Source organism: Engraulis encrasicolus, chromosome 5, assembly GCF_034702125.1.
Source record: "Engraulis encrasicolus isolate BLACKSEA-1 chromosome 5, IST_EnEncr_1.0, whole genome shotgun sequence".
Lineage (NCBI taxonomy): Eukaryota > Metazoa > Chordata > Actinopteri > Clupeiformes > Engraulidae > Engraulis > Engraulis encrasicolus.
In genome coordinates, this window is record NC_085861.1 from 37,236,028 (window position 1) to 37,307,629 (window position 71,602).

General features: G+C 46.4%; 3 protein-coding genes and 1 non-coding gene across 4 annotated transcripts; 3 read left to right on the forward strand and 1 right to left on the reverse strand.

Annotated features, from left to right (window-relative positions):
- Window positions 1-2,354: 2,354 nt before the first annotated feature.
- trnap-agg (transfer RNA proline (anticodon AGG)) lies at window positions 2,355-2,426 on the forward strand. Its single transcript has one exon. It is a non-coding gene; the product is annotated as a tRNA-Pro (tRNA).
- An 868-nt stretch (window positions 2,427-3,294) lies between these two features.
- fdps (farnesyl diphosphate synthase (farnesyl pyrophosphate synthetase, dimethylallyltranstransferase, geranyltranstransferase)) lies at window positions 3,295-11,340 on the forward strand. Its single transcript, XM_063198190.1, has 10 exons — window positions 3,295-3,316; window positions 3,844-3,993; window positions 4,617-4,757; window positions 5,415-5,495; window positions 6,290-6,412; window positions 6,786-6,874; window positions 7,066-7,138; window positions 7,308-7,385; window positions 9,697-9,831; window positions 10,884-11,340. The coding sequence occupies exons 1-10, from the start codon at window positions 3,314-3,316 to the stop codon at window positions 11,082-11,084; spliced, it is 1,074 nt and encodes a 357-aa protein (XP_063054260.1). The 5' UTR covers window positions 3,295-3,313; the 3' UTR covers window positions 11,085-11,340.
- Window positions 11,341-13,487: 2,147 nt separating this feature from the next.
- Window positions 13,488-41,435, forward strand: rusc1 (RUN and SH3 domain containing 1). Its single transcript, XM_063199888.1, has 14 exons — window positions 13,488-13,574; window positions 14,941-17,022; window positions 17,305-18,829; window positions 24,673-25,803; window positions 27,675-27,797; window positions 28,201-28,277; window positions 28,927-28,944; window positions 29,561-29,735; window positions 31,385-31,490; window positions 32,215-32,261; window positions 33,614-34,229; window positions 35,059-35,235; window positions 35,711-35,893; window positions 36,850-41,435. The coding sequence occupies exons 2-14, from the start codon at window positions 15,091-15,093 to the stop codon at window positions 37,013-37,015; spliced, it is 6,276 nt and encodes a 2,091-aa protein (XP_063055958.1). The 5' UTR covers window positions 13,488-13,574; window positions 14,941-15,090; the 3' UTR covers window positions 37,016-41,435.
- A 5,563-nt stretch (window positions 41,436-46,998) lies between these two features.
- Window positions 46,999-57,399, reverse strand: LOC134448724 (tripartite motif-containing protein 75-like). The gene is made up of 8 exons (XM_063198378.1): window positions 56,997-57,399; window positions 53,768-53,974; window positions 53,020-53,115; window positions 50,719-50,799; window positions 49,544-49,696; window positions 49,221-49,318; window positions 48,529-48,659; window positions 46,999-47,870 (listed from the first exon to the last, which is right to left on the reverse strand). Exons 1-8 carry the CDS (start codon window positions 57,249-57,251, stop codon window positions 46,999-47,001), a joined length of 1,893 nt encoding a protein of 630 aa, XP_063054448.1. The 5' UTR covers window positions 57,252-57,399.
- Between the last annotated feature and the right edge of the window lie 14,203 nt (window positions 57,400-71,602).

Genomic DNA, 71,602 nt, shown 5'->3' on the forward strand with positions numbered 1-71,602 from the left:
ACAGTGCCGACATTCAGACAGAATCGGGCCGACTGTGCTTTCGAGGTTGTCTATTAGAGCAAATTAACTTTTGGGACACAGATTAAAATTTGACAGATTCTATAAACGATATTATAGGTTCTTTCAAAATAAAAGTTTACCCAAATCAGAAACCCTGGGTAGACAAAACTGTGAAAGCAGCACTTGCAACCCGTTCTGTTTCATACAAGGCTGGTATTTTATCAGGTGATATGTCAGGCTATAAAGATGAAGTTTATGGACCGCTATAGAGACAAAGTGGAAGCTGACTTTCAGGCTGGTGATCCTGCCAGCGTCTGGAAGGGCCTTCGGGTCACGATTGATCTTAAATCCAAGCCCAGCTCCATTGATAGCACTGAGCTCTCTTTTGCTGATGAGTTAAACACATTTTATGCATGTTTCGACCTTGCCAACCCCATGGCAGCTGTCACTGAAGAGTCTAGTGGAACCGGGACTCCTCCTTTCATTATCAGTGAGAGTGATGTGAGTGGAGTGTTCAGAGGCGTAAATGGAAGAAAGGCAACAGGCCCTGATCATATTCCGGGCAGGGTTCTGAAATCATGTGCTGATCAACTAGCCCCCCTATATGCTGAGATCTTTAATTTGTCACTTTCCCAAGCCGTTGTCCCATCTTGTTTTAAACACTCAATCATAGTTCCTGTGCCCAAGAACAGCAAGCCAGCAGGCCTGAATGACTATCGCCCAGTGGCCTTTACATCAGCGGTTATGAAGTGCTTTGAGAAGCTTGTGAAAAAATACATATGTCACACCCTGCCCAGTGCTTTCGATCCTCACCAATTTGCCTATAGAGCAAACAGAAGCAGGGACGATGCCATCTCAAGCCTTCTACATACCACACTGTCCCACCTGGATGAGGGGAGGGGAAATTATGTTAGAATGCTGTTCATAGATTACAGGCATTCAACACTATAATCCCCTTGCGCCTGGCTGACAAGATGAGGGGGCTGGGACCCAACACACAGTTGTGCAAGTGGGTGCTCAGCTTTCTCACTGATCGCCCTCAAGTGGTCAGAATAGGTGGAGGTGTCACTTCAAGCCAGCTGACCCTCAACATTGGCTCGCCCCAGGGTTGTGTTTTGAACCCAGTGCTCTATAACATCTACACGCATGACTGTACAACCACCAGCAGCTCAAATTCCATCTTAAAATTCGCTGACGACACCGTGGTGCTGGGTCTCATCTCAAACAACAACGAGACAGCCGACCTGAATGAGGTGGATGACCTAGCACTGTGGTGCCAGTCCAACAACCTGGCCCTGAATGTCAGCATGAAAGAAATGGTAGTGGACTTCAGGAAGATGCAGAGCAGGGCATACACACCACTTACCATCAGTGGGGAGCCTGTGGAGAGGGTCTCAAATTACAAGTAGGCTACCTGGGAGTACACCTGACTGAGGACCTCTCCTGGTCACTACACACTCAAAACCTGACAGAGAAATCCAGGCAGCGGCTGTACTTTCTCCGCCTACTGAGGAAGTTCAAGGTCTCAACTCCCATCCTGACCACCTTCTATTCATCAGCGGTGGAAAGTGTGCTGACAGGCTGTTTTACGGCCTGGTTTGGAAGCTGCACACAATAACAACAGAAGGACCTACAGAGAGTGGTGCGCACCAAAGCCAACCTTCCAGGACTCTTGGGTCTTTACATTAAGAGGGTGGGAGCCAGGGCTAGGAAAATTATGCAGGCTGTCTCACACCCCAACTCTTACATGTTCACCCTACTTACAGTAAGTCCTGCAGACGACTCAGAACCATCCAGGCCAGTACAGAAAGAATGAGGAAAAGTTTTTTACCCCCAGTCAGTGCAACTGGTGAACCGAGACTTTTTTAAATGATCATTTTTTTGTTTTTCTATTACTTATTTCTCATCTCTTATTTCCTTTAATTGACTTCTTTAGCTGATGACCCCGACATCATTTCACTACAATACCATGTATGTGACAAATAAAATTACTTGAACTTGAACTTGAACTTGAACACCTTTAGTTGATTTGTTTGATATGCCCCATTAGCCTACTCCAATTTGTTTTTTTCTCCGATTCTTACATCTGATTAGGCTACTAGCTTATTGTTTCAAGCAGTGTTATTTTTTTATTCCTTTTCATTTATTGCTTAAATGGTCCACCATTTCCCTTTTTGTCTTTTTCATCTGTACATTTTACCAACTTGAGCCTATCTGTATTATTAGCCTATTTCTAGTTTTCCATTCATGGGAAAAATGAGCAGTAAGCCCATATGCCTACTGTACTAAACATGAACTGAAGCAGCGAAATTCTGGCGTGTCGAGTGGAGGCGCACTTTCTCTATCTATGGCGTGGCTCGTTGGTCTAGGGGTATGATTCTCGCTTAGGGTGCGAGAGGTCCCGGGTTCAAATCCCGGACGAGCCCAAGTTTTGCGTGAAAGGTGTGTAGGCCTTCGCAATAGTAGCATAGCCTTTCTACCATCTGATAGTAGACCATTACATTAATACCATAGACTTTAATCCAGGATTAATAGGCCTCAAGAAGAAGTATAGGCTACTAATGATGTTATGATGTTGTCGTGTAATCATTAAGAAACTGATAAGATAGCCTAGTTTTAGAAGTAGGCGAACTGGATCCATTTACAAAAAGCAGCACATTTGCACGGCAGCTAGGCCTTTTTTCCCCAAGTGGCCTCCACCCACCAAACAGACGTTAAGCACTTTAGCCTTAAGACATGTAAAACAAAATTATCTTTTAGGCTACCTATGGTAGGCTATTGTTTTGGATAATGCTACCTTTCATGCTAACTTTTCACCCGTTTTCTATTTTCTATTAAATATTCTGTGAAATACATGAGCAACATTATCAACAACAGAGACACTGGCCAATTGTTTTAGTAGGGTTCTTCGGTTTATCCAGTGGGAGGCAGCCTGTAGCCACTAGCCAGCGCGGAGAACAGTGGAGAAGACGGTCCGATGGTCCCCTGACACCAGCTCCGCCTCCAGAACCTCCTCGTTGGCCGAAAGTCTGGAAGCCCATCCTCGTTCGATGGCTCTGTCCAATCAAAAGCTGGAATGTCATATGAAGCTTTTTGTGCCGCGCCTCCGCGCGACATTGGACTATTCGTGAACCTTGTAGTTTCTTAGTACTCTTGTGTAGTAGTAACAAACGGAAGTTGAAACTACAATGCTAACAAGACTCTCTGTCATGTGGGCTGTCGCAAAGATTGGATGACAGGTACAATAACAGAAGGCGGCGGTGTTCTTGCGTTACCTCCAAGGATCACGGCTGCCGAAGACAGCAAGGGCAAAATGGTAAGGGGATACTACCTAATTTTGCTGTCATTGCATGAACACAAAACAAATCAGATGGAACCTATGCCTATTTTTCAGCAAGTAACATTGTGTCGCTCTTGATAGTAAGCCAGGAACTTGTGGATTGACTAGTGGGGACTTTGCTAGCTAGTGTTTAGCGCACCGGTTGTGTGGATCCTTTTTGACAGTTCACGAGCGCAGTTGGACAGTTTTTACTGTGCATAATCCTTCTGAAAGTCGTTGTAGTCCAAATCGCTAGCACTATTCATGTTTACTCCGTTTCACTTACTACCATGTTTAGTGGGGTTTGAACTGAGCTAATCTGCCAGGCCTTTAGATATGGATGTGAAATAGACTACACAGCGTGCGTTTCTGCCTTCTTGTTTACTTGCTGTGTTGCCTACTGAAGTTGCAAAGTCAGGCCATGGTCTTGTTTGCGGAGGTGTCATTTAACAGTCCGACCGACCGCCCGACCTGTCGGTTTCAGAAGTTCTGAATTGTGGTTCCATCCTCTTTCCTCTCCACAGGGAGACGGTAGAAGCAGCAACGGAATCCACCATCAGGGCATGACAGATTCTCAGCTGTTCGACAGACAGTTCAAGGAGCTGGTGTCTGAGCTTACCGAGGATGACATCACGGACCCCGTGCTCGCAGACGCGCTCAACAGACTCAAGGAGGTGAGATGCCAACCCAACACTTACCTGACGACTCATGTGTTGCCGCAAAGTTTGACACGAGCACTCTTGTCTTTACTGTCCACCATGCAGAGTATATGGGGTAAATGTTACACTATATTACATTACATTTAGCTGACGGTTTTATCCAAATCCACTATAAGTTATTTTAAGCAGGGTATTGGTTACAGTCCCTGGAGTAGCAGGACGGGGTTAGGTACCGTGGTCAAGGGCACCTCAGCCATGTGTGAAGTAAGGAGTAGAAGGCTGGGATTCGAACCTGTGACCATCTAATCTATCTCCTTAATCACTAGAGCACGGCTGCCCCACATGTTCATGCTATAATGAATCATTAAGTACATGTAATAATGACATACAATGTCCTTTATTAGTTACATAAGAAAATTGCAAGTTGTAGAGTAGGCCTGATCTTACTTGACTGTGTCTCTATTAGCCCTGCTCACTGTGTCTCTCCATTGGCTTTCTGTATTTAATTGAGGCTTCCTGAATTTCACTCAAGATCAATAGAGCATCTCTACTACTACAACTACTACTTCTAATACTGTGCTTACTATTCTGCTTATCTCTCCTCTCTTCCTCTCCTCCTCTCCTCCTCTGCTCTGCAGGTTCTGCTCTACAATGCGCCAGGAGGCAAACGGAACCGTGGCCTGTCTGTGATTGGCTCGCTGCGAGAGCTGGTTCCCCCCGCCAAACTGTCCCACGATGATGTCCAGCGCGCGGTTCTGGTGGGCTGGTGCATCGAGCTGGTGAGACGAGAGACTGTGTGTGTGTGTGTGTGTGTGTGTGTGTGTGTGTGTGTGTGTGTGTGTGTGTGTGTGTGTGTGTGTGTGTGTGTGTGTGTGTGTGTGTGTGTGTGTGTGTGTGTGTGTGTGTGTGTGTGTGTGTGTGAAAGAGGCAGAGCAAATTTGTATTTTGTACATTGTTGTACATTCCATACACAGAACCAGTTGAATGTGCTATACAAAAATAAAAGCATATAAGAAGTACATTAGATGAAATAAGAACAGAAGGAGCATACAAATGAAAGTATTAGAATTCAGCAAATGAAATGAGAAGAAAATCATAATAACGACAGCATTAGAATACAGCAAATGAAATGGGAGTAAAATCATAAAAATGAAAAGGTACAAATAAAAGGAAAAAAGAAAGAAAAGCAAGTATCTGTGGTTTTTACTGTGTGGCGGTGCTTTCTGTATTCCTCCAGCTGCATGTGAAGTTGCGCATGCGTGTGTGTGTGTGTGTGTGTGTGTGTGTGTGTGTGTGTGTGTGTGTGTCTGTGTGTGTCTGTGTGTGTGTCTGTGTATGTCTGTGTGTGTGTCTGTGTGTGTCTGTCTGTCTGTCTGTGCGTACGAGTGCCCCCCTCTGTCCTGTCGTGATGGTCTCCTCTGCTCCGTGTGTTCCAGCTTCAAGCCTTCTTCCTGGTAGCTGATGACATCATGGACTCCTCGCTAACCCGGAGAGGACAACCCTGCTGGTACAAGAGGGTAAATACACACACGCACACGCACACGCACACAGGACAGCCATGCTGGTACAAGAAAGTCAACACATACACTCACAGAGGACAGCGCTGCTGTTACAAGAAAATAGAAACATGCACACTGTTCTCAGGTACATTATAAGTGCCACTTCATGTTATGGTACATGTATCTAGAGACTGTATTTGCTAGAATCAAATTCACTGTGCATGTCGGTGTACTTGGCCAACTCATACGGTCACTGTGGTGTCAGTGCAATTTCATTGCGCTACTTGTTTTATAGAGTACTCCTAATTTGGGATTAAGGCAGGAGATTAGACACAGACCGTATTTATCAGGAAGGGAAGAGGACAGCCTCTGGCCTCTGCCAGTGTAATAGAGGAGTAATTAATGCGCTCGTTTAAAGTTTAACGAGGCGCTCGCTCGCTGACAACCTCTTGTGGCTGTAGGCTAATGGTTACGGAGGTGGTTTTAAGATCAGAGGTTCAAATCCCGCCCTTACCTCTCCCGACACCGCCAACCATGGCTGAAGTGACCTTGAGCAAGGCACCTTACAGTGCTCCAGGAACTGTGAACAAAATAAACAACAAACAAAATACAAACGAACTAAATAACCCTGTTAATAATAACAAAGAGGTTTTAGATAAAAGTGTCGGTGTAACGGGGAAACTAGCTGAGTGTGGCGTGGAACATTAGTAAACCTCCCTCCCAAGCCCTCATACAGTATAGGAACACCTCAGTTACATCAGCTAAGTGTAATGTACTGTAAAGTAATGATGTAAATCATGTAATGTCCTCAGGACGGCGTGGGTCTGGACGCCATCAACGACGCGTTCCTGCTGGAGGGGTCCATCTACCGCATTCTGCGCAGGCACTGCAGAGGCCAACCCTACTACGTCCACCTGCTCGAGCTCTTCACCGAGGTGAGTAGCTCACAGCCACTTGGAAAAATGCAGAAAAAAACATCTTCTAATCTAGAGTCCCAGAGTTCTCTCTTAGTGTTGAATTAACACTGCACTTTTTTTAACTACATGTGAGCAAAGATCCTAGACTCTAGTTGGCCACTGATGGCATTTTAGGGGGAGGTAGACACTTTCTTCTGGTTTTGCCACGGTAAGGTAACCGAAAATGGTGTGACCCATGGACTTATACTTGGTGCAAGCATACCGTAAATTGCATCAATAGATACGTGATCTGATGCATAGACATGTGTGTAATAGTGTTAGCAGTATAAACTCATCTGCTGTGTCTGTGTGTGTGTGTGTGCGTGTGCGTGTGCGTGTGCGTGTGTAATAGACATCGTTCCAGACGGAGCTGGGACAGGCCCTGGACCTGATGACAGCCCCCCCTCACAAAGTAGACCTGAACCGCTTCACCTTGGAGAGGTGAGGAGAGGATGGAGTGAATGAGAAGGAGGAGGAGAGGAGAGGTTGGAGAGAGGAGGGTGAAGTGTTAGTTGATTATATGATGGGGATTTCCTTCCCGAACTGGACCAACACGGTATCTGTGTCTGACCACCAACAGTAATTAGTAGCATACAGTGATAATAATGCCCTGTATCTGTGTGTGTCTGCAGGTATAAAGCCATAGTGAAGTACAAGACGGCCTTCTACTCCTTCTACTTGCCTGTGGCCGCTGCCATGTACATGGTGAGTTGTGTGTGTCTGTGTGTGTCTGTGTGTGTGTGGGGTGTATGAGGTGGTGTCATTAATGTATGTGCACTGTGTGACCGCCACTATGTCTGATTGTGTAGTTGACTCATGAGCCTGTGGCACTATTACTACAGCAATATAGTAAACTCCTCTCCTCTCTCCACAGGCTGGCATTGAGAATGAAGTGGAGCACAACAATGCTAAGCACATCCTGCTGGAGATGGGCGAGTTCTTCCAGATTCAGGTACCAGCACCTGTCATAGCATGGTTACAAGGGGTCAGCTATAAGCCTCTGGACTTCGTTTCGTAGCTTGAAGTGTTGAAGTCCAGTTGCTCAAAACTGACCTGTTTTTTTGTTTTTTACTGGCATGATATGCACGCATGAGGAAGGGTATGTTGCTAACAACCATAGTTTTTCGGATTTAAATTTTAAATCTCATTATAACTTGCCACATGTCGATATACAAACCCCAACTCCGATGAAGTTGGGACGTTTGGTAAACAGTGAATAAAATCAAAATGCTATCATTTTCAAAACATTCAATCTATTCATTAGATGGAGAATAGTGAAAAGACAACATATTAAGTGTTAAAACCGAGAAAAAATATTGTTTTGGGGGACATATGTACTCATTTCTAATTTGATAAATCCAACACGTCTCAATAAGTTGGGACGGGGATCAGTGAAATTTAGTTAACATCCAAATAAGATCAAACAACAAAGAAGAACATTTCAAAATGAATTGTACTGACGGACAATATAGGTGTCCAGGTATAAGATCATCACAGAGAGGCTGAGTCACTCAGAATTAAAGATGCAAAGGGAATAATTACCATAGTTATTACATGCATTTTTGAATTCCCTTTGATTTACCACGATTGAGTGTATGTAAGACATATTTTTCTTACTAAAATCATTGTATAGGTTCATGACACCATGAAATATATATTGGCTGTAGTCTCACTCTAATTCCTGGAGTGCTAGAGCTATTGAAAATTGACCATATTAAGAATGCTTAATGTGTGCAAATGATACAGGGGTGTAACATTCTCCTAAGCACCTGAGCTCACTTGAAATAAACCCAGAAGACATGGGAAACTGTCCTTTGCTTACAGAAGTCAGCAGAAGTTGTAGAAGTCAATTCTTTTTGACAATAATAGAGCATTGCACATCCTGTGCTACAGTGAAAATGGACCATCCAACTTGTGTTAGTGCTAACTTCAAAAGTCAGCCTCCACGATGGCATGCGGGTGCAGTCGTGCATTGGTTAAGATGTTCTCACTCATCTGTAGAGTTAAATACAGTGCTGAATGGTATAAATGGGTTTTAAACAGCATGAAAAGCCACTCATGCATTATATTTTGAAGGACGATCTTTGATTACTGCCACATAGTAAGGTCAAATTGCATTCTCTACTATGTTTTAACAGTTTGGCTCCATCATAAGGACCAGCAGGTGATAAAATGGTGGGCTTTTGGTCAAGACTTGTCACACTGTAAGCACTACAGAAAGGAAAACATTGCAAAACATGACAAGGAATACACCCACCATTTAAGATGGTGAAATCATGTCCAAGATAGGAATTAACACTGTTTTTTATATAAAATCATCTCATCGGTTAATGTATTTAACTGTTAAGTGTTGTCTTTTGTTTTGTTTTTAGTCTTCCTCGATATTTGCTGCCATTTATTGTCCCCGTCCCAACTCTTTTGAGACGTGTTGGATTTATCAAATTAGAAATGAGTACATATGTCCCCCAAAACAATATTTTTTCTCGGTTTTAACACTTAATATGTTGTCTTTTCACTATTCTCCATCTAATGAATAGATTGAATGTTTTGAAAATGATAGCATTTTGATTTTATTCACTGTTTACCAAACGTCCCAACTTCATCGGAGTTGGGGTTTGTAGTTATTTCTTTACGATCCTTTGGCTTGTATAGATGGGGTTTTTTTTGCTTGTATTGCACTTCAAAATGGTACAAAAATGATAAAGATGATTCCTTTAAACCCAGTACTGTCTGCAGAGGTCAAAAGTGAAAGTATAAGTAAATTCATGTTGCAATGGTACTATCATGCATCGGTGTTGTACTTACAAGTTGTAAGTGCATGATATTACATAGCTGTTACAAAAGTTATTCCACTTTATCTCATGAGGTAGATAGACTATGGTGTTACTGTTACTACCAAAGCAGAATCAGCTGATCGTAAGGCATGTACACTGGTCTACAGGTTTCTCAGTGAAGTTGCATGTGTTGAAAGCTGTGTTCTACTTTTACTACATCTGGGGGGTATTCCACAAAGCTTGTTCAATAGTAAACTGAGTTAAGTTTACCTTGATATAGTGATAAATCATCTAATAGAAGAGCCTGAAGTCCTCATTTTCGTAACTAATTGTTGCCTGCAGTCTGTCTATTAGCGGATTTGCCACTTCCTGTAGGGTAACTTACCCTGGGTTTATGACTTCACCATGTTCTTGGAATGCTCCCCTGACTGTCAACTGTCGTGGCTTGATGTGGCTGTCTGACCTCACGTCTGTGTTTCCCGTTGCCAGGACGACTATCTAGATTGCTATGGGGACCCCGCGGTGACTGGCAAGATTGGCACCGACATCCAGGACAACAAGTGCAGCTGGCTGGTAGTGACGGCACTGGGCATCATGAACGCCGAGCAGCGGGCAGAGCTGGAGGTGCGTGTGTGTGATTGGGCGTCATGAACATGAAATAGCGCAGAGCTGGAGGTGTACACTAGAGTGCAGTATCTTTATTAACCCTGAAGGAAATTCAGGTTTCTAGCAGCATACATAAATACACAGAATATAATACATAATGCACACAACATATGTCATATGGTGAACGAGGAGGTCAAAAAACGTGTGTGTGTGTGTGTGTGTGTGTGTGTGTGTGCACGTATGTACGTACGTGTGTGTGTGCATACGTATGTGTGTGTGGAGGGTGCAGAATGAGAGATCACTGCATCAGACAAACAGGCTCCCTCTCTGTGACCAATTAGAATTTAGGCTTATCAAATATTCATGGAGGCAAAATAAGACCATTAGGGTGTGTGTGTGTGTGTGTGTGTGTGTGTGTGTGTCCTGGGACCCACTCACTTTGAGATGGTGTCAGCTGTTACTGTGTGTGTGTGTGGGGGGGGGGGGGTGGGCGGGTTGCGATGTGATATGGAGTGCTCAGCAGAAATGACAAAGGCACCAATGACCATGAGAGTAGAAAAGGAAAGGCACCAGATACTCTGAGCTGTGTGTGTGTGTGTGTGTGTGTGTGTGTGTGTGTGTGTGTGTGTGTGTGTGTGTGTGTGTGTGTGTGTGTGTGTGTGTGTGTGTGTGTGTGTGTGTGTGTGTGTGTGTGTGTGTGTGTGTGTGTGTGAACAAGAGGGCACCTCAGGATGCCTCAGTCACAGTGGAGGGTATACGTACATTGTATCTGTGTATTACATTCCCCCTGTATTAACCTTGTCGGCCATGACCTCCCGCCCCTTATATTAACCTTGTGTACCACCTGTGTACGCACCCCCACATATGTCCACATGTTAACCGTACCTGTAGGCCTACCACCTTAGTCTCCCACTCTCCGCAGACATGTCCTATGTGGCTGAGGTGCCCTTATATTCCCTTACACACACACACACACACACACACACACACACACAACTCTGAGTACCTGGTGGCTTTCCCTTTCTCCTCATTGGTGCCCCATATTAACCTTCTCCCCCCTCCTCTTCCAGGCATGTTACGGGTCCAGTGACCTGGTAAGCGTGGAGCGCGTGAAGGCCCTGTACGACGCCCTAGAGATGCCCATTCGTTACCACGACTACGAGGAGCAGAGCTACCAGCGGCTGCTGAAGCTGATCGAGTGCCACGCGCAGAACCTGCCGCACGCCGTGTTCCTCAACTTCGCCAAGAAGATCTACAAGAGGAACAAGTGAATAAAGAACCAGGAGAGGGACGGATGGAGAACAGAAGGCAGGACAGAAGGAACAACGGAAGAACCAGTAAAAACAAAGGGAGGGAAAATGGTAGAACGAAAGGAGGAAGCGCCATAGAGTTACTGTATGGGAGTTATCTTAGCAATTAGCATTCAGAGAGTTACCCATGGGACAGTTAGCATTGAGAGAAGTAGCCAAGGTGGAGCTATTTTAAAGAGATAGTTTGTATAGGGGTGGGGGTGGAAGTAACCATGGATACAAGGGATGGGGGTTGGGGGGGATGTGTAATGTAGCCCTGGGCAGAGGCAGCCATCACAAGTTCAGGAAGTTAAGACTCTATACGTGTACAGTAGTTTCAATCAACTAACTTGACCAGCTGATCCAGGGGTGAGATTCTCAACGGTGTAGTTGCTCACTAACCAACCAGCTTTGTGAGTTAAATAATGAACTCATCTGTGTTAATAGCACCTGTAGGAGGAATACTTGACAGGACCGTAAGCCAGAGCTCATAAGTGGGATAGTAAGTTGATCTTTTCTACCTGCCAAACTGAAATTTCACCTGCATTTGGCCGGTTGGCTGGTGTTCATTCAAAGCCCTGACTGTAATGCTCTAAACCTGTGCTGTCCGCCTCTGCCTGTGGGTGAAAGCCATACATGGACTGCATGCATACCTGAGATAGCTTTACTCTGACAATAGCAGGCACACCTCACCTGTCAGGAATCCCACGCCTCTGACAATGCAAACTTTAAGTTCTTTATCTTTGTTGTAAGCAGTGACTGGTGCCGTAGGAAAATGGCAATGTTATCAGTTTCTTTTAGTTGGGTGAAGAGGTGTTGTCATGCCAACCACCCCAGATAGTTGTATCGTGGGTCCTGTGGACTCCAGAGGAGGGGGGGGGGATGGGTTGGGGGTGGGTAGTGCACCTGATATCACACCTCTCTAGTGGCAGTTATCACACCATGTAAAATAATGTTTAGCCTGCAAATATTAGCTGTACTCTTGTCTTGTTTTGTGAATGGCTGGGCCTGAATTGCTTTTATGACAATTTCAGCTTTTCAAGTTGCTGTACACTTTTTTGTCAACAGAATCAAAAAGTACTTTATTTTAATTACAAGAAGCATATTTAATGTCAATTTTTGGAAAATTATGAAGTGGCGAGAAAAGAAAATATGAGAGATCCGCTGGTTTCCAGTTCGTGTTAATTGTGTATGTGTGTGTATGAGTCAGACTTGTCTGTAACAACTACTGTAAATTATAGATGCTACTTTAATAATAAAAAAAAAACTTGTCACAAATGTTTCCTTCTGTAGATTTAGAAAATCAGCTTTGGTTTAACACAGGGACCAGAAAGACACTTAAGCTCTAAACCTGCACTTCAGCTCAGGGCAGTCATGGGTAAGCGGTTAGGGCGTCAGACTTGTGGCCCAAAGGTTGCCAGTTTGCCAGGTTGGTGGGGTGGAGTAATTAACCAGTGCTCTCCCCCATCCTCATCCATGACTGAGGTACCCTGAGCATGGTACTGTACCGCCACACTATTCCCTTTCGGGCAGCATTGGGGGCTGCCCCCTTGCATGGGTGAGGCATAAATGCAATTTTGTTGTGTGTGTACTTGTGTGCTGTGGAGTGCTGTGTCACAATGACAATGGGAACTGGAGTTTCCCAGTTGGGCTTTCACTTTCACTTCACTAACATGGGGAGCAAGACACCAGATATACAGTAAACCTCATCTCACCCGCTTCAAACAGAATAATAGAAGAGTAGTGTGCTCTGTTGGATGAAAGGGAATCCTATTACTCTTGTATAATGCTAAAGAAAATGTCCATCTTCCTTTAGTGGGGGATTAAGTGGTGCATTGTGCTAGCAGTGCACTGTATCAGGAATGGGCTCATATGACCATGGGGACTGCAGGTTTGAGTCCGGCGTGGATCATTTCCTAACCTAACCCCAGCCTGTATCCTTCTCTCACTCTCCTTTTCACTGTCCTATCCACAACAAACACAAACAAACTTTAATAATGTTTCCTCAAATACATCAAATTACAATGTGCTTGTGAATGTACTATAAGGCTTACTACAGTAGACTATCCAAATACAGAAATCAGGATGTGGTTTAAGATGGAGGCCAAGGCACTGTCCAATAGACCTGAGTGTAATCCACATTATTATAGCAATTATGTTGCGAAATATTCTAATGTAGCCATATACCCATATGTGAGTAGATTTCCACATTTCAGTACAAGGTGGTGCTGGGCAGAAGCAGAAAGGCAAACAGGGGAAGCTGTGAGGATGGGAAGTGGTGAAGGCGTGGAAGAGAGGGAGGAGGGGAGGGGTGATGACGGAGAGATGAGAAAGGGGTTGCTGAGGAAGAGGAGGAGGAGGAGGGCTTCACTGGAACAGAGCGGAGCTGAGGACCGCTAGGGCTGCGTTTTGTCGCTCTCGGTGTGTGTGAGGAGAGTGCAAATTACCCCCTTTGGAAATACAGAAATTGAGGTGAGTTTTATATCATCCATTTTATCTACGATATCAAAGCGAAATGTATACAATTGAATTGATGATCATCCGGAATATTGGCTATTTATGGCAGTGTTGGTATGTAGCCTACATCTTGTTTATCAACGAGAGAAAAAACAAACCCTGATCATTTAATCGACGTAGTTTGGTTTTATGGTCGGAACACAATGATGTGGGAATGTAGCCGAGGCTGTGTCATGGCCGTTTCGGGGAGAAAAGCATCCTCCATGGCCGCGGAGGAGGCAGCGGTGATGCGGCGGCTGGTATGGTAGTGCCCCCTCCCTCTGTCCTTCCTTTCCCCCCACGGCCTCCATCATCCCTGCTCCGGTCGATACTCCTACTGGTAAATAACACAGAGATGGAGGATACTCGCACTTGCTTGAGCTGATGTAAGCAACCGAAATAGCCGTGTATTTAGTATTTCAGTATGTTATTGCTTTATCTTGACATTACTGGGCCTGCTACATTCTAGAAATTCCCCTAGATTCATCCAAGGACATTGTGGATACGAGGGCGCATAGTGGGGCTAAATCAAGTGTAAGCGAAGTCCGTGTTCCATTAGCCGATTGGTTATGTCTTATTTGTTCTTGCTTGTCTCTCTCTAATGGCATTTCTACGGATGAGAGTTCGTAATGGGACATTTGGTTACTGTAGCTATTTTATTGGCGGACGTGTGCAGAGATGCGGACGGGAGATGGAGGCAGGGAGATATATCTTGTTTGACATCCTTTTGCTCCTGTCGTTCAGTGGAGCGGAAGAGCTGAGATGTGCTGCGAATATTCTTCTGTAATTGCTAATTAGATTGCAAATGTTTTCCGGGTCTGACACTGCATTATACCCGCCCTGGATTTGGCCTCTTTGGTCATTACAGCCGACCGGGATGCATCTGTTCTCCCAAAGCAGCCTTTTCTGGATAGGCCTACATTTTTTTTACCCCCCTTTCCATAAAAATAAATAAATCTTTTTTTGTAGACTGAGCTGTGTTTGACTTTCTACATTTACCTTCTGAGTAAATGTGACATTTTGCAGTATCATTTTTTACTGAATGATATGAGATGTGACAAGAGTCTATTATTCCGATATAAACCTCTATGTAATATGATCCACCTGGGGCCTGTGTGCCTCACATTAGGCCTGTCTAAATGCCTACCGTACAAACTTCTAGTGTACTGTGGCAGAAGCTGCTCTCATTGGAATTGTATACTACATGGGGTCCTGCTGCTCTGAATGAAAATGACTGTCATGGTGGGGTCGCTTCTATGCTGTCATCTGTAAGTGAGTGTTATGTTGTTAGTCTTGTGCCTTGTGTGCTCCCTCTGACCTGTATGCTTTTCTTGCCTTTCAGGACCTGCACAAGGCCACCATGTGACCAAGATGGCAAGTGGTGGCCGTGAGCTGTCTTTGTTCACTCTGTAAACACATTGATTTGATTCCACGACCACAAAAATCGTAGTTTAGCAGTATTTCCTGAGATCTAAAGTCCATAATCTGCACCATGCATTCGTCCTCCTCCACCCGCTCCTCCGTTCCCCCGCGGCCCCGCCGCTTCGAGGCCAACAGGCCGTCCGACTCCAAAGCCCCGGGCTCCGGCTCCGGCGCCAAGAGAGAGGACAAGAACATGAACGCCAAGCCCCCTGCGGCCCGGTCGTCCCCTCGTCGCGTCACGCGATGCGCCCCCGAGTCATCGCGGATCCGCTCGGCCACCCAGCCCTTGCGCAACTCTGCCGCCGCCTCCGCCGCCAAACCCCTGGTGGCCCGGCAGCAGAGACACGCTGCCCAGACGGCCGCGGCTAACGCCAAACCCAACAAGAGCGCCGGCCGCCCCCCGCTGCCCAGCCTGCCCAACCTGCCGCCCCTGGCGGACCCCAACTGCAACGAGCCCAGCCTGCCGTGCCTGTGCTGCGACGGCCGCTCCCCTCAGGACAGCAACAGCCTGTTCAACCACAACCACAACAACAACAACACCGTCACCATGCGCCACCAGCTGCAGCTGCGCACGCCCTCCAAGCCACAGCCGCAGCGCGAGAGCCAGGCCTGGCAGCGCCCGCCGGCGCCGGAGGTCAAGGCCAAGGTCAAGGGTAAAGAGCAAGCTCGTGCTCCTGAAGGTCGCGTCCTTGATGGCCGATCGCCTGAAGGTCGTGCCAGAGAACAGCCACAGCAGCAGCAGAAGAAGGAGGAGACCAAAGAAGCCGTTGCCCAGGGTAACAAACAGGAAGAGGAAAGGTCATTGGCGGAGGACAACAAGGACAAGCTGGCGGATGAGGAGGACTCCGACATCGAGGTGGCCGTCAGCCCAGACGTGGACCCCAACGGAAACGACCAGGTGGCAGTCGTGGAGGACGAAGATGAAGACGATGACGAAGAAGAGGATGATGAAGAGGAGGAGGATGACGAGGATGACGATGACACCCTGGTCCCCTCGTGCTGTGATGGGCCGGCTTCCATGCTGGAGTTCTCCCTCACCTCCTCCACCACCTCCTCCTCCTCCACCTCCATCAGCAGCTGCTCCGACCTGGAGCTCGACGGGCCCGACTCCTACTCCCTCTCCCCCCCGGAGGAGCTCCCCAGCCTGGACTCCTCCTCATACACCACCTCCCCCTCCTCGCAGCCACACATCCTGCCCCTGGACCTCCACCACCACCACACCCAGCTGGGCCGCCCCGTGTCCCCCTGCTCCCCAGACGAGGGCTACCCCTCCGTGCCCTCCTCCCCGTCCTCCGACGACTCAGACGACAAGGCGGAGGACGCCGACGCCGCTCCGTACAAAACCACCAAGCGCGGCCTGCTGGAGTTCCTGGACTCGGTGGACGAGCTGGGCAAGCTGGAGCGCTTCTACCAGGCGGTGCAGGTGGTGCGCTGGGAGCTGGACGACGAGCCCGGCCTGAGGGACCGCCTGGACCACCTGTACCGGCTGGAGAAGGTCAACCGGCAGGTGCGGCTGTTCCACCTGGCCCGTCTGCAGGAGGAGGGCGCCCTGGAGCTGGACGAGGAGGAGGTGGCCGGCATGCTGGACGAGATGGGCAACATCGACATCCCCTGGAAGCTCTACAAGAGCGGTGGCTCGTGTGACTCGCAGGAGTTCTCCGACGCAGGGGTGGACGTGACGGGCCCGTCGGATCTGGACGAGCCGGAATCGGAACCGGCGCTCCCGGACTCGCTGGGCTCCTCTCCGCTGGACTCCCCGCCTCCGCGACCCCCCAAGCCTCCCGTAAGGCACGTGAGTGCCCAGCATCATCAACCCGACACGCGTCACACCTACATCAACATCAGCAGTCGCGGCATGTCCACCGTCTCCTCTCCCATCTCCCCAGCCTCCTCCTCCACTGCGGTGAGCCCGACCACCTCCACGGCTGCTGCCGCGTCACACCACACCAGGAAGCCTCTTCCCGCCCCTCCTCCCCTCCCCCCTCCGCCCCCCTGCCACGCGGCGCTCCCTTACTTCTCCCTCTCCTCCTCCTCCTCTGCTGCTGCCTGCCTGCCTGTAGCCCCCTCGCCCACTCCCCCCATCCCCCCGCCCCGCACGCGTCACCTGGCCCGACGCGAGGCACTCAGGCTCCAGCAGCAGCGGCAGGCCGAGAGCTCACCTGTCTCTCTACCGCCCCCTACCTCCAAACCGCCGCCTCTGCCACCGCCCCCTGTGATGCTGCCGCCCTCGCCCCCCAAGATCCCACCGCCCCCCTCTCTCCCACCCCCACCCTCTCTTCCCCCTCCTCCCTCTCTCCCTCCTCCTCCCTCTCTCCCCCCTCCGCCGTCCTTCCACGCCCTGGACGTTGAGATCCAGAAGCTCCTGGCGCTGGCTGGTCTGACGCAGGCCGAGCTGCTACGGCTGAGCCCCGAGCTGGGCGTGTGCGTCGGGGCGACCCTCGGCACTGGTGGACAGGAAGCGGAGGAGGAAGTGACTACTACTAGCATCGCTCACGAACCAGAGCCAATCAAGATCGGCCGCCGCAGAGACAGTGCCACCAAGACCGTGGACAGAGACCGGGAGAGGGCTGGGAAGTACCATGCCAAAGGGAACGAAGGGGTCTGGGTGGAGGGATGGGCCGACGACGGCAAGCGCTTCGGAGGACTGGAAGCAGATGGCCACCAGAACGATGATGACAACGATGCGTACGGAGACCGCGTGAGCGGTGACGCCAAGAGAGGCGGCCAGAGGACGACCTCCTTCACCGAGATGGCTCGCCGACGGAGGCAAAATGGCGGCGGCAGCAGCAACGCTGGCTCTGGCTGCAGCTGTGGATATGGCGGCGATCGCAGCCTGAGCGGAGGCTCCTATTACAGCACCGGCAGCAGTAGCAGCAGCAGCAGCAGCAGTAGCCGCAGCCCCCCCTGTGCCCCCACCCTCGCCCACTACGACTACTCTGCTGAGATACCCGACACCCCTCCTCCTCCTCCACCGCCACCGCCACCCCCATGCCCCCCCACCACCGCCAAGCTGCCCCCCAGACTGCCCACCACGGCGGTGGGGAAACGCTGCACCCTACCCGCCAACGCCTCCCGGCCCGACCGCTTCGACTGGCTGATCGCCTTCACGCCGGACACGGACGCGGCGGCGTTGGAAATGAGGAAGGCCACCGGCGGCGTGGTGCCGCCATCTAAGGTCAACGCCGTGGCCGGGGTGACGCAGGGGGCAAAGGTCAAGACCACCTTTAAAGAGCTGCGCAACCGCAGCAAGCAGCAGCAGAGCTGTCCGCCCAAGCTGACCAATCAGGAGCCGGAACCCGACCCCACCGTGGCCACGCCTGACCCCGACTTCCTGTACAACCTGAAGTGGCGTCGCGAGAAGGAGGGGAGCGGCGGGACCCAGTGGGAGTACACCTCCCAGGCCGAGGCCTCCTTCCTCCAGCCGCCGCCCACCCCCGCATCACTCTCTCTCTTCAGGGAGATGAGGCACCTGTCATTGGAGGCCGACAGCCAGGCCCAGGCACAGCCGCCACAGCCCATTGGCTCGCCCGCTAGTGAAGAGGACCGCCCTGAACGGCGCATTGGTCAGACAGCTAGTGAAGATGAGCGTCCTCAGCGGCGGTTTGGCTACTCAGCCAGCGAAGAGGCCCGCCTCTCAAAGCCCATTGGCTGCTCAGCCAGTGAGGGCAGCCTGTGGATGATGGCAGGAGAGAATGGTGGACGAGAGACAGAGGAGGAGGAAGAGGAGGATGAAGATGATGAAGAAGAGGAGGAGGTGCAGGTGAGAGGAAGAGCCGACGGAGGAAGGACTCGGGAATCACGATCAGCAGGTGAGTTGGTGTGTGTGTGTGTGTGTGTGTGTGTGTGTGTGTGTGTGAGTGTGTGAAATTTATGATGATGAGGTGAGTGTGTGTGTGTTCCTGTGGCGTCACGATCATTGTGTGTGTGTGTGTGAATGTGTGTGTATGTGTGCGTACGTGTGTGTGTCACTCTGCTATCACGATCGTTAGGTGAGTGTGTGTGTGTCATGTGCCATGATTTTGAGGAGTGTGTGAGTTGTACGGCAGTGTCATATCAACAAACACTAGAAGTCACTATAATAATACTCCAACAATACTGCAGTCTTTGTAAATGACCTTCAGTTGGACGACAAGGCTATACAAAAACTAGCTTTGGCTCAAATACAAAGGTTGGACAAAGAAAAGATTTTACCCTGATGAAAAGATTATAGAAATAACTAGCGGAGTCTGATCGAAGAGAATGAGAGAGTGGCAAAAAGTAATTATTCGTGTTAGCCTGATGAAGAGACTAAGAGCTTAGGACTATGGGTAACCTGAGCCAACAGATGCTGCAGACTTACACCGCATCAGGGCCAGACCTGGGCCAGCTGCAAGACATACTGTATTGGATGGATATATTGCCGCACATGAGTCAAACAGCGCCAAACCAAGACTTTGAGTCTGATAGAGCCAGCAGTTCTCTGGTCTCTTGGATGGCTGACTGTGACTCATGCCTTCATTACACCTAGGTGATATTTGTGGGATACATATATTTTGAATATTTTAATATCAATTTTATATTAAATATTATATTTATAATAATATTTGTTATCCGTTTACATATAAACACGATATGTGGATTAAAAAAAACACCATTGCGACAGGTGTATTTTAGAAATATCTACTGATATGAAATTATGCATTTTAGGGAGCTACAAAAGGTCATTTTACAAAAATATCCGTATACGTATGAAGCAGGGTCTTATTCCACATCTGGGCCAGACCTGGGCCAGCTGCGAGACATTTTAGTTGGATGGATGTAGCCCCCCACAATGAGTCAGACAGTGCCAAGCCAAGATCTTGAGTCTTGATTGAGCCAGCAGTTCTCAATATCTTGGATGCATTGGAGGACTCGACTGTGACTCAGATGCAGGCTGGAGTCATCTTGGACAGGCAGCAGCCACACGTGACTCATCAGCATTTGGGTGGCACTCGGTGCCCCTGTGCCAGATGGGCATGTGACGTCACTGTGCCATGCCGTGGCATGGTGTGGCGTGGTGTGGTGATCACAGAGCGTTGTCACAGATTGGGCGGCATTGCAGAGATTTTGGAAGTTGCTGCTACTGTCCGTCTGGTTTGTCACTGCAAGTGATGTCATCTCTGCCTAATAAATCATTCATGCCCTCTGCAGGCGTGAAGGACAGCTCAGGACAGCTCCGTCAGTACAGCACAACTCAATATATAGCCTCACACACACCAGTACAGGCTGAGCCTGTACATCACGCAGCACATTTTGAAGTGTTAATTCAACACCCAGAGAGAACAGGACCAAATAGAAGAGTTTCTAGTTTGACTCTCTGAGAATTGCATTGCTACAATGCTACTGTAAATGTGACTGTGCATAGAGCCCAATGTCACACCTACACCTGACGAAGACCAGACTGGTCGAAACGTTGTGTTAATAAACCGGGAGCAGCAACAGTGTGCAGACCTTCCTTCCTTTCATAGAGCCCAATGCACCAATATTGTCTAATACAGGGGTCCCCAAACTTTTTTCTCTGGTGGCCACATTATCGTTCCAGACTGATTAGGGGCCGGGATCAATCATGTGGGCTTTATACTAGGCCACTGCGTGTTATAATCATAATTTCTACCTCAAAAATAGTTCATCATTACAAGTGATTTGCAAAAGAAGTGAGTACTTCACGTTTTTCAATTTGAAATACCACAGGTATTCCTTTTAATTTCTAATAACCATGTAAAAATAGCAAGGAAAGGTTAGAAAAATATGGTGATTGACAGTTTATGAGTGATACAATAGAAATGGTAGACCTATTTATATGTGTGTAGGTCTATTTATATAACAGTGAGATGAGAAACTATCAAGACAAGATAGGATTGCTTCTTTGGGGCAGTTCAAATGGTGAGGTGCAGATAGGTGGAGGGCCGGTCAAAGGGGCGTGGCGGGCCGCATCCGGCCCCCGGGCCTTAGTTTGGGGACCCCTGGTCTAATACATCATGTGAAATGTTCACTAATGTCCGGGGCATACTGTATCATTGAGCGTACCCAATAAACAATAAAAAGTCACACACACACACACACACACACACACACACACACACACACACACACACACACACACACACACACACACACACACACACACACACACACATATATTTTGTTTTTTAGGAAATAATTTCAGGCCCAATTGGAATACATTCAGGGCCCACACATGGGTGGGCCCCAGTCCACAGTTTGAGAATCACACAGAGTCCAATATCTCATATCATTGTTGTCTGTGTCTGTCACAGATCCCAATTCCCCATGACGTTATCAGTGTCTATCACAGAGACCAGTCCCTCTCTCACTACTATTGTACTTTATGTCACAGAGCCCCAATGCCTTTTTATATTACTGTCTGTGTCTCTCACAAAGATCTGCCCTCAGGATCTCATGCAATCCAGTGACGTGTGTGTGAAATCACACTGACATAGTGGTACTCTACTCTACACAGTATATTTAATGAATACAGTAGTACTATGCACCAGTGGCATTTCTTATTTGTCACATTGTGTTTACTGCCATGTAAAAATACAAATTTAGAGATGTGCCTCACAAATATTTTAACATCATTCATACAAAATAACCCTGTACACGTACGGTACGTATAGTCAGCTGTTTAACACTATATTGTATACACATTCATGTTCAGCAAACTTATTTTTCTGAAGATAGCATTCACTAGAGCTAACAATGTAATGAAATTTCAATAAGAAATTCAACAATTATTATTTCATCCTATACCGGTAATATTATCTGCAGTTTCGGCCAAATGCTGGAGAAAATCCAGGTTGGTTTGTAGAAAAGACCATCCTACTAGCCATTTTGACCCATTAGTGAGTGTGTGTTTGGCTAGTAAGATTAACATCTGTAAGCCATTTTGGCTGGTGATAAAAAATTCTTTTATTTAGAGCCTTGCTGCAGTATATATACTACGTCTGTAATATTTTGTAGTTGGGCTATTATTAAGGGCTACAGTGCAAGGCAACAGAGCTGTAGTATCTACAATAGCACAGTACAGTATATTACCATCTCTCTCTCTCTCTCTCTCTCTCTCTCTCTCTCTCTCTCTCTCTCTCTCTCTCTCTCTCTCTCTCTCTCTCTCTCTCTCTCTCTCTCGCTCTCTCTCCTTTCTGTTCTTTACATTTGTTCTCCTTGTCTCTTCACTGTTCTCTCTGTTCAGCACCGTACAGCTCTAATTGTGTGTCCAGCTGCTCAGTACATATCTGATTTAATGGGTCATGATTTCATCACCATCCATCCATCCATCCATCTCTCTCTCTCTCTCTCTCTCTCTCTCTCTCTCTCTCTCTCTCTCTCTCTCTCTCTGCTCTGCTCTTCTCTTCTCTTCTCTGCTCTCATCTCCTCTCTGCTATGCTCCTCTACATTACTCTGCACCACTGTCTATGCTCCACTCTTCTCTCTTCTCTCCTCCCCTCTCCTCTGTGCTCTATTCTTTTCTCTGACCGACTGCCATTTTCTGCCTCATCTCTCTGGACTGTTCCATCAGCCCCACTGCCTGCCTGCCTGCCTGCATCGACCAGTATCATATTACACACCCACAGCCATCGCCCGCTGCAGCCCTCCTCAGGCCCATATTATTCTCATAGCTATAGCCCATATACACATGGACATGTGCGCACGCGCGCGCATGCACGCACGCACGCACACACTGCAGTCCCCGGGCCCATATTACACATAGCCATAGTCCTCCTCGTACAGCCGTGGCCTTCCTCCTCATCTTCATCCTCCTCCTCCAGCAGTGGGGTTGTAAATATCACCTAGCTGCTGCAGGGTGGTAATGGCTGTACCCCAGCAACCCCTTAGCGGTAAGCACCGATGCACTGGCTGGTGATGCAGTATAAATAACACTGGCACCACCACGTAGCTGTTGGCCAGCATGTGCCATGATATACTGTCCATGGAGTTCAGAATGCAATTTTTATTTTGCATTGCAACTAGTTACTTATTCATTCAGATTTGATTTGTGGGTGAGTATTAAAGCAATTATAGTTTCGATTTATAGCCCCAGCCAAGTTTTCAATGCGTCTGCAATTTACTTAATGATTTTTAAGTAGTACAGTACAGTAAAAATGTACACGTTATTAATAGATTAATTCAGATAAAAATATTGGTGGGCTTATTAATACAGATAAACGGATGAAGTAGGAAAATCTGCTGAAGGATTACTGCTTATGGCCTTCTGTTAATATGGGTGTGTATAGCTTTAAGAATGACGTAGGCGGGGCATTCAGCTTCTCAGCCTATCACAGGCCCGCAACTAGGAAAAAACAGGAAAACAATATTATGCATTTATTAACAGAGATCAGCCGAAGGTATGGTGGTTTCTACTGTTCTCTACCTTCGTTTATGGCCATACTCGAGCTTATATATATATATGATACATTTCCTTAATTTTGAATGTGCAGTTTACCTTCTGAGCAAGAAACGGGAAGTGTAATGTGTCTATCAAGCGATTTATTGTGTAAAGAACTTTGTGACTCAGCATTAGCCAGCGTCCTGCTCACTAACTAAACTGAACTGATATTGAAGTGACGTTTCTCTATAAAATATCGATATCATTCATATCGCGAGGGACACCGTTACATTCTCTTTCTTGAAAGTAGTTAAACCTAACCCGTTGTGACTTTGACTGTAGATTTAATTCCAAATCTGCGGAGACACAATGTTTCAGACCTTTGACCTATAGTATGTCAATGCGATGCAATTGCAAACAATGACCTACAGTAGGCCTACGGTGCACAGGGTGGTGGGATGATCTGTTTCGGATAGATCTGTCTGTTCTTGGGTTGTCAAGGCATCTTTCAGGCGCTATTGTGTGTGTGAATTGCACCAGCTCCCTTCAGACATCACATCCGCACACGGGATAGTCGGTCGACTTTACACTGTCTAACCTCCATGACTGCCTGTGTATGCTTGTACTTTATCGTCAGGTGTGTTTCTCTTTCACATGGTTGCCGTAATCTGTGCATGGGCTGGTGATGGATTGTCTAATGGGGGTTATTTCATGCATTCTCTCTCTCTCTCTCTCTCTCTCTCTCTCTCTCTCTCTCTCTCTCTCTCTCTCTCTCTCTCTCTCTCTCTCTCTCTCTCTCTCGATGACACTAACATTTTCTCCATTTCTCTCTCTCCCTTCCTCTTCCTCTTGACTCATGTCCCCTCTGCTGTTGCTTCCGTTGCTTCTCTCTCCCTCTCTGTCTGCATCCATCCATCCATCCATTCATCCATTCCTCCTCAACCCATTCCTCCTCAACCCATTCCTCCCTCCCAACATCTATCCATCCATCCATCCATGCCTCAATCCCCCCTTTTTTGCAACTTCAAAATACTCCATAATCCTCCCTATCTCTCCACATTGCTTCTTCATGCCTCCATACCCTGCTTACTGCCCCCTGTCACTGTCCCCGTCCCTATTCTCTGTCCTCTGTCCCTGTCCCCATCCCCCTGTCTCACACCCCGGCCCTATGGGGTCACATCGCTTGCTCCTTGCCGCTGTCCCTGCTACCCCCCCCCCCCCCCCGCTTATTGCCCCTGGCCCTCTGCTCTCCCTGCCCCTGCTTCTGCCCCTGCCCGTGTTGCCCTGGCGTAGTGCCCCCTCCCTCCCGATCGCTTGCTGGTTCCCAAGCGCCCCCTTCTACCTACTTCCTGCACCCCTCCCCCATGCCACCCCCCTTGCCGGCGGCCACTGAGGGCCCCCACACATCCGCCTCTGGCTCCGAGCTCGGCCGGGATACCCCGCCACCGCCCAACCCTTACCTGGGCCACCAGAACCCTTACCTGGGCCAGCCTCCCTCTCACCTGGTCAAGCCCAACCCTTATCCGCCCTCTGACAGCCTCAGTCACACCTACGCCGACTCTCTGTACCGCTCTGCTCTCAGCCACTGTGCAGATGACTCGGTGTTCCTCCAAGAAGACCTCAGTAGCTATGTAGACTCCCTGTACCTGGACGATGCTCTCTACAGCGAAGGGCCGTCCGCACGCGCTCACCACCACGACCATCACTGGAAGAGAGAGGCTAACAGCCTCCCATTAAGCTACAGTGCACAGCCCCAGTATCACCCCCAGAGGGAGTCTAGGGAGTCTGGCTTTAGCAGCGACAGTGGAGTGGACGAGGGTAACGATGGCAACACCACTCCATACAAAAACATTGAAATGCTGCGCTACGCCAACGCCCAGAAGGGCCAGAGTTACCAGGGTCACCCAGAGCCAGGCAGTGCAGACCCCCAGCACGAGATCAGCCTGGCCCATGAAGATGACCCACGTGTGGCTGGCCACGGGGTGATGAGAGATGACCCGTGTGTCATGGGTCTGTCCCTTAAGGATGACCCCTGCGTGTTGTGGGACTCGGTCGCAGACCAGCTGCAGTGTCTGGGCCCGGTAGAGCTGGACACCCCCCCTCCCCTTCCCACCTGCTACCTGTACCACCCCAAAAACTGCCCGCTGCACAAGGGCGCGCCCCCCCGCCTCTCCCCCGTGGGTGCCATCTCGCCCCCGCACCGCTCAGGCCCGCCGGGCCCCGGCGTGGACCCCTCCCGCCTCTGCTCCCCCCTCTTCCCCCGCAGCCACACGCTCCCCGCCCTGGCAGCCCCCCTCTACTACCCCTACCTCTACACCCCCCCTGCCAGGGCTCCGGGGCCGGGGCTCGGGCCGTACCCCCCCAACACCACCCAGCAGACACCACCACCACCACCACCACCACCGTCACGCCCATACGCCCTGAGTAAGACACCTCTCTTCTGGATCTATTCTCTTGCTCTCTCTACCTCTGCTGTTCGCTGTCTACGGCTGCCTTAAACATGCTCACTCACTCACTACATAGTTGACTATGTGCAGTAGGATCCAGTGATGAACCAAATGGATTCATTAATTACAGTTCAGTGCCACACATTCCAAATGTCATGGTTTTACCTGTCCAATTCAGCCAGTTGATTGGCTGGTTGAATGATCACCTGATTGAATTGGACAGGTAAAACAAGGTCAATTGGAATGTGTGTCCCTAGATTGTAACTAATGAATCTAACTAATTTTGCCTATCACTGCGAGTTACCTCACTAACTGTATTCCAACAAGGCGTGAGTCTCATCATTGGGTTGGCTATGTAGTGTACTATACAGTATGTAGCGTGAGTTCTTGTTTTGTGCTCGTCATAGTGCTCTACATAGGATTGTATTGGGCACTGTGTAGTGAATGAGTGAATGCTGCTGATTCATTCAGCCTCCTGTACATCACCTCTATCTCACACCACACTCCGTCTGTCTGTCTGTCTGTCTGTCTGTCAGTCTGTCAGTCTGTCTGTCTGTCTGTCTGTCTGTCTGTCTGTCTGTCTGTCTGTCTGTCTGTCTGTCTGTCAGTCTGTCCGCCTCTGCACAGCTCTCAGTATGACCATTACTGTCTGTCAGTCGGTCTTTCTGTGTCTACCCTGTGTGCCAGTGTGTTTGTGGGGGTGAATCTCTTGCTTTAAATGTGTCTGTCTGTCTGTCTGTCTGCCTGTAGGATCTAATCTTATCTCCTGTAATCTGATCCTTCACTAAAGCAGTGATGATGATGCAGTGAGACGACCGCTAACCCAGATTATCGCCCTCATGCATTATTATCATCATCATCATCATCTGTGCCATTTACATCTGTCTTCAATGGTGCAGCACAATTGCTCCTAATCTTCTGCCAAACACTAGCCTGTCTAGCCTACCTCCAAACCAGTGTTTCTCAACCGTTTTTGATCTCAGCATAAGCCTGCAATCGCCCCCTTGACCTCATCATAAGCCTGCCAACGTCCCCTTGACCTCAGCATAAGCTTGCCAACGTCCCCATCAGTATTAGAAGAATAAAGTAGACCAGTGCTCCCCAATTGCAACTGACCCCCCCCCTCCTGGGCGCTATCCCCTTCTCAGTGTCCACCAATGGCTCCCTAGTGCCCCCTGGGGGTCTGTAGAGCCCCTGTTGAGAAACACTCATCTAAACACTAGCTTGTATACAGTAGTCTTCTTTTCTGTGCCACTGTAGTAGTCTGTGCATCCCTCTGTAGCCCTATGTTGTGCTGTCTATATAGATGCATTAGTCTGCATTTATATAACGGATGTCAGTTGGCTGATGAAACTGAAGACTCGCGTCTGGGAGCATGTTTGTGTTACCTCTGCTTCTGTCATGTCTTAGATGGAGTTCTTTAACACGTCACCTGTTCTACCACTTCTACCATCCTCTTGTGTACTGTACTGTATATGTAAATGTGTGCAGTGTTTTGGATTCCAAGAGTGTAACGAAAACATATCCTATGTAATTTACCAAAAGGTGTTAAAACTCAACCATCAGAAAAACATAGAGAGAATGTTCACCCTACAGAAAAACATCTAGAGGTTTCTACATATATGTATTGATGTGATGAGACATATGAGCTCATCGTTTCAGATTTCTCCCATTGAATGTAAATTCCCCCAACTCCCTGTAGCAGTGTCTCATTCGCTAAGCCCCTGTCTATGTCCCGCCTCCACAGTAGTGCATATCGTCTCATTGGCTAAATGCCTGTCCTTTGCCCCACTCTTACAGCAGCAGCAGTTCATTGGCTAAATGCCTATGTTTGTCCCGCCCCCACAGCAGTGCGCAGCGTCTCATTCGCCGGTTCCGTGCAGAAGGCTGAATCCTGGATGGGAGATGATGAAGGAAGCTCCACCTTGAGGGGTCCCGCCCTGTCCTCTCAATGCCAGCAGGAGAAACGAGGTGAGCGTGCGTGCGTTTAGCGTGCGTGCGTGCGAGCGAGCGAGTGAACGCGCCTGCTTGTGTGTGTGTTCCCCAGCCTGTCCTCAATTCCAGCAGGAGAAACGAGGTGTGTGTGTGTGTTTGTTTGTGTGTGTGTGCGTGCGTTTGCTTGCATGTGTGTGTGTACCCCAGCCTGTCCTCAGTGCCTGCAGGAGAAACAAGATGTGTGTGTTAGCCTGTCCTTTCAATTCCTACTGCAAAAATGAGGTGTATGTGTGTGTGTGTGTGTGTGTGTGTGTATGTGTGTGTGTGTGTGTGTGTGTGTGTGTGTGTGTGTGTGTGTGTGTGTGTGTGTGTGTGTGTGTGTGTGTGTGTGTGTGTGTATGTGTGTATTAACTCTGTTGTTTACTCTGTGCCTCCTCAGCTCTGGTCAGTGCGGTGAGCCTGGCAGTGGAAGCCATCTTATCCCAGTTCAACTCCTCCCGGACATTGGTGCAGAAGGTCTGTCTCACCCTCACCACGTCTCACCCTCACCACATCTTATACTCGGTCTGTCTCACCCTCATCTCGTCTCACTCTCCTCATGTCTCACCCTCACCACGCCTCACTCTCATCTCTCACCCTCACCACATCTCACTCATCATGTCTCACTCTAAACACATGTCTCATAATCAACACGTCTCACTCTCATCTTTCTATCTCACTCTCACGCCTCCTGTTTCACTTGGTCTACCACTCTCCCCTCCATGTCTCTGTCTGATTGCACCTGTCTGTTTCTCATCTGTGTGTGTCTCTCTCTCTCTCTCTCTCTCTCTCTCTCTCTCTCTCTCTCTCTCTCTCTCTCTCTCTCTCTCTCTCTCTCTCTCTCTCTCTCTCTCTCTCTCTCTCTCTCTCTCTCTCTCAATAAAGCCCAGTGTACTATGCAGACATTCCTATGGCCATGCATGTATTGTAAATGTTGTGTTTTGTGGAACTGTGAGGTATCTTTTTGTTCTCTAATACTTGTGTCTGATGCATTGTTCAGCATGAGCTGAGGAGCCAGGTCTGTGTCGTTGAGTAATTTTGTTCCTTTTGTCTTCTCTTTTCTTTTTTCCCCCTCCGTGGTCCCCTCCTCCTTCTCTCCTCCACTTCTCCTCTTCCCTTCCTCCAGTCTGAGTGTCTAGATAAGGTATTGACGTGGCCTCTTTTCTCATTAGATTACAATGCCTTGTACACTAACCCCCCTCTCACCCACTGTGTTTGTCTCTTATCTCCCTCTCCTTCTCTCTCTCTCTCTCTCTCTCTCTCTCTCTCTCTCCCTCTCTCTCTCTCTCTCTCTCTCTTCTCTCTCTCTCTCTCTCTCTCTCTCTCTCTCTCTCTCTCTCTCTCTCTCTCTCTCTCTCTCTCTCTCTCTTTGCCACCCTTCCATACTCATTTCTCTACATATCTGCCTGCACTGTTTTTATCTGTCTAATGAATCTGTTCTTTTTAAAAACTCTCTCTCTCCTCTCTGCAATCCTTCCACCTCCTGCTTAATGTTTGTGTTTTTTACTCCTCCCTCTCTCCTCCATCAATTCCACTCTGCTCTCTCCTTCCCTTCACTCCTCACATCTGTCTTTCTCTTTCTCTTAATTATGCCATCTTTCTCCATCCACCTGCCTCCCTCTTTCATCTTCCCCCACTTCCTGTCTCTCTCTCTCTCTCTCTCTCTCTCTCTCTCTCTCTCTCTCTCTCTCTCTCTCTCTCTCTCTCTCTCTCTCTCTCTCTCTCTCTCTCTCTCTCTCTCTCTCTCTCTGCGTCACCAGGCCCTCTCTGGTGACAGTAGCATAAACCCCACACTAGGCCGCCTGGTGCTGCAGTGTCTGTGTCCAGCTCTGCGCAGCCTGCTCTGCGACGGCCTCAAGCCCCACCAGAGTGACCTGATCGCGGGCCGGAGGCCAAATTCACCCTGGGGATTGGTCCAGGCCTCCACCAAGCCAGGTAAAACACAGGGTCACCGGCTACTGGCAGGCCGCCTTCTTTCTTTTATTCTTTCTTTGTTTTTGTGCCTACATCCCCTGCCCTGCTTCTCTCCTTCCCCTCTCTCCTCTCCTTTCCTTTCCTCTCCTATCATTCTCTTGTCCTGTCCTCTCCTCTCCTTCCCTCTCTTTCTGTGCTCTCCTATCTTCTCCTCTCCTCCCCTTGTCTCTCCTCTTCTTTCCTGTCCTCCTCTTCTCCTTTCATCTCCTCCTCTTCTCCTTTTATCTCCTTCTCTTCTCCTCGCATCTCCTCTCCTCTGTTGTTCTCTCCTCTCCTCTCCTCTCCTCATCTTCTCCTGTCCTCTGCTGCTAGTGGTCCCTGTGGGCTTTGAGTCACGTTTGACTTAGTCATTGCTTGCTGCCTCTTCTCAAAGATGAACTTCCCACTCTCTCTCACACACACACACACACACACACACACACACACACACACACACACACACACACACACACACACACACACACACACACACACACACACACACACACACACACACACACACACACACACACACACACACACACACACACACACACCAGTGATGCTGGTGAATAGAAAATGTTATCTATTCAACATAGGCTACTTTTTGTTGGACAGGGCATGTCACGTTATGGCATCGTGAGTGCAACTGTTAATCAGTTGAGAAAGGCTCTGCAGCCTACGTGATCATGTATGGATCTTTACATTGCAGTCATCTAAGATTATGAGAGTTCACGCATTGTGTGGGCTAAATGATCATTTGCGCTAGAAAGACAAGCATTGCCTATAGTGGCACCAGGCAGCGCAGGTTGCGTTTGTGTGATGCGATTATCTTTCCCAAACTCCCAAATTAACTGCTTGGTCTCTGTTGAAGGAGGGGGTGGCCTTGGCACCCTGTCCCTCAACTTCGGGATAGGATAAAGTTAAACCAATTTCAGTTCAGGAAAAGGACAGAGCAGAGGAGTAGCCAAAAAAGTGTTGTAGGCTACATTGCCACTATGGGTGTTTTCATAGCCTACCTGGTCCCTATCAACCATTTAAACGAACTTAGACCTGCAGCTCAGTGTTTTCTGTGATGTGAAGTGTACCCAGACCCCTCGGAAGTGAACCATGCTGAGACCTTTATTGACGTGATTGTGCGTTGCCAATGACGCTAGGGTGTTCATAAGACGCACGGCTACTATTTTCAAAGGCGGGTCGGGAAGCGGGCCGGGTCAATATTTTTTCATAAATATTTCTTGCGGGCGGACTAGGGAAAAAAACGGTCGGGTGTGTGTCTTGTTTTTTCGTCGGCCCGCGCATCACTGACACACAGACACACACACTCCGACAGATACATTTAAGCATCCATCTAAGCATGCTACCATTTATTTTGCATCACGAGCAACATTTTGCCATAACTAGGCCACTTAAATCAATAGACTTGTTTGGCATACTGGCCCTGTCGTGGCCTAGCGGTAGGGCGCTGGGTTGCTGCTCCGGGGAGCCAGGTTCGATTCCGGCCAGGGTCATTTGCCAATCCTTCCCCGTCTCTCTCTCCCCACTCATTTCCTGTCTCTCCTCCACTGTCCTGTCAAAAATAAAGTCAAAAAAATCTGTTTGTGTGTGTGCGTGTGCGTGTGCATGCGTAGGCGTGAAGACCCAGGCTCTGTACAGTCTCCAGTGTCGAGTGGCTGAGCTCCCCCAGCTGAGAAGCAGCCAGCAGCGTTTCAATGCCTTCCTACTCGGACTGCTCAAGTAAGCACACACACACATGCACGCACACACGCATACACACGTTTCCCGCTCAAACTGCTCAAGTAAACACACACACACACACACACACACACACACACACACACACACACACACACACACACACACACACACACACACACACACACACACACACACCTACACATGCCCTGCTTGGACTGCTGAATTTAATGGGAACACAGACACACACATGCACACACGCACGCACACACGCACACACACACACACACACACACACACACACACACACACACACACACACACACACACACACACACACACACACACACACACACACACACACACACACACCTACACATGCCCTGCTTGGACTGCTGAATTTAATGGGAACACACACATGCACACACGCGCACACACACACACACACACACACACACACACACACACACACACACACACCTGACTCCTCGTCCCCAGTGTATAGTAAAGTCATCAGTGCTATGACTGAGAATAGGAGGTGACAGATGATGGGAGAAGACCTGTCAAGTGTGTGTGGGTGTGCTTTTGTGCGTGCACGTGCGTTTGTGGGTGTGTGTGTGCGTGCACATGCGAGCGTGCGTCTGTGTGTGTGTGTGGGGACGTGTATGCGCGCGTGTGTGTGTGTGTGATTTGAGAGACTCTAAAATGTTGTTGTGTGTGTGATTGACAGATTGTAAAATGTGTTTGTGCTCTTTTCTGTTTCCAGTGTCAAACTACTGGATTTCTGGATCTCCCACCTGCAGACATGTAGTGGTATGTGTGTCAATATCCCAAAACAGTACACTAGTACATCACACATACTACTCTAGTAGTCATTCAAGGGCCACTTCACATTTTATAACAATCCTCCGCCATACTATGAACAGAAACCAGGATTTCCCCCTGCACTTAAAGGGACACTGTGTGAGATTTTTAGTTGTTTATTTCCAGAATTCATTCTTCCCATTCATTAATGTTACCTTTTTCATGAATACTTACCACCACCGTAAAATTCTAAGTATTCATTATGACTGAAAAAAATGCACTTTTCTTACATGAAAAGGGGGATCTTCTCCATGGTCCGCCATTTTGAATTTCCAGAAATAGCCATTTTTAGCTGCAAAAATGACTGTACTTGGGCCTTACTAGAAAATATTAGTTTATTACTTCGTAAACTTTCATGAAAAGATCAAATTTGGCAATGGGCAGTCCAGTTTCAATTCGCAGCATAGTTGCAGTACCCTTTTTGACCATTTCCTGCACAGTGTCCCTTTTAGGCCTACTATTGAAGGGGGCCACCTTTACAACAGACGCCACCTTCCCTAGGTCCCCTGAAAATATTAGGGCTGTAACGATATTGTATCGAACCGAGAAATCGTGATTATGGAGAGTCACATTACTGTATCGTGATGCAAGAGGGAAGAATTGTGATGCACCCTTTCAAAGCCTTCAGTCTAGAAAACAATGTTGACAAATGTGTAAAAAGCAAGTGAATTAATTTAAAAAGATACATTTGAAGATCGTGGGGTGCATCGAACCATACGTCAAAAGTTGTGATACAAACCAAATCGTGAGTTGAGTGTATCGTTAAAGCCCTAGACAATATAATTGTATGAATGTAATTTCTAAGATTCCTTTATAAAACATGAATATTTCATGTGAAACTGCATAAAGTTAAAATTATGTCGGGGGCCAGATAAACATAAACGGCCCTCGAGACACAGGTTCCCCACCCCTGCTCTAGTAAAATACATCATATCAACACTGAATTATGCAATGCATCACCTTAACATAATTAATGTCATTGATATGTTGGTATAAATATACAATCTTTCTACTGGGCAGTACAATGCAGCGGTATTGGTTACCCCGCTAATTTAGCAACATATCCAATACTTATAACTACCACTGTATGTCAGTAAAACCCACATACAAATAGAATCCTATATAAACACTGTTACAAAGTGCTCAAATAAACACTTTCCATCTCTATCTCTCTCTCCCCCCCCCCCCCCATCCCATCCCCACTCTCTCTCTTCTTTGCTTCCCTTCTCCCTCTCCCTCTCTCTCTCCCCCGCCATCTCTCTATCTCCATCTCTCCCTCTCTATGTATTTCTCTCCTCTAGATGTCCTGGTGACGTTCTACCGCCCGGGCTCCTTCCTGCGCCTGGCGTCCACTTCCTGTCATGCTCAGTTCGAGGAGCTGCTGTTGCTGCTGCAGCCGCTCTCGCTGCTGACCTTTAACCTCGACCTGCTCTTCCAGCACCACCACTTGGACCCTACGCCTGCCAACCACAGCCCAGAGCTGCCCAGCTCCACCAACCACAGCCCAGAGCTTTGTAGCCCGCCCAATCAGGAGGCCCCGGCCTCCTCCTTCGGGCCCGCCTCCCGGGGACGCCGCCTAGAGACCGTCTCCGAGCACCAATCGGGAAGAGCAGAGGAGTCCGATGTGGCCAATCAGAGCACGGGCCCCTCGAGCCTGGCCATGCCGTTGGCCGGCAGCGGTGGTCAGGCGTCGTGCCGTGGCCCCGTGCGCGTCTCGGCTCTGTCCAGCCCTCAGCTGCAGTGGCTTCGGGAGAAGGACATAGGCATGGCGCCCCCGCTGGAGGAGACGGGCTACAGCAGGCTGTCGGAGCAGGCAGGCCAGGTGCTGCAGCAGGGCTGGGGGGCCATGGTGCGCTGGGGAGGGCGGCTCGGACAGAACTTCCAGAACCTAGCGCAGAGCTCACAGACCACGCACAGGTGGGAAGAAAGAAAGTGTGTGTGTGTGTGTGTGTGTGTGTGTGTGTGTGTGTGTGTGTGTGTGTGTGTGTGTGTGTGTGTGTGTGTGTGTGTGTGTGTGTGTGTGTGTGTGTGTGTGTGTGTGTGTGTGTGCACGTCTCAATACCCTTCCTCCTCAGTTTCCCCTGGCCTCACTCGTTTTGATCTCATCAATGATGTCTCAGCACAATACATCTTCATTCAATACCTCTCTGCAAAAATCACAATTCACAAGTTACTCGCTCGTATGTAATCAGGGTATTGAATGGTTGACGAGCCCCGCAAACAAAGCTGCTGTGTGCTGCGTGACAGCAGGGACACATTTTTGTTTCATTCATGGGAGAAGGTTACAACACTAAGGCATGGGGCTGAAGGCCATAGGAAATTACAGAGTACAGAAATGTAGCTGACGTCTGTCTGTATGTGTGGGTGGATGTTTTCAGTGGTTTGAGTTCATGCTGCCCATTCACAAATGTTATCCTTTTTTTTATTAATTTTTACCATCACTATTATTTTCTAAGTATTCATTATGAATGGGAAAATTACACTTTTAATACAATAAAAGATGAATCTTCTCCATGTTGGCCATTTTGAATTTCCAGTAATATACATCTTTGGCTGCACAACTCAATGTACTTTGGTCACAACAGTAAATTCGTATTAGTTTATTACTTAGTAAATATCCATGAAAAGATCAAATATATGAATGGGCAGCAAACATTTTGAAAATGAGTAATTATATTGCATACTCTATCTTTGAGTGTGTCTAAATATGGTAACGGTATGTCTATTTCACTTTATGGTGTGACAGCTCAACCTCCCTAGAGCTCTCCAACCAGGACCCAGGGGTCCTCCGCTCTCAGCAGCCCCAGGAGGAGGCCTCTCGCTGGGCCGCTGGCGTAGCCGTTCCCTGGGGCTTGGAGAGGCTCTTTGGAGCCTCCAAGATCCCCGCCGACCCACTCGCCCAGAGCCCACAGACGCCACATAGGTAGGAAGACATGGACAGTGTGTATGTGTGTAATGTAATGTAATGAAATTGTGTGCGCGTGTGTGTTTGAGTGGGTGTAAATATTCTGATGGTATGTCTGTATCCCTACATGTAATGTAATGGTGTTATTACATTTTGTCATGTATTTAATAACTCCTTATAGTAAGTGTAATTAAATCACAAGTTATTTATTTATACTATGTTATTATATATGGATAGAAGCCCTCTGTCTTGTCTCATGCTGTATTTGTTCATCCTCCTGTGTGTGTGTGTTCGTGTGTGTGTGTGTGTGTGTGTGTGTGTGTGTTCGTGTGTGTGTTCGTGTGTGTGTGTGTTCGTGTGTGTGTGTGTTCGTGTGTGTGTGTGTTCGTGTGTTCGTGTGTGTGTGTGTGTGTGTGTGTGTGTGTGTGTGTGTGTGTGTGTGTGTGTGTGTGTGTGTGTGTGTGTGTGTGTGTGTGTGTGTGTGTGTGTCCAGGCGTCCGTCCCAGTGGCTGGCCCCCAGTGTGTCTGTGCTGACTCGCATGGTGAGCGGGGGACAGCCCCCCCTACCTGACCGCATCCTAGTGGAGGGCCAAAGGTCAACACCGTCCCCCCAGGAACACCCACGACCCCCTCACAAGGAGACACCGCAGCCCCCACACCGGCCCAAAGGCACCAAGTGAGACAAAACACACACACACACACACACACACACACACACACACACACACACACACACACACACACACACACACACACACACAGGTTGGGCATTACAGACACAGCAGCAAACACTAGAAAGCCTAAACACTTGTCTGTGTTCCTTTGCAGTTTTGTTAACTTCTTAATGTTCCCTGCTGTCACTTTGGATAAAGCAGTAGTCATTTACATTCAAAATGTAGCGTAAGTTACATTAGCGATGTCTCTGTATCAATAAGGAAATACACCCCTATGATCATTACTGGCTGCGATGCCATTTATGTTGATTGCCATTGTCAGTCCTGTAGGCCGTGTCATTGTGGGTTTGTTTGACTCAGCTGTCAAGCTGCTTGGGTGACTTGACAATAATGTGTACCGGTAATGGAATTAATCAGTGATTACTTGGCAGGTGCATATGGGGCAAATAAAATGTCTGCTCTACCTCTCCAATTTTTTGGTTTTGGCCCGCCATCCACCCATATTTCCTGTGATGTTCCATAAAATTTCTGTGACCACGTCAGTTTGGCTAAGATGGGTTTCTCGTCAAATTCAAATCTCCTTCAGAATGGAAGCTGGTTAAATTCCAGCATTCCCAATGGCTCGATGGGGCGGATTTAAGACGAAAAATGCACTGACTCTGCAGAGGGCAGAATTGTCTGATTGAATACAGCTTAGACCTCTAGTATACAGATGCATTTTATAGACATGGGTTAAACCCACCCTCTTAGACCTCTAAAAATACGTAGTACATCTCGGCCAGACTGAAAGCTGGGAAGAACTTTGTAGGTAGCCGGCTACTGCTGATATAAGTGAATGAACAGCAGCAGTCATCAAGGCACAAAACAGCCACAAATCTGCAAAAGTCAAACAAGCCCGTAGTGCACGCATGACTGTACAGTAGCAGTGATCTGATTGGTGTTCTCATCTGTCCATCAGGGCGGTGCGAACGCTTTGTGACCATTCAGGCACGGGGGAGGAGCTGAGCTTCGATAAGGGGGAGGAGCTTGTGGTGCTGGGCAGCGTGGATCATGACTGGATTCGCTGTCGTCAAGGAGACAGGGAGGGCCTCGTGGCCATTGGCTACACCTCCCTCATCATGTGACCTCTGCTGACCTCCTCTCATTGGCTCTCAAGGTCAAAAGGCGGCGACGGTCCCAACTCCGAAATAAATGAGCAGATAAACAGACGGATGATAATGTAATGTTGTAGTGCAGTAGCTCGTAGATGTGTAGTGTCTCTCTATCTCTCTCCTATCTCCTATTGCCTGGCTCGTCATGTGGAAGATGTTTTATGCTAATACTGGCATTTGTCTTAAATAATGTTGAAATAACAAACATGCTGTATAAATTATACATATATTATATGAAGATACAACTGGTTTTCCAAGATAGATAGACAGATAGATAAACAAGAAAACTAGAGTTTAAAAAAATGTCATCTAAAAGTCATCTTATTGGTAAACAATTATTTAGTAATAATGTAAGAATGGAAAACATTATTGAACACATCGTAGGTCCTTTAGAAAACAAAGAAACAAAAAATATATATATTTAAAAGAAAGTCATACATTTACAAAAAAAAATACACTTTCAAAGGAATGTATTTGGCAAATGCATAAATCACAATGAGTTTAGATGTTATCCAGTGAATGCTACCTGAACCTTATGCACTGAGTGATTGAAGAGAAATGCACTTACCACATAATAAATAACGACCCCGGCCTTTAGACGCCCGCCCTGTCTGCCAAAACACCTCCGCTCTTTCACTTTCTACTCTTTTGCTGCACACAAACAACAACTATCTCTTGCTATGTCAGCTTGGTGTGAGTCAAGAGAGTGGGGTGTCTCTCTCACTGTGTCCGCTTGATCTAGTCGTGTGAGGGAGTGATGTGTTTGTGGACCTATTATCTGCTTGATGCATCATTTCTACCCAACCAAGCATCTAAAAGCCTAAAGAAGCTAAGCGCATTACTAAAGCCAAATACATAAGTAAAGCTAAATACGTAACAAAATACAACACAAATGGCGTGGCAAGTAACCGTCTAAATGTGTCTTTCCTCCTCAAAAGCACCCCTATTGCATCATACTTATTAATGAACCTTATTCATTGTTATTTATTGATGAGCAATCATTGTGATTTATTAGTAATCTATCATTGTTATCAGTAGAAGTAGTATTATGGGCTGTGGTGTGATGTTGAGTCTTCATGTTTATCCTACAACACTCATTTATTTGGCCTGATCGTTTAATTGGTCTGATAGATTCATTGGTCTGATTGTGTGATGGTACGGTAGGCATCATGTGGATGACGAGGCATACATACTGCCATAGTGTGTGATGGAGGACCGGCTCACGGCTTGGCTAGCTCTCGTCTTCCTGTTTTTGATCATCGCTATTCTTTTATTGCTTGGTTCCATCATGATCATCTGATTGTTCCTGATTTGATTCGGACTTCCTGTTATTTTGTCCAACCTGAAAATGCGTGTATAAAACACGGTCACCCTGTAACACACAATGTGATCTGTATTTTTCCTGATTTTATTTGGTTTTGACCAATCACAGCTCTGTTCGATTGGTTTGTAATAGCTACCCTGGGCAAACAGATGAGGTCCCCAAAACTGGAGCCCGTTTCTCGCAGTTAGCAACTTGGTAGGTTGCCAATGGAAATTTCATTGCAACCCAGATAGGAAAACTAGATGCCGTGTTCAGCTTTTTGACATGGCATAACCCTGGGTGCTACCGTCTTAGGATGGTATAATTACATCTTTCATAGATCTTAGAGCCACCTACAAGCTTGCCAGAATTGGCAGCAATATGCCAGCTAAACTTAGCGCCGATCTAACTCCAGCCATTCGTTCCAATACAAACGGAGTGGTCACTTGCTTGATCAAAACTGAATTAGCAACGGCGCTGTCGAGAAATGCACCTCTGGGCAAACAGATAAAGTCCTGAGACTGCAATGTTATTCATTAACACTGGCACTGAGGGCACCGGACAGTTGGGACTCAAAAACAAATCTGCTGTCTGTCTTGTGACAAGTCCTCCAAGCAGATTGCTCCTGACGGGCCCTTGTTAGACGGCTATACCAAATTTGTCCAAGTCTCTCTCATTCTGTACTTCCCTCAAAATTCTCCTAAAAAACAAACAAACAAACAAGCAATAACCAGCCCACCTGTGCTGACAGGTTCTTGGTGGATTGCGGTTTACCTGTATCCATTGTTCTCCAGAACCCATGAAGCAGCCAAGGTGACCTTACAGCGACCTTGTGGTTGTTGACTGGCACTCTCCTGAGGAGGAAGAAGGGGGATGAGGGACAAAGGCATTGAGGAGGGACTTTGGGTAGTGTCACAGCATGTTCCCTTGTTAACTACATATGGTTGCGAGTTGAGTTCAGATGCAGCCTATGACTTTTTGGGCAGTGACGAGGGACTAGGGGAGTGTCTCAAAATGTTCCCTTGTGGACTGCATAGGTTACGAGTGCAGATGCTGCCTACAGTAGGGCTTTGGGGGTGTGCCAAGCACTTTGTACATGCCCACCTCAGCTTAGCCTCACTCGGTTTCTCGTCATCAGCTAGACACCTGACACCTGATCTCAGCAATCAACCACAAAGGCCATGCTGCATCTCTCTCTCTCTCTCTCTCTCTCTCTCTCTCTCTCTCTCCCTCTCTCCCTCCCTCTGAAGGTCAGAAGTGTGGTGGCGTTGAGGGGAGGATGTTTTGAAGCTCTGAACAAGGTCTAGCATTGCTCAGGTGGTCAGGTGGAGCTTACTGTACTTTGGTGTCCCTTGATGTCCCTTGGTGACAGGGTTGTCCCACAGAGCCTCACATTAGCCAGCTGGATTTGCATGTACACTACCATGGCCCTTCAGCAAGCTAACTGCGCCCATTTACATTACTAAATCTAACTTTGCCTGTTCACATTAGCTGTGTTAGCAGCAGTGCCCATGACTGCATCTGGCCATGCCCACATTATTGTGCCAACCAAAGATTCTGTAGCACTGAGCTCCATTCTAGAATCTTTGGTGCCAACACACCCACACAGTCTCCGGCTGCTGAACTCCCAAAGAATAGTCGCCATGACGACTGACTTGGATAACCACGCGCCACAGGACGAGGCCATAAGAAGCAATGACTCAAATCAGGCACGGGTGTGATTGTGTATGTGTGTCGTTATTTTCTTGGGTATTTATGAGTTCAAAATGTGTAGTTTTCATTTGCAATGGAGTGGATAGTAGAACTTTACAGTACATTATTATGTGGCACGAGCAGTGTTAACTGCATCAGTATAGGCTTTGGGTTTCAGTACAGATCATGGCCAACCTTGATCCATTGGATTACAACCCAGTGCCACATATTCCATATGACCTGGTTTTACCTGTTCAAATTCAGGTGAATGTTAACTTGACCATATACCATCTGGCTGCGTTTCACCAAACTACATACTATGAAGTTCCGGTTTCCTCACGCAACCATCTGAGGTTGGTGAAAGTGAGTTATTCCTGAAGGGATGAGCCAATCAGGATTGGCGGGGTGGGATTTTCCATAGACGGGTGTGGTAAAGGCTCTTCTGCCTTCTGTCGCTCTCAGCTGTGTCATGGGTCGAGTTCAGCGTGAATGGCTGAAGTAGCACGTCAGTAAAGATGAGAACAGGTTGTTTATCCAATCCCACGCAAGGATTTTTGATAAGGAAAGTCATTCGAAAACAAGTTGGTTGTGGGGATACCCAGATGGTATTGTGAAGATGAAGGTGAAACGTACCAGCTGGCTAGAGTCAGGTCAGGTGATTACCTGGTTGAATGACCACCTGGGTGAATTGGAGGGGTAAAACCAGGTCATGTGGAATATATGGCACTGGATATTAGGCTAACTAATGAATCCAGGTTGCCCATCAATGGTTTAGACTAGATTTTGGGGTTTGGGGTCTCTGCCGCAACAGTGCAGAGCATCTTCGTTAGGATATCTGGTGCTTGTTTTTAAAGGTCTTGTGGTGGTTGAGATCATATGCAGAACCTGCTCGTTGTTAATGCTCACAGGTAACTGATTTCTGACCACCTTTACCTCTGTGGGACTTGCTGCAAAAACTGGTACATGAACATCAGGAATTCACGTTTTTCTTGTTTGTTTTCTTGGTCTTTTACATCAGTGCATATTGCTATAGCTGCTTCTGTGGGTATGAGATATTATTGAAATAATCATGGAAATGTGTTCCATACTTCTGATCGTCCGTTTCTGTGGCTCGTGGAAACCTTTCAACTGTTCTCTCCCTGGCAGGTTGTTTTTTTCTCCTTTCTTTTGTTTATCTCTCTCTCTATCTATCTGGTGTTGTGTGTGTGTGTGCGTGCGTGTGTCTGAGTATGTGTGTGTGCCTGTGTGTGTGTGTGTAACTCTCCCTAGTGTAGCCTGCGAGTAGCACTGTATTATGTACTACTGTTTGTCCTTGCAGAGGCACTCACGCCAGTCAAGAACCCCTTGTCCTGCATGTGCTTGTTTGTAAATATACCAATAAAGACATAATATATACTACCCATGTGATGTACATGATTATTATAGGCTTAATATATACTACTATATCAGACTTTTTTCCCCAAACATTTCTTTATCCAGTATTTTATTATATCCAACACATCACAAACCCAAGGCACACACACAAAAACCACATACATAATAAAAAGCAAACCCCCCCCCCCCCCCCCCCCAAAAAAAAAAAAAAAGAAATCATCATCATCATCCCAACAATCAAAAACCAACTAGAGTACAAGAAAACAAATTCCCATCTAAACTCCCACAGTATCCCAGCCCTCTACTTCAATAGCATTACCCCTAAGAAAATCATAAAACATGTAATTCCAAAACTTGTCTAATTTCCTCCTTAAAGTATAACTAATTCTCTCTAAAGCAAAATAAAAACATTCCCTTTAGCCATTGCGCCAACACACATGCTGCTTCCGACTTCCACTCTCTATGTGAGACTATTATAGATACATGTACCGTTACATAGTCCTCAGGGGTGGAAAGTAAATAATAACATTTACTCTAGTATTGTAGCCTAATTGAGTAGCTTTTATGAGTGCTTTGTAATTTTTAAAGGTGCACTGAGTAAGATTAATTTTTTTTTTGTTTATTTCCAGAATTCATGCTACCCATTCACTAATGTTACCTTTTTCATGAATACTTACCACCACCATCAAATTCAAAGTATTCATTATGACTGGGAAAATTGCACTTTTCATACATGAAAAGGGGGATCTTCTCCATGGTCCGCCATTTTGAATGTTCAGAAATAAAAATTTGTAGCTGCAAAAATGAGTGTACTTTGGACATATTAGAAAATATTCGTTTATTACTTTGTAAACTTTCATGAAAAGATCAATTTTGGCAATAGGCAGCCCAGTTTCAATGAGCAGCATAGTTGCAGTACCCTTTTGACCATTTCCTGCACAGTGCTAACCTGGTTCTCTCAATGGTTGTTACCAAGTTTAACGAAGATGCACGAAGGGTCTGCGTGAGAGCCAGGCTAGCACAGTGCACCTTTTAAGTAGATTTTCAAATGAGTGCTTTTGTACTTGAGTCCTTTTTGATTTAAGAACTTTACTGAATTACATTGGAACCAGGCCCGGGGCCTATACTACAAAGCTGGTTCAGGATAAGTTAAGGTTAAGTTAGAGGTAAATCATCTAATAGAAGAGTGCGGAGTAATCATAAAAAGCTCTTCTATTAGATGATTTACCTCTTAAACTTACCTTAACTTATCCTGAACCAGCTTTGTAGTATAGGCCCCTGGTTAGCCTACTGAATACTGAGTAAAATGAAACCGAGAAAGACAAAATGACACGCCCAATAGTAAAGCAATCTCACGTATATTAAAGGAATTTATTGTGTGCCCCATTTTCACTATTTTACTTGCCCCACCTATCTTGGATATATGCCTGGGATGATAGCTGGTACCAAGCATTATAGGGAGACCATGGGGACAAAAGAAAAAGAGGAAAGTAACTGAGTACTTTTACGCAAATTACATTTTAAATTGAAGTTCTTTTTTTTTTTTTTTTACTGTTATTTGACTAGTAGGCACTTTTAGTTGTGTGGAAGTAAATATACTTTTACTTGAGTACCAATCTTCTGTGCTAGTCTTGTTCATTGTATACTAGCCCTGTACAGTGTGATCATTATAGTCATAACTAGCCCTCTGATATATGTGATTATTATTAGCAGCAATAAGTTCAATCATAACGTATAATTGCTCTTTATATTGTCAGCAAGGGTTTCTAAAATTGCTGTGTTTCATGGAGGCCTGAGGTTCCTCATGGAGGCCACACTTCTTATCACTACCAGCAGGTGGCGACATTTCCCCAACTATTGCATTGACGTGACATCACGCCACACCAAGGGTCATGGGGCACAGATTCCCCATCTACACACTCACAAACAAAAAGATCCTAAAGTGACCCTGCTGTGGCCTAGTGGTAGGGCACTGCGTTACTACGCCAGCAACCCGTGTTTGGTCATTTGCCGATTCTTCCTTTCTCTCTCCCATCCGCTTCCTGACACCTCTCATACTATCCTATCGAAATAAATGCAGAAATGCCCCTAAAAAATAAAAAAGATCCTAGAGATCCACAGAGTATATTAATTCTTTCTCAAACACATAAATCCTACTGGATCTCAAGGAAACCCCATCTCCACCCCCCCCCCCCCCTCTCTCTCACACACACACGTGTGCACACGCACACACTCACATGCGACAGTAGGACATTGTCAGCTAAGCCATCTCCTTGCATGTAAATTATTAACTGAAGTATGAACAGAATACCCATCAACATTACTTCATGTTGATTACTTTCTTTATTGATCTTTAATACAAATACTTGTCATCACATTTGAAACAGAAACATGTATAATGCAATAAGCTATCCCTTTCAATTCATATGTGAGGCAGTTTTTTTTTTTAAGTGTCTCAAATGGGTCAAACAGGAAGCTGCTGGCATATTTAAAGTGCAAAGCGTAGTCTGATCAAAGGACCCCGAAGCCAGAGTCTTCTGTTGAGATCAGAGCAAACCCATGACTGGATCTCCAGTCTATATATAAGACATTAAAATGCAGAATTACGACTTGCGGAGACCAAGTTCAGGTGCATAATGCATGTGAATGGCTTTGAGTGGAGCTTGGCATCAAAGAGGACTACTGGTACCCTGCTTGGGTCTTGGCATCATCTCTACTGCATCATCTGATGATCAAGGCCATCTGAAATGCATCATCTCATTGGGTGAATATGTGAAGGTGATATAAACAACATGATCTGATTAGGTCAATAGAGTATGTGAAAGGATATGAACAAACATCTGGTTGGGTGGACATGCGTGAGGGCGGTGATAAAAACATCATCAGATTAGGCGAATATGTTCAGAGATTACATGAAAGTGTATAAAAAGCCACATGATTGGGTGAGTATATGTGAAGATGATATAAACAACACCATCTGATTGGTTGAAATATAGGTGAAGGTCATATCACCCCCATCTGATTAGGCGAATAAAAGCCATCTGATTGGGTGAATATATACAGTGAGGAGTAAGTATTTGATCCATTGCTGATGTTGTTGGTTTGCCCACTAATAAAGACATGATCATTCTATAATATTAATGATAAAATGTATTCTAATATGGAGAGACGGAATATCAAAAAGAAAATCCAGAAAATAACTTTGAAGAATATATTTTAAATGATTTGTATTCCATTGAGGAAAATAAGTATTTGACCCCTCTAGTCAAAGAAGACAAAATACTTGGTGGCAAAGCCCTTGTTTTCTCATTCAGAGGTCAGATGTTTCTTTCAGTTAATGACAATGTTTGTGGATATATTAGAAATGATTTTTGTCCACTTTTCTTTGCAGATCATCTCTAAATCATTTAAGTTGTATGACTGTAGCTTGGCAAATGGGATATTTTGTCCCCTTCACAGGATTATTATAGAGTTAATGTTTGGAAACTGTCTAGGCCACTTCATGACCTTAATGTGCTTCTGCTTGAGCTACTCTTTCGTTGCTTGGGCTGTATGTTATGGATTATTATCATATTGGAAGGCCAATCCATGACCCACCTTCAGTCTAGTGGTGGTGGGAAAGAGGTTGGTATGCAGCATTGTACATTTACATGTCTCCCTTTATCCATTCCTTGACGATGTGAAGTTGTCCTGTGTCTTGGCCAGACAAACAACCTCAAAACATAATGTTACCACTTTCATGTATGATGTTGGAGAAGGTGTTGTTCTTGGGATCATAGGCAGCATTTCTCTTCCTCCAAACAGATCGAGTTGTGTTAATGCCAAACAGTTTGATTTTGGTGTTATCTGATTCCAGCACCTCCCAATCATATCCTAATCCAGTTTGATGTTCATTGGCAAACTCCAGGTGAGCCTGAACAGGTTCCTTCTGAAGCAGGGGTACCATACTGTACATGCACTGCAGGATTTTAATAAGTTGTGGTATTAAGTGTTTCCAATAGTTTTCTTAGTGATTGAGGTCCCAGCTGCCTTGAGATCATTTCCTAGCTTCTCCCATACAGTTTTAAGGTGCTTTATCTCTTTTTTTCTGGTTATTAAATTCCCACAAGGTCAAATCTTGTATGGAACCACAGACAGGCCTAAGATTGATGATTGGTGATGATTTTGTATGTCCTACAATTGGGAAGAAATGCACCAACAGCTTGCTCCTTAATATCTAGGAGCCCATTTCAGCCTTGTTGAGTTCTAAAATCTTGTCCCTGACATCCTTTAACAGCGTTTTGGTCTGTCCCATGTTGGCGAGTTTAGTTTGATTGATTGACTGCTTCTATGGACTGATTCTGCAGATTCAATGTGTCTTTTGTGCAGGTTACTATTAATAACAGGTGTGTTCAATTCAGATAACAAGTTGATTGGAAGTGCCATTTGATCTGCGGGATCAGAACTCTTAATGGTTGGCAGGGGATCAAATACTTATTTCCCTCAATGAAATATAAATCAATTAATATATATTCTTTAGAGTTAATTTCTGGATTTTCTTTTTGATATCCTGTCTCATCATATTATAATACATATTATCATTAACATGAAAGACTGGTCATGTCTTTATTAGTGGGCAAACCAACAAAATCAGCAAGGGATCAAATACTTATTCTCCTCACTGTATGTGAAGGTGATGTGTAAGCCTGATTTGGTGAATATGTGAAGATTATTGATCATGCATCACTGTCTAAATAAATGCATTTACAGGGGAACTCTGGCTTGTTTGAAGCTGAATTTCAATGGTTTTAAGAGGGTTGAGCAGTCAGTTGCAAGAATAATTTGGCTGGAATCTACTGGTATATGGAGAGCATTGTCATGGAAGAGTTTGGGAAACCCTGAACTACGTAATTTAGCTTCAAACATACCAGAGTTTCCAAATAAGGCTCTAAACTTTGGAGTCTATAGCATGGACGATTCTGAGAATGGTACAATTCCACAGAAGGCAGAACTTAACGCTGTAAATAGCACAGGAAACCGAAGTGAATATTGCAAATGGCACAGAAAAAGAGCAGCAAAAAAAAACCAAACATACAAAACCAAAACCCACATAAAATTAAAAAGTGCTATGTGACCATCAATATCACACATGGTTCTGAAATGGCAGGCAGGCACTTTCCCTCTTTTCTGTAAACACAGTGTCCTCTGGACACATAATGGATAATACATGTAGTATAACGCAAGTATGCATGAATATCCTCATCATTTTTTTTGGTCTAGCTCCAGTCCAAACCAACACGCCCCCACACCCTCACTGGTGGACTGAATCGTCAAAGCCAAGCCTGGAGCCAATCCCCTTCTCCACCACAAAACACACACACCCCCAGCCCGCCTCCAATACATCCTCGATTCCCCACATCACCCCTCACACACACACATACCTCCAGCCCGCCTCCAATACATCCTCGATTCCCCACATCACCCCACACACACACACACACACACACACACACACACACACACACACACACACACACACACACACACACACACACACACACACACACACACACACACACACACACACACACACACACACACCTCCACCTCACCACCAGATTGAGTCCTCCAGGCTGTGACCCAAGCCCCCCACCCCACCTCCAGAACGGCCCAAGTCACCCCTTGAGCTCCCCAGATCACCCCAGCCTGAAGTGACCCCCATCACCCCTGCCGCCACCCCCAGGATGGCCAGCCCCAGCCTGGCGTCGCGCCACCACAGCGCCTCGTCGGCCCCCAGCAGTGACGGCCTCCAGACCCGCCCCAGCAGCTCCATGTCGGCCCCGGGAGGGCGTTGCCGGCGGTAACAGCAGACGGTGAGGGGTTCCCAGTCGCCTCTCCCTTCCTCCTCCTTGTTGTAGCAGCCGGGGGACAGGCACAGGGACAGCAGTGGCCCCTCCCTGCCTGACCCAGCCGTGTGGTCCTGATGCTGGCAGTCGGCCATCTTGGAGGAGTGGATCAGAAGGAGTGTATCAGCATCGTAGAACTCCACCCTCCCTCTGTCGCAGTCCAGGTACACGCCCACTCGCCTTGGATACTCCCACAATGCAACAGGGGTCTCCACCGCTCCAGACACAGTCACACTGTAGCCGCGTCCCCTCTTCAGGTGCAGCATCACCTGTTCCCGTAGCGCCCCCTGTGGCGTGGCACACCACCTACACACACACATCCCCTGGCACGCGCACAGCTGAGACACACCCGCCACACACACCCCCACGGCCCAGTCGGGTCTGCGACCCACCTCCACCTCCCAGTAGTGGCGGCCCTGGCCGTACGCTGGATGGCAGCGTGCCATTGGCCGATAGCCCCGGAACACGCCCAGCAAGCCCCCCAGCTTCCTGTCCACGCGCTGCAGGCTGCGCCCTGATAGGCCCACTCGGGAATAGGACTCCTCCCACTGAGCCAGCTCATCAGCATGGGGAACTGGGGAGAAGAGAAGAGAAGAGAATAGGAGAGGAGAGGTGAGGAAAGGGGAGGAGAGGAAAGGATGTGGAGTTAAGAAGAGGAGAATAAGAGGAGAGGTGAGAAGGAGGAAAAGTATGGGAGATAAGAGAAAGGAGGAGAGGAGAGGAAAGGAGACAAGAGAAGAGGAACGAAAGGAGGAGAGGACAGGACAGAAGAGGAGTGAGGAGAGGAGGAGAGGAGAAGATAGGAGGAGTGAGCAGAGAAGAGGAGAGGAGAAGAGAAGTGAGGAGGAGTGAGAAGAGAAGAGGGAAGGTTAACATGCCAGGAGAGGAGAAAGAAGAAAGAACACATTGATAAACACTATTGAAGTATTTTCTCTGTATGCGGCAGGTAGTGTTTTTTCATCTATACATACATATATTATTAAGAATTCATAACAATGTACATGTGCGTATAATGTTTATAAAATAAAAACATAATTCACTATACAGCTATATCGGTCATCTGACCCTTCTGGATGCCTTTCTGTTTTGTTATTGCTACAACAACGACAATGACAAGTTATAGCAACAAGTTAATAATATTTGAATCTGTCTTGCCCTGTTGGATGAAGTTCATTATTATAATTATAGTTATTATTATTATGAGAAATGAGAATATCTCCATGTGTTCTCACCTTGCTGGATGTGGATGTGGTTGAGAACTTGCTTCCAGACTAGGAAGGGCAGATGGGACTCGTATGGGCCCAGATTGATGACATCACTGCACACGCCCAGGCCCTCCAGCTTCGATGAGAACCAGAGCCGTCTAATGAGAGAGTTGTGTCAACCAGGGACCAGGAAGTTGGTTCGTGATGTGATTTGCGTAGATTAAAAATTTTCTAAACAGCAACCTTCTGTTCGCTGGAGACTAACACAGAACTATTACATACTAAACAAAGATTAAGTACAAACAACTTACATTTACCTTTACCACATTTTCTGTGTTCTTCGGCCACCTCGTAGAACTAAATAACTACTTCTATTGGAACTAAAGTCAATGGGGATTTACATGTACTAAAAGGCTCCGTGAGGCTCCATGAGAGCCGCCATTACTGTGGAAAGATTGGACCATAGAGGTCTATGGGAGTGACGTAACCCTCTTATTAGACGGCTCTGATGAGAACCTGAGAGACACAACCAGGAAGCCGGAAGTCATGTACATAAATCAGCCTGGAGTGCGTGTGTGTGTGTGTGTGTGTGTGTGTGTGTGTGTGTGTGTGTGTGTGTGTGTGTGTGTGTGTGTGTGTGTGTGTGTGTGTGTGTGTGTGTGTGTGTGTGTGTGTGTGTGTGAGTGAGTGTGTGTGCGTGTGTGTGTGTGTGTCCATACTGCTGTTCCGTGGAGCTGGTGTGTTCTTCAGAGGATGCAGGGTCGCTATCAAAATGCAGCATCTCTTCAACCATGCCACTCCCCACAGAGGTCCACCACTACACACACACACACACACACACACACACACACACACACACACACACACACACACACACACACACACACACACACACACACACACACACACACACACACACACACACACAATGGTGAAAATGATCAACACATTGATTAGATTAGTTTATTTGCTCACTAGAAGGAAGCTGATTGGACTATGGGCTCACCAGAAGGAAGCGGATTGGACTACGAGGCGAACTCACCTGGAGGAATGTGATTGGCTGGGTGTTGCTGAGGTTGGAGGTGAGCACCTGCTCCGTGTTGGTCTCCATGGAGATGAGTTGTGTCAACATGTTCAGGTTGGTCTGCATGGGAACCAGAACTCTAGTCTCCTCCTCTTGCAGTCTAGAGAGCACCTAACAACAATAATAACAGTGATCATCAAAATCATCATCAAAAGGTGGCTCTTAAGACCACTTACCCTCACGCTACCCCTTGACCCCAGTGATGCCACATTTTTCAGGCTCAGCCCTTTCCGAGATATGAGCTATTCTAATGGGGGCAGCGTTTGTTTGCACTTAAAGAAAAACAAAAACAAAATATTAGCCTAATCCAAATATTTTCCCAAAAGGTACCGCTGTTTGCTAGTTGTCTGTTGATGTTGTATAACCTTTTGGATGTTTTTGGGAATAAATAAAAATGTTTTGAAATGTAAACAAAGCGCTGCCCCCATTACAATGACCAGGATCTCGGAAAAGGCTGAAGAAGAAAAAAAAAAACTCAGGTACTGACAAGTCCAGGGTAGTGTGAGCATTACAACTGCATGTTGAAATTGGCTGAAGTTATCCTTTCAGCTGCCTCTTAAAAAATGTCCACAAAGGGGGCTATTCTGATACAAAGGGGGAAGGAGTTCCATCTTCTGGGTGTGTAAAATTCAAAAGCTGATTCACCAATATTCTTTGGTGGGGTGGGTACAGGAAATGAGTGGGAGAGAGAGACAGGGGAGGATCAAGAAATAACCCTCCATCGGAATCGAACCTGGGTCCCAGGTGTTACAGCGCAGTGCCCAACTGTTTGCGCAATGCCTGGGACTGGTTGGAATCTTAAGTAGTCTATCAGCTGATCCAAAGGCTTGGCCAGGGTTATAAAAGTACAGCATTTCAGAAGTATTGCTTGGAGCGAGAGACCATTTAGGCGTTGGTTGTTTTCTGGATTGGAGGGTAACATAACTTTGGAAGGGCGTATCACGATACTGCCTTCTTGCATCACGATACAGTACTGGGATCACGGTTTCTCGATTCTATACAATATTGTTACAACCCTAATAAAGAGATAACCATGGTGGTACTGAAAGTGAAAACCATAGCAACATCCAGTAGATAGTAATGCAGAAATAATCCCGGTAATGCAGAAGAGCATGGTGATGCAGATAGCCTACCTTCTGCTCCTGATCTCTCAGTAGCTGCTGCAGCTTGACAAACTCAGAGGAGATCATCGCAGACAGGTCTCTGGAGCGCTCCTAAAATGATCATCATCGTTATAATCACCTTCATCATCTTAAATCTGCACCATTGTCATTATATTGTAATTATCAGAGGCTCTCCTAAAGCAGCAGATAGACTTTCACTGGCACCTTAGCTCATATCCTTGAATACCACAGCTCAAATAATCATGATCATGATCATCTCTGGGTTCTTCAAAGCATGAGCTAACTATGACCCATGGAGGAATACCTCTCAATATCTATCTTCCCGTCCTCTCCTTTCTCTTGTGGCCTCGTCATGGCAAGACGTCATTGACGATGGACATTTTATTCAATATCTTGCAAAAAGCACAATTCAAAGGTAATTTTCTCATTCTCAATCTGGAAGTTGTCCCCCAAAAGTTGTTGTGCCTATGCTGACAGCAGGGAAACTTCATTTTCATTTCACGATCATTGTTTTCTCCACAGAGGGGGGCATCAGCGAATCACAAAAGGAGAGGACAGGAGGTTAGATTTATACTATCTTGGTACAAGAGTGACACGGCAATGCAGTGACAAGGCAATGAGAAGATCATCCTCTAGGTGGCAGTAATACAACACCTTTATTGACCTGGGCTGAGTTTCAAAACTCTCAAGTAGTACTTAAGCCTAAGTAGTACTTAAGTATGAGGGGGCACCTCGGCAATGTATCACATAACGAAAAGTTTATGCAAAAAATAAATTGTATTGGCCTACATATAATGTTTTGTTCTGGTACATGCAAATAAAATGCTTGCTGAAGTGCATGTGTGAAGTAAAATAGTGTATTTATTAACTTTTAGTTATGATGTGAAACCTATTTCTGGTATATTGCCTAGGCGGCCCCTCATACTTAAGTACTACTTAGGCTTAAGTACTACTTAAGAGTTTTTGGGAAATGCAGCCCTGTTCAGAATCGACGTCCTCACTGAATGCGTGCGCATCGTTGACTCGCACACCAGAGAGGTTTAAAGGGACACTGTGTGAGATTTTTAGTTGTTTATTTCCAGAATTCATGCTACCCATTCACTAATTTTACCTTTTTCATGAATACTTACCACCACCATCAAATTCTAAGTATTCATTATGACTGGAAAAATGGCATTTTTCTTACATGAAAAAAGGGATCTTCTCCATGGTCCGTCATTTTGAATTTCCAGAAATAGCTGCAATTTTAGCTGCAAAAATGACTGTTCTTGGGCCATACTAGAAAATATTAGTTAATTAAATAGTAAACTTTAATGAAAAGATCAATTTTGGCAGTAGGCAGCCCAGTTTCAATGAGCAGCATAGTTGCAGTACCTTTTTTGACCTTCCTGCACAGTGTACCTTTAAGGGTATTACGAGAGACTACACTCTTCCGGGTGGTACTGCACTCTAGTGCGCCAATGGAGGAGTGCACACTCTATTCAGAATGAATGGGCTGCGCTCTCTCGGCAGTGGCCCCAAGGTGAACTGCAGCCATGGGTAAAATAGGGAGTGCCGTGGCTGTATATAAAACTGGCTGTGAACACACACACACGAACAGACAGTGCAGACCTTAAAAAGAGAAGACCTGCCGTGCTGAAGCGTGTACGTTGATTAAAAAAATAGAGATTGCGAAAAGTACACTTGCTATCCTATATCGAGAGGGAAGAGGCTGTTCCAGAAACATAGTAGATGTTTGTTGTTGCAAGACACAAAAATACTGACTGGAATGAGGACATCATCAGGAATGCCCGTGTCTGTGATACCCACTGCATATCTTAAGTTGACCATCCGTTTTCTTATTACGGAAAAAAACACCTGGCTAGTTTCTATAAAAATGAACGGTGCATGGTCAATTCTGCTCCAACGATGCGCACACAGCCAAATTACGTCATATCTGTTTACAAACAGTAAACGGGTCAATTGACACCATGAAAAACAAAATTCTTACCAATACCCCCTGTATTACGCATGGCAAAAGGTTGAAAGCGAGCAACATCTAGTGTTCTATGTCCACAGTGACTTGTGTTCTAGTCATTACTCATTAAGTGTTTTTGTTTAAGACTTGTAAAAGTTGTTTTACTTTACCTGACATGTTTCAAGGGTGTCACTACCTGTGCTCAAGTTAGTTGGCATTAGCTAATAGTCACGTGTTCTACCAGAGAAGATGTAAGTATGACAGGTGTAAGCAGCTAACAGTGATCTGTGTTAGAGTTAGCATTAGCTATTAGTCACCTGTGTTCTAGTTAGTTAGCATTAGCTCATAGTCACCTGTGTCTGTAGGACCTCAGCAGACTGCAAGCCAATCATGTAGTTTAGACTTGCGTTCTCCGTAGATAGGAAGTTGACTGCTCCACCCAGCAAGCCCTATAAAAACACAATGGCACAACATGGAGTCAAGACATACATGTATATATGAACAGTAAACAAACACCTGTGTGTGTGTGTGTGTGTGTTTGTGTGTGTGTGTGTGTGTGTGTGTGTGTGTGTGTGTGTGTGTGTGTGTGTGTGTGTGTGTGTGTGCGTGTGTGTGTGTGTGTGTGTCACCAGAGGCGCATCTTGTCACCAGGCAAGGCAGGCAGCCGCTTGGGGCCCCCAGCATACTAGATGGTGAAAAACAGCTCAACTTCAAACTATAATAGCGGCAATTTGTTTCGAATGTTCATGCTTTTGGGTTTTTGCTTGGGGCCCCCATTGACACTAGAATCGCCTCTGTGTGTCACCTTATAGTGCTGTGCCACCTCTTCTGCTGGTCTCTGTGTGTGTGTGTGTGTGTGTGTGTGTGTGTGTGTGTGTGTGTGTGTGTGTGTGTGTGTGTGTGTGTGTGTGTGTGTGTGTGTGTGTGTGTGTGTGTGTGTGTGTGTGTTTGTGTGTGTCACCTTATAGTGCTGTGCCACCTATTCTGCTGGTCTGTGTGTCTGTGTGTCTGTGTGTGTGTGTCTGTGTGTGTGTGTGTGTGTGTGTGTGTGTGTGTGTGTGTGTGTGTGTGTGTGTGTGTGTGTGTGTGTGTGTGTGTCACCTTATAGTGCTGTGCCACCTCTTCGGCTGGTCTGCATGTGTGTCCGTGGTGTTGCTCCGCCTCTCTACACACCACACACAGCAGCTGCTGGTCCTCAGTACAGAACAGCTTCAGCCTCTCCTGGTGCACAGAGCACATGAGGGCGGGGTCTTCCACAGGCTCCGCCCCTGAACCCGCCGGCTCCAACAACACGCTAGTCAGGCTCTCCTGGTAACACAGAGTGCAGTATATACTAGTGGTGTCAACAATGATCGATTCGGCGATCCGAATCGATGCAGGGCATGGACGATCCAGAATCGATCCGGCAAGTTGCAGAATCAATCCGGCAATTTTTTTAAGTTTCAATTACTTCCATGGATATTTCGGGAGCAAATGAATGTTAACACATTGAATACCGGCGGTGCTCACGGAATTATGTCGTAGAATACCAGCGTTCTAAGCCCTTTTTTACGTTTTTTTGTAGACTCACAGCTTATTATGTGATCGGGCCACTGAAATATGTTATGACTCGTTTGAAAGTGGAGACGCTGCCCTCTTAGTAGGTGAAAACTGTGTGTCTCTACGAGCTTTTATTGCCGAGTAAACCCACGCTAAACCGAAGTGGGTATCCATGGAATTCAGCTACAATCGGAGATATTGAGGTTTTTGTGAAGGGTGCGCTTCTTCAGAATGTGACGAGTTTGAAAGGGGATGAGTTGGTTTTAATCACAATTTGGTGCAAGGTTAGCTCTGACACACATCTTCCTGCACGTCAAGACACACCTCCTGCTCTAAACCACTACGACACCGGCAATCAATGCCCTTCGAAATCCACGTTTTTCACACAGACTGAACACAAGCTCTTTGCACACATGCAGAAGGTCGGACATTTGCTAAAATAGTTCCCGATGTCTCCCGAAATAATAGCCCAACATTGACAACAAATCCCAATGATATGATGCTTAGATGTAGCCCATCCGATCCATATGTAGCCATCTATGCTAGCTTCTGCTTCTGGCTTTTCACATACAGGAAGACAGTTCAACATAGGGGTGAATAATCAAATAAACTTATCTGGTTGGCGATCAAACTTCTAAATCGGAGCGCATTACTCCAATTACAATTCGGGTGCCATTTTGATCCAAGGAGCTGGTAAAGGTCTAGGTAGCAAGCCCAGAAAGTTCAAGATACTCCTGGCACGATATACAATGGTCTCTGTGTTTACCTATTGCGTGAAGTCAGACACAATACACGCTACCGATCGTAGGCTGCTAGGGAAACAACAACATAGCACGATTCACGAATACGGCAGCACACCTCCTGCTCTGTCACACTACGACACCAGCAATCGATGCCCTTTGAAATCCCCGTTTTTCACGTGGACTGATCACAAACTCTTTGCACACATGCAGAGGGTGAGACATTTGCTAAAATAGCTCCCGATGACTCCCGAAATAATAGCCCAACATTGACAACAAATCCAAATGATATGATGCTTAGATGTAGCCTAGCCCATCCGATCCGAATCATATGCGGTGGCAGATGGACACTCCCAACTGAGATCGCTCCCGGACGTGTAGTCCCAGGTGTTTCTATCACTCCCGGACGTGTAGTCCCACCCGGATCGATAGTCTGGCTAGTGGGAGCGAGCCGACAGGGGAGCGTCCTGTGTTGGGAGCGACAATCAGGGAATCATGATATGTAGCCATGCTAGCTTCTGGCTTCTCACATACAGGAAGACACAGAAACTTATCTTTTTGGCGATCAAACGTCCAAATCGGAGCGCATTACTGCAATCACAAATCGGGAGCCATTTGGATCCAAGGATCTGGTAAAGGTCTAGCAAGTCCAGAAAGTTCAAGATACTCCAGGCACTATACAATGGTGTTTACCTATTGCGTGAAGTCAGAGACAACACATGCTACAGTGACCGTACTAGGGAAATCAATGCAGGCAGCGCGATAGGCGACATGGGTTGGCATCCAGACATCTTGGTAAGTTAAATTAAAATATCCAAATCATAACACTCAAACATCATAACAATCAAACAACTTTGGACTGCAAATGTTGTCATTTATGTCCATCACAGAGCTACCAAAATCACATATATTGTCCATTGAAGGGTGTAGATTCAAAATATGATATTTAAATGCAAAAACGTATTTTTACGTTTTGGTATACAACGCATGGGCGTGAAAAACGCATTATTACGTCGTCGGTACTCAATGTGTTAAATTAAATAAAAGCACCTCGAAACATTGCAAGACTGATACAGAACACGGCCAATAAATTGTTGCTCAGTATCTGACTACTTGTATTGCCTCATCATGGCTGATTAAACATTTGCTTTGCGTTCAGTAGAAATGCAATGCATTGCAATGCATTGTAGAATTGAATCGGATCGGATTGGATCTAATAGAATCGAATCGAATCGGATCTACTACCTCCCGAATCGTGATCGAATCGGATCGTGAGGGCAGTGCCGATCCACACCACTAGTATACACCAGAGATGGGACCAACTCACTAATTTGCAAGTCACAAGTGAGTCTCAAGTCATAGGTGCCAGAAAGGGAGATGCAGTGGGGCATTTGCATCCCCACTTTTGGGCTCACTTTAATGCAGACAAATGAGTGGAGTGCAGCAGCTGAAACACTGTTAAGAAATAAAGAACAAAGAAAAAAATGCGCCACCACTTTAAAAACTCATTCCGGCGCCCTTGGTCTCAAGCCCTTCCAATCAAGTCCGAGTCAAGTCAAAATTTAAGACACATTTGACATACAAGTCAAGTCGTATCCAAGTCCCATTTTTTCCCCAAATCCTGTATGCTATGCACACTCTTGACAACTAATTTTGATCATAAATTCATTACCTCTTCACACTGCTATGCATGCCCCCCTTTGCCAGTCACATTCTTAACAAAAATAGTATAATGGAATATATCTAGACTTCAAGCTAAACTGCAAGCTAAAACTGTCAAGTCCAAATCAAGTCTTGAGTCAATACTGCACAAGTCCAACTCAAGTTATATGTCATTCCCAATATTGCCAAGTCAAGTCACAAGTCAAGTAATTTGTGTCTCAAATCGGACTCAAGTCCAAGTCACAAGTCCACATCTCTGGTATACATTCATATCAACACACACACACACACACGCACGCACGCACACACACACACACACACACACACACACACACACACACACACACACACACACACACGCACGCACGCACACACACACACACACACACCTGTAGTGTCCTCTGTTCTTCCAGGTGTTCTTTAGCTGCGCTGACCACCTTGGCGAGCGATCGATTGGCCTTAATATGTTTCTTGTTGAAGGGGTGTCTGCACTCTGGGCACAGCCCTGCACCCCCGCTGGTTGCCAGGTAAGTGCTGATGCATCTCCTGCAGAAGCTGTGCTGACAGCGAAGACTGACAGGCTCCTGGAACTCACCCAGGCACACAGGACACAAGATCTCCTCCGACAGGCCGGACGACGCCATCTTGGATCACACACACACATACACACACACACACACACACACACACACACACACACACACACACGTTGGTCACACATACTAATAACTACACAACCAGTCAGGCACACTGGACACAAGATCTCCGCTAAGGCCAGACAACGGCATCTTGGATCACTCAAACACACGCACACGCACACACGCACACGCAGACAGACACACACACAGACACACACACAGACACACACACAGACACACACTATACAGAAAGGTGTAACGTCACAAGATTGGGGGTGGGGGGAGGTGGGGGCAGTGATGACAGACTAACAGTTTAGTTAAAATGTCTGGACCTCTTTATATTGATAAGGTCAAGGACAGGTGTCACCAACGTTGTGCCCGCGGGCGCCAGGTAGCCCTCCAGGAGCTTCTGAGGTGCCCACCAAGGATGTTAGTAAACAGTGACGACTACCAGATTTTAGTCACAGTTAATGTTTTTCTTTATTTAAATATGACATTATTTATTCTTTATAACCTATAAGCAAATTATCATTCAATAATAGTGATTTGAGAATGATACCAAGACATCAATAGAGGATTTTGAACAAAAGTAGCCCTCTGGTAGCCCTCAGTAGCCCTCGGGTAGCCCTTGGTAGCCCTCAGACCCAGAAAGGTTGGGGACCCCTGGTCTAGAACAACGTTTTGGAGGTGCTTGGGGGTCCATGGCAAGTTGGAAGAAAAAGAAAAGCAAAACAAAATAAATAATTTAAAAAGTAATGCATACCAAAATAAATATAATATAATAATGTAGCCTATTGCATCTCTACCATTGTCATTGTTTTATATATCCCAAGAGGCACTGACACACAGATGGGGTAAACAGAAAAAAATAGCAGGCTTATTACCCATAGGCTATTAACCCATTTTGTCTTAAGCCCTTTTGGGGTAAGTGTGCCCTCTGCCTATCAAATCCAATATCTCAGCCTCCGAAGCACATACAGACATGAAATAAGTTACATTTAAAATCTAAAACCTTCATTTTGCACTATAGTGTTCATTCAGCTCTAACATACACACATCTTTAATAAAACAGCTCAAATCTCAAGAACTTGAATGCAGCGTATATGTCGCTCCATTCAGGGGGTTAAGGGAGGCCTTCCTAAAGTTTGGGAACCCTTGGTCTAGCATGCACCAGACCAGACATCATCACACTAGCATGATCCATGTGGCAGACACAAGGCTATGTGAGCCATCTGTTGGATGAGTGATCATGCTTTAGAAAGCAACCATAGCCTACATAGTTAACATTTTTGGTCTTTGCTCTTTAGCCCTATTATATATGTCGAAAGCAGAATTGTCACTTAATTGTCACTTAGGCTACAGGAAAAAGAGACCACACTAAACTTGATTAGTGAGGTCCTGTCCAAAGTTCAAACTTCACATCTGCAATGGGCTATAAAGCATAAACACAACACACAATCAACAAACGAAAGCTACAGGACATCAATACATTATTACAACACAATTCGCTCAAAATGTAATGATGATTGCTTGCAGTTAACCTGCCAGGACATTTGTTTGCCTGACAGCGGCTAGGGTTAACGCCGACGCTCTGCTTCTCAAGAGTTCTACGGTTCTACCGTCCTTCGCAGTTATTTTGCGAGAGATTTTATCAGCTGTGCCTTACCAGTAGTAATTTACCGTAACTAGGCCTACATTGGAAAGCAATGACTTTGACCACAAAATAGTAAAACAGCAGTCGTTTACATTCGTTGGTAGCGACCTTGTATGAGGAAGAGTTGTTATTGTCGTTTGTGGAACAAATTCGCAAGGAGCAGAGTGGCGAAAAATGCGGTTTCTCTATCAATTCCGGTGCATTATGGCATATGACCCGCCTGACGTTGCTGTCAAAACCCGTAGGGGGCCGCCCCTCTTTTCTAGAAAATTGTACATGATCACGTCACCACATTCTAAGACAGTACACTCTAAACTTGTTGGGCTTAATTGAAATACATGCTTTTGATTGTTTAGTATTTTTAAAATGGTATGGCTCTCGTGAATTTTTTTTAAATTAAAATTGGCATTTATGGCTCTCTCCACCAAAAAGGTTCCTGACCCCTGTTCTAAGGTGATGGAAATTATTTTTTAACATTTGTGAAAAAGAGAAGCACGAGCCAAATTTGACAAAATTGTGAAAATTATTTTTGTTTGCTCTCCAAGTAAATTCCACATCCAAAACAAGGATGACTCAGAGAAAACAAAAATAGAAACATTTTTGGTCACATGATGTCTGAAATGTGACTTAATAAGCTGTTAGCCTCTGAGTGATAGTTAAAGTCTTTTTATTGCACCTCTATAATATGTTTTGGGGTGAGCCATTCGAGGTGGGGTAAGTTGGGCCATTTATATGGTTGAACACCATGTGAGCATAAATAGAAAATATGTTTAATATTACCCAGGTGAGCTGAGATGAATGACTTGAATGCATGTTTCAGCCAACTCAAACACTAACATTTCCTTTTTTGCTACATTGCACTCATTGTTCACCATTAAAGCTGTAAGGGCCCACAATATTCTTTGGCATAGTTCAGTTGTTTAAATGTTTTATTTCACAGATTCATTAGTTACATTTGTTATAATAAATAAACTTTGTTTAGCTGAGATTTTTGCTTTGCTTACCCCACACAGTGGCTCATCTTACCCCATGCATGCATGGAGTAAGATGAGCCACCTGAAAACATGTTTTGAATTTATTTTTTTTATCATTTTAACCATGAACGTTTATCAATGAGTTTTTGCTCAAATAGTGACAGGACACTTTGAAATTTGGTATGATATGAAAATTTGAAAATAAACCTTCATCACTTAGCTGTGCCGAAAATTGTAAAAAGTGGCTCAACTTACCCGGTCTCCCCTACATCTGGGGCATGGGTGGGTTAGATTCTGGGTCCCTGCTTACAGAGCAAGTGGTAACACTTAACTTGACGCCAGTGTTATAAGTATGACAAAACAGTGTCATAACATTGTCATGCTGTCATGCATGTGTCATAAACATTATGTCAGTGTCATAAACATGTTATGACTTTTAAGTGAAATTTGGTTATGGTAATGACAATGTCAACTTTTCATGACCATAAAACGTTTATGACTTGTTCATGGCTAGGCCTTTGTCATGACACTGTTATGTCATACATATGACGCTGGCGTCAAGTATAGTTTAACCAGAGAAATTGCCGCACACACACTAGCTCTAGCCTATTACCAAAAGTATTTGCTGATCCTTCTAAATGATCAGAATCAGGTGTTTTAATCACTTGGCCTCGCCACAGAAATATAGAAATAAACACCCAGGCATGCAGACTGTTTTTAAAAATATACAGTATGTGAAAGAATGGGCCCTCTCAGGAGCTCAGTGAATTCCAGCCTGGAACTGTCATAGGATGGTTGCCATTTGCCAACTAGGATGCCACCTGTGCTACAAATGCTGTCATGCAATTTCCTCGCTCCTAGATATTCCACATTGAAGTGTCAGCTTTATTATAAGAAAAGGGTAGAGTTTGGGAACAACAGCAACTCATTCACAAAGTGGTAGACCATGTAAACTGATGGAGAGCGGTCAAAGCGCATGCTGAGGCGAAGACTGCAAAAGAGGTCACGATTGTCACATTGCTACAGATATCCAAACTTCATTTGACCTTCAGATTAGCCCAAGTACAGTAGGCAGAGAGCTCCATGGAATGTGTTTCCATGGCTGAGCAGCTGCATCCAAGCCATACATCACCAATGCAAAATATTGGATGCATGCAGTGGTGTAAAGCAGTGCTTCTTAACCTTTTTTTCTTAACGCACCCCCTTACCTGTGCCCAAGACAAGCCGCGCACCCCCAACCCAAACTTCTACATGTGTTTACGCACTAAAAGTGATTTAAGTGATTAATTACACTGATTCTGATCAATACTTTACATGGGGACAAAAATATGTTTTAATATGGTTTTGATTTGGCCTGATTATAATGTTTGCTAGCAGAGTTTTGGTCGCAAACTTAGCACAAACAAAATTCCGCGCACCCCCTGAAATCTCTGGCGCACCCCCAGGGGGTGCCCGCACCCCAGGTTAAGAACCACTGGTGTAAAGCAGCATGCCACCACTGGACTCTAGAGCAGTGGATATACATTCTCTAGAGTGGTGAATCACTCTTTTCTGGCAATCCGATGGATAAGTCTGGGTTTTAATTAAGATTGTGAGGAGGACTGCACATGTAGGACTGCATTTCAATTAGAAAGGAACTTTGAATGCTTCAGGATACCCAAAACATTTCAGACAATTCTATTCTATGCTCCCAACCTTGAGGGAACAATTTGGAGCATGCCCCTTCCTCTTCCAACATGAGTCTGGTGCGCATGAGCTTGACTGGCCTGCACAGTCTTGACCTGAACTGGATAGAACACCTTTGGGATAAATCAGAGTGGAGACTGAGAGCCAGGCCTTCTCCACAAACATCTCACCAATGCACTTTTGGAAGAATCATCAGAATTATCTAGGACACACTCCTCAATCTTGTGGACAACCAACAACAGTTGAAGCTGTAATAGCCGCAAAATGTGGACCGCCATGGGTCCAATGGGTTTGGATGGGATGGCAATTAAATTCATGTGTGAGTCAAGGCAAGCCAGCAAATATTACACATTTCTATGCACGCTCTTCGGTGCAGTCATATTTGGATATGCTTGGCAAAGGCTGGATAATTATTTGGTTAATGAAGCATAATTTCATACATTTTTTGCGAGCACACAGCCCAGTCCAAAGGATGTTCTTACTGGGGTACCAGGTCCAGGTAGCATTCTTTTAAGAAAATCTCGGTAAATATAGCATGGCACTTTCCGTTGGACTTTCCTTGTGGACAGACGACACTCACAGAGTGTAGATTTAGGCCTATGTATGACTAAAGATTAACAACCTTCTTTTATCAATTACACAAGACGATTTAATCAATTGCACAAGACGATGAGCTCGCACCAGTTTGATCTACGTACAGTGGCACACCACGTGTGAGGTGTGTGGGGACAGGTGGGGAGGAGGAGTTGAAGTGGGGTGCAGTGCAAAGTTTTTTTCAAACAGACGTGAGTGAAACGGACTCAAGCAGGCACAGGAGGCGGACTTTCTTTGGACGGCAGTTTATTTCCTTTGACAGAGAAAATGGCATTACTGCAGCATCCGAGCCAGGGAATCGCTTTTCTGACTCCAACAATTTAACAGAAATGAAACAAAATACAATTCACAACTGGAGACATACCTTTGACAGAGAAAATGGCATTACTGCAGCATCTGTACAATAAAAATAAAAGTAACATTCAGTTTCACGAAGGACCGTATGCAACGTCATAGTTCCAGAGAGGGAGAGAGGCAAGCAGAATGCTCAGGCATGGAATCAATGCGGTTCGGAAAACCGATCAAACATTCGGAATTCTAAAGTACCATGCCACCAGAATACATGCATATACAGTGCCATATAACAGTGATACATAGTAGAGGTAAATATGATGTGAATTCTCATGCATACTTGCATAATTCATCCACAAAACGAACACTATGCTAACACATCTACTGCAGGTGTAGGAAGATGCTAATCTCCCAAAAGATCCTCGTGGTTAATAGAAAATGTAAATAACTTTCTTTACAACTTAGTACATTTCCTGCATATCCCCACAGCGTGTACACAATTACATCATTAATAAGATACATCAAGTACACAGTTTACATTGCATTTTACGAAGAGGAAACAATAATTGAAAACAGAGCGCATTAAATAGTAAACTTACCCGAGCCAGGGAATCGCTTTTCTGACTCGGCTACGGGAACCCCAGAGGGTCAAAACGCAACAGACCTGCAGTTCTCCGAAGTGCCACAAGGTGTCTCCAACGAACAATATTCTGCTCAATAATGGCAAAACTCATAAAAACTATATATTTCTCAACAGCATTTTCAACTCTGTTACACCCACCTCCCCTGAATTTTGCCAAATTAGAGCAGCAGCCATAAACTACATGCAGAGGGAAATCTACACACCGTAAGGAGGGTCGCCAAAAACTAGGGCAGCCAACCACAAGGTATCCAAGGAGGATGACATGGAGGAAGATTAAAGAATCCCACCAATCAACTGGCAGCAGGGTGCCTTCTACACCCCACAAGACCCACCCCCTCTGTTTCTCCAAGGCCACTATAAAACAAAACAAAAAAAAGAAGTGGAATAAGACATAGAGTTCATAATCCACAGTGGGGAAAACTAAGCTACGGAGGACCTAGAAATGGTCTGCACTAAGGGGTGTGTGTGAGAAATGGCCTGTCGTGACATTGTGTGTATCAGTCTGTTAACTGGTTTGATAATGCGACCAAACCTAGATCTCAGCCGTGTGGGGAAACTGGGATTGTTAGACAACGGACCTGAGGCTACTGTGTCACTCTGTGTGTGACTAACATCGGACCTGTGCGTTGTTACTGACTCCCTGTCATTGTGTGTGTGCGTGAACGTCTCTGCATCTGAGCCACAACTAATGGACATTTTTCTTGAGTCACCGGTAGCAACAGTGTTGCCAGTGTCAGGTGCCGGTGTATAGATGGGGGCAACAGACTGATCTTCTGTGCAGTCCACACTCAACTCCATGTCACTAGAGACTCCTTCACTCTCTGATCTCCCATGCGAGCTCTCCGGGAAGGGCGACTGAGCAATCCATTCGACAGTTCTTCTCGCACTGTTTGTCGGCTCTGGGACAGTCGACTGCTGCGCACTGTCGCTGTGCACCTGAAGTTCCAGAGTAGAGTCATGGCCAGGATATTCAGCATGTTCGCTATGCAAGGAGCTGTTCTCTACAGCAGATGAGGGCCCCATGTGAATCTGAGAACTGAGGAGAGGGTGAGGAATCAGGAGTGCTTGTGCCACCCACGGGCAGGAAATTCACCAGCATCAACAGGTTACGGTGGACGACCCTCTCCTGTCCAGTGATCGTGTCCTGAATTTTGTAAGTGTGAGTGTCACTATTTATGTTTACAACAGTGTAGATGGTTGATTCCCATCGATCCGCCACCTTTCTCTTCCCTCTTTCTCTCTTGTTTGCAACAAGTACACGGTCACCTACAGCAATGGTTGGGCCTTTCACCCGTCTGTTGTAGAGCACTGTGTGACGTTGTTGTTCCTTTTTGGCATGTTCCTGTGCTATCAACATGGCGTCCTTCAGATCTTTCTCTAGGGACGCAACATACTTGTCGTAACTGACTACATCAGGATCGTTCAAGACTGTACGAAACAGCACATCAACAGGCAAGCGTGGAGTACGTCCGAACATTAAATAAAAAGGGGCATACCCTGTCGTCTCATGAACTGTGCTGTTGTACATGAATGTCAGTGTCTGAAGTCGTCTTGGCCAAGTGACTTTGTTGTCTGGGGTAAGGGCGCGGATCATGTTGCCAAGAGTTCTATTAAAACGTTCCACACTGCCATTTCCCATGGGGTGGTATGGGGTGGTGTGAGACTTGCGCACCCCAGACAGCTGTAAAAGCTCCGCGACCAGCTCGCTCTCAAAGCTTGGTCCTTGGTCGCTGTGGATCCTCTCTGGGAGTCCATACACACAGAAATATTTCTCCCAGAGGACTTTCGCTACCTGCTTGGCTGATTGGTCTCGGCAGGCAAAAGCTTGGGCTAATCTGGTAAAATGGTCAGTTATGACCAAAACGTCAACAGATTTGTTGTGAGAATCTTCAGCCGACCAGAAGTCGATACAGACCAGTTGGAGTGGCCTGGTAGAAGTAATGCTTTCCAGGGGGGCCCTGTCAACAGGGTCAGCTGTCTTGCTGACAATGCAACGTTTGCAATTGCGGACATGGTCTCTCACATCCCTATCGAGACTGAGCCAAAAGAACCGCTGCCTGGCAAGCCCAAGACTTCTGAACTGGCCCTGATGACCAGCATCCTCATGGACACCCCTCAGGACGTCAGCTTTAAGAGAGCCTGGGACAACATATTGGTGACGCTTGAACTTTGTGACTTGGTCCCTTGACAGTCTGTAAAGTATTCCATTACTTAAGACGAGTTTCTCCCAGTGCTTTAAATACCGTATGACTGCAGTTGATTCATATGCTCGCTCTCTCCTGGAGGGTCTGCGACGTCGTTCCACATAGTGCAGGACACGCGAGAGAGTTCTGTCCCCAAGTTGCGCATCACGCAGCTCCGCCTCCGTGAAAGCAGGTAATGAATCTTGCCCATCAGGGATCAGTTGCGGCACATGATGGAGGGCCTCAATAGCACGTGTTCTAGCCCCAGTCTCCCATTGGTTGTGCGACTGCAGAAAGGCAGACATTTCGTCTGTGCCAACGGACATGGTCTGGACATGCAAAGGGGCTGTAAAAGGGGATGTGTCAACCTGGCCAACACCTTGATGTGAATCGTCATGACTGGAGCTGCGGAAGGTGTCTTGAACAGAGCCGCATGTCACTCCCTGGACTTCAGACAGCAGACTGTTGTATGGCTCCTGGAGTAGTCTGTGACTGATTCTCTCCTTCACGAAAGGCGGACGGCTACAGGCATCAGCCACCACATTCTTTGGGCCAGGAACATATTTAATGTCGAAGTTGTAGCCGGCTAACTTCGCAACCCAGCGTTGCTCACAGCAGTCCAGTTTCGGCTTCGTCATGATGTGAGTCAACGGATTGTTATCTGTCCACACTGTGAATCTGTGACCTTTTAGCCAATGACTGAACTTATCAGTGATAGCCCACTTCATGGCCAGGAACTCTAAGCGGTGTGCTGGGTAATTCTTCTGTGACTGTGACAGTGATTTACTGGCAAAGGCAATGGGTCTCGCCCTGGTCTCTCCCTCCTTTATCTGAGACAGCACAGCTCCTATGCCATCCAGGGAAGCATCGACAGACAGCATAAGGGGGCGACTGAAATCAGGGTGGGCCAGGACAACTGATTCGGCCAGTGACATTTTCAAACTTTGGAACGCTTCTTCCATTTCACCAGTCCAGTCCACAGCACTCAACCTCCTGCTCTGGGTTCGGGCTTTTGCCGTTGTTTTCCTGCCTCTTTTGCACTTCTGCCCAGACAAGAGAGAGAAGAGGGGCTTGGCAATGGCAGAGTAATTTGGCACGAAGTGCTGGTAGTAATTGACCATCCCCAGGAAGGATCTGATCCGTTTTGCTGAGGGAGTCACTCCATCTGCTTCCATCAGGTCCCCACGTGACATCTTCATGATACCCTCAATCTTACTGGGGTCAGTGGATACACCAGTCTCATCTACAACATGCCCAAGGAACCTCACAGATTTTCGTAGGAAAAAGCACTTTTTGGGGGCTAACTTGAGATTGTGACTACGCAGCCTGCTGAACACCATCTCCAAGCGTTCCAGAGCACTTGCTTCATCAGGGGCAAAGACCAGCAGGTCATCTAAGTAGCAAAGCAAGCTTAAATAATTCTGGTCCCCAAAAATGCATGTCATCATACGCATAAAGCTGCCAGGGCTGTTGCATAGACCTTGTGGTAAGCGATTGTACTCGTATAAGCCCATTGGAGTGGTAAAGGCAGAGTATTTCTTGTCGTCTTCATGAAGTGGCATATTGTAAAACCCGGACGTAAGGTCCATGGTGCTAAAAAGTGCATTGCCACCGAGAGCACCCAGGCAGTCGGCCTGATGAGGCAAGGGGTGCGCATCTTTAAAAGTGCGCTTGTTCAACCAGCGAAAATCTGTGCAGACACGGAGATCTCCGTTCTTTTTCCACACCAGTACTAGAGGAGATGCGTACTCACTGGTGGATTTCCTAATTATCTCCTTCTCCTCCATTTCATTCAGCACCTGACGAAGCTTCTGATACTGGCTTGGCGGAACCCGCCTGAATGGGAGTCGAAATGGCCGGTGATCTGACAGGTGAATGCGATGAACGAAGCCTGTTGCCTCTCCACAGTCGAGATGGTGGCGTGAGAAGATATCATTATAGCGGACAACTAAGTCCGTCAGCTTGTCCTTGCACTGCTCAGTTACATCACAGGGGGCTAAGTCAATGTCAGTCAATCCAACTGATCGTAATTTATTGTCGGCAGAGCACTCAACGTTTGCAGTGGCAGTTCTGAGGGAACAACTGGCCAGGGGAACGTCAGTGGTGGTGTCGTCCATGTCCTCCAGTGCAATGCAAGGGAAAACATCAGCCAATTTGGCATTTCGTCTGACCAGGACGGACTTGTCAGAGGTGTTGATGACTTTTATTGGGACCCATCTGTCTTGCCATAGCGACGTGACCATTCTCGCAACGAGAACACCTCTTGGAGCTGAGCGGCATGTCGTTAACTCTGTCATAACTGTGCTTCCAGGGGACACTGCAGTAGACCTGGGTAGTCTTCCCCATAGCAGGTACTCACGGCCAGGCTCCAGGCACACAGCTGAGTTGCTCCTGACAGTGCCTATTCTGTAGGGGACATCCTCACCTCTCCAACGGTCCAGACCCGCTAGCATGGACAGGTAGCGCTCAGACTCTGTGTCTCCAGCAGGGCAGGGTGCCGACACAGCCTTCCAGTAGGCATCACAGTTCTTGTATTTTTGGAGAATGTGTTTTATGACATTAGTGCCCAAAATCAAGTCATCATGTTGGCCTTGTACAACAAGAGTGGGTACCTCAATTTTGCAGCCATACACTTCCATCTGCACATGCACAGCTGACTCAGGTTTGACACGACGACCCCCACAGCCAATCAGTACGACATCTGTGCTGAAATGGTCTTTCGATGTTACCACCCCTGCTTCTCTAAGTCTCGTCACAGCATCTTCGCTGATGGTACAGGCCATGGAGCCACTGTCAAGCATAGCATTCAGCGTCACTGTTTTGCTAACAATCACAGGAGTGTAGAAAAGACTGTCGCTGCCATTTACAACTTGAGTGTTCTGAAAGATAACATTCTTAGAGTCAGTGCATGAGAGCTTGCAAGCTGCATAAATGTTTTCTGCATCAGAGTAATCATCAGAGCGGGAGTTTGAATTACGACCCATACTGCCTCCCATCGAATACAGGCCATCTAGTTTCCCGCAGGCCGGGGCTCTGGGGCAGGCATGTTGCATGCTGCCTTCGTATGACCAGGAGCGAAGCAGTTAAAGCACAGTCTTTCTGACTTGCAGTGGGTGACAGTTGAGTGCTTACTGTCATTGCAGACACGGCAGGCCTTCTCACGACGGCCACCTTGGAATCCACGACCACGGGGGGGACCACCACGTCTCTGTACTGTATTCATCATCTGCTCCATCATGGCCACCATGCGGTTCAGAATACTATCCTCTGACGCCTGACTGTTCTGAAACACAGCTGATGTGGGAGAACACATGGGTGGGCAGTGCGTCTGACTGGGGGGATATATCTGACTCTGAGCAGTGATGGGAGGGGGGCACGGCATGTGATAAGTAGGGCTAGCAACAGCGGCAGCTGGCGGGGGAGAGAGACTGTGGGGGGTGGAGTACTGAGCATGACTCTGACCAGGCAAGGGCTGACTGTATAATACTGCATCGTGCTGCATGTCAACAAGAGTGGCGGTGTGACTCTTTACCTGCGCATCACTACGTATCTTGCCAGAGGATCGCTGCTCTCTCTGATAGTCATCAATTCTCAACTGGATGTCTTTTGTATTCCACTCCTGAATAGGCTTACACTTAAAGATTGAGGAGAGCTCGGGGTCTGAACAGTGCTTGACAAACATGCGTGCCACCTCCTCACTTTGGTTCTCCATACCTCTGCCTTGTCTGCGGAGACCATCAGCAGCCAGCTCAGCGGCCTTGTTCACTCTCAGCCAATAGTCGACTGGACTCTCCCCGGGTTTAGGTAAGGTGGAGTAAAAGTCTGCCAGCGGGAGGCATGATGAAGAGTCACTGAAATACTGCATGAGCATATCATAGATGAGGTCAGGTTTCTGTCTCACATTTAGGCTCGAATCACTACGCAGGGCAACTCTCACAACATCTTTTGCTTTGCCCATTAACTTCCCCAATATCTCTTCAGCCTGCTCTTCCACAGGACATCTCTGTTTTCTGAGATAAGCTTTCATTATGTCAATCCAGTCCTGGACAGGGTACTTGTCAGAAGCGGCACCTCTGAAGAACTCAGGCTCTTTGTCTGATTTTACATGTACTGTGACTTGTGAGTCTGTCTGCGTAGCAGTGTGAGAATCAGAGCTTGTGTGTGTGACTGATGTGTTGGGCGATGTGGTGCTCTGGACTCCACTGTTTAAGGTGACTGCACCAGCAGACAGTAATTTGGCCACAATGGATTCACCTATCTGGGCCCCTAACTGTCCTACCATGTCAGTGAGGTGGCTTATAGCAGCAGTGTCAACGCTGTTGGGTGTGGATGTGAGATGCTCCCCCTCCATAAACTGCCCAACAGGAGAACCACCCAGGTTACAACTTAACCCTGTTCCCCTACCGCTGTCAGCTACTAATGGAGAAAAACCCACCTCTTTCCTATCCAACCCATGTCCCACAACACCACTAACACTCCGCTGCCACAGACCCAAACCACCCCTACCCATTTGCAAAACAGGAGTATTGAACATATTTGGCTCATCACTATGATCCGCTCCCTCTGCCATACTGATATCTGCGTTGTGTTTAAATCAAAAGAGAAGAAGAGGAAAGAAAAAAATAGAAAGAACAAAGAGGGAAAAAAACAGTAATATGAGATATATGAAAACAACTCTGACCAAACTTGATCTCGCACACTTGAGCTGGAAACTCCAGGCAGCATCCACGGTGATCGGCGTCAGGCTGATCCAGATGATCGACAGGTCACGGCACCAGTGAAACGGACTCAAGCAGGCACAGGAGGCGGACTTTCTTTGGACGGCAGTTTATTTCCTTTGACAGAGAAAATGGCATTACTGCAGCATCCGAGCCAGGGAATCGCTTTTCTGACTCCAACAATTTAACAGAAATGAAACAAAATACAATTCACAACTGGAGACATACCTTTGACAGAGAAAATGGCATTACTGCAGCATCTGTACAATAAAAATAAAAGTAACATTCAGTTTCACGAAGGACCGTATGCAACGTCATAGTTCCAGAGAGGGAGAGAGGCAAGCAGAATGCTCAGGCATGGAATCAATGCGGTTCGGAAAACCGATCAAACATTCGGAATTCTAAAGTACCATGCCACCAGAATACATGCATATACAGTGCCATATAACAGTGATACATAGTAGAGGTAAATATGATGTGAATTCTCATGCATACTTGCATAATTCATCCACAAAACGAACACTATGCTAACACATCTACTGCAGGTGTAGGAAGATGCTAATCTCCCAAAAGATCCTCGTGGTTAATAGAAAATGTAAATAACTTTCTTTACAACTTAGTACATTTCCTGCATATCCCCACAGCGTGTACACAATTACATCATTAATAAGATACATCAAGTACACAGTTTACATTGCATTTTACGAAGAGGAAACAATAATTGAAAACAGAGCGCATTAAATAGTAAACTTACCCGAGCCAGGGAATCGCTTTTCTGACTCGGCTACGGGAACCCCAGAGGGTCAAAACGCAACAGACCTGCAGTTCTCCGAAGTGCCACAAGGTGTCTCCAACGAACACTATTCTGCTCAATAATGGCAAAACTCATAAAAACTATATATTTCTCAACAGCATTTTCAACTCTGTTACACGTGAGTGAACTTTTGCCCAACCAGTTCAACGCTGCGCCACCTCAGAGGCGGTATGCAGACCCTTGCAACGAACATCAACGGGGATAGGCAACTGCAAGGTCCATCTGCAGTCGCATTGATCCCACATCATGACACGCGTCACGTTGGCGTCGCAGCATGACTGAATTTTGCTAAGTTGGACAAGATTTCTAACCATGTAACATTTTCATCCAGAATGCATTGCTGTCTGCATGCACATGCAGGCGTTACAGGAAATCGAATGCACCTATTATCATACAATGAACCATGACACAGCTTACAATATTGCAAGTAGGCCTATTGGAAATGAAAACACTACAGCTGCAGAGAAACACGTGACACAGGGCAAAATACTCTTTATTGAACATTCAACGTTTTAAACATTTGGCACCTATAGGCTCTTCATGATTCCGGCACAATGTGTGATGCCGCCACACAAACACATACACACTCTGATTCTGCCATCACATGGGTGTATGATAACACCACACACACGCTGTTACTACTATCAAATGTGTAACACCACACACCACTGATACCGCCATCAAACGTATGTGTGTGTGTGTGTGTGATGCAGGCACACACCACATAATACTCGATACTGCCATCAAACGTCTTAAGCTGCAAACAGAGTGAAGAATTGGACCAAAGAGAGTTAAACCAA

Excerpts from the sequence above, each read along its gene's own strand:
- fdps (XM_063198190.1), top strand. Across the intron at positions 4,758-5,414 it reads TGGGCTGGTGCATCGAGCTG|CTTCAAGCCTTCTTCCTGGT; the intron begins GTGAGACGAGAG and ends CGTGTGTTCCAG. Across the intron at positions 6,413-6,785 it reads TGCTCGAGCTCTTCACCGAG|ACATCGTTCCAGACGGAGCT; the intron begins GTGAGTAGCTCA and ends CGTGTGTAATAG.
- rusc1 (XM_063199888.1), top strand. The coding sequence starts at position 15,091 with ATGCATTCGTCCTCCTCCACCCGCTCCTCCGTTCCCCCGCGGCCCCGC. Across the intron at positions 31,491-32,214 it reads TTCCTACTCGGACTGCTCAA|TGTCAAACTACTGGATTTCT; the intron begins GTAAGCACACAC and ends TTCTGTTTCCAG. Across the intron at positions 32,262-33,613 it reads CCACCTGCAGACATGTAGTG|ATGTCCTGGTGACGTTCTAC; the intron begins GTATGTGTGTCA and ends TCTCTCCTCTAG.
- LOC134448724 (XM_063198378.1), bottom strand. The coding sequence starts at position 57,251 with ATGGCGTCGTCCGGCCTGTCGGAGGAGATCTTGTGTCCTGTGTGCCTG. Across the intron at positions 48,660-49,220 it reads ACCAGCTCCACGGAACAGCA|ACGGCTCTGGTTCTCATCGA; the intron begins GTATGGACACAC and ends CTCTCTCATTAG. Across the intron at positions 47,871-48,528 it reads CCACATCCACATCCAGCAAG|TTCCCCATGCTGATGAGCTG; the intron begins GTGAGAACACAT and ends TCTTCTCCCCAG.